Source organism: Hyperolius riggenbachi, chromosome 10 (assembly GCF_040937935.1).
Source record: "Hyperolius riggenbachi isolate aHypRig1 chromosome 10, aHypRig1.pri, whole genome shotgun sequence".
In the NCBI taxonomy this organism is placed as follows: domain Eukaryota; kingdom Metazoa; phylum Chordata; class Amphibia; order Anura; family Hyperoliidae; genus Hyperolius; species Hyperolius riggenbachi.
The window spans coordinates 289,506,890-289,578,978 of NC_090655.1; the positions used below are offsets into that span (position 1 = coordinate 289,506,890).

At 46.1% G+C, this 72,089-nt stretch overlaps 1 protein-coding gene across 1 annotated transcript; it reads left to right on the plus strand.

The window, feature by feature from the left end:
- Positions 1–10,493: 10,493 nt before the first annotated feature.
- On the plus strand, positions 10,494–28,823 carry LOC137535575 (zinc finger protein 84-like). The gene is made up of 2 exons (XM_068257425.1): positions 10,494–10,766; positions 26,803–28,823. The coding sequence occupies exons 1-2, from the start codon at positions 10,496–10,498 to the stop codon at positions 28,434–28,436; spliced, it is 1,905 nt and encodes a 634-aa protein (XP_068113526.1). The 5' UTR covers positions 10,494–10,495; the 3' UTR covers positions 28,437–28,823.
- Positions 28,824–72,089: the final 43,266 nt, after the last annotated feature.

Sequence of the window (72,089 nt, forward strand, 5' to 3'; positions counted from 1 at the left end):
TTCAACAGTACAAACACATTTCAAATAACCGACATTTACAGACAAACAGTAAGAATCACTTTTAAATTTTCAATCTTCAGACAAACATCAAACAGACAGAGTATAAAACTTGTACAGACATCTGTATACTGTACCAACTACACAAACAACAAACAGACAGACAAACAGCAGCTCATAACTTGTGGATTTCTCCTATAGGCCCCTCTCCTCCCCCTCTGCTGCACACTCCCCAGGGAGCTCTGGTGATTTAGATTTCAGAGCTCAGAATTCCCAGCTTCACATCTTACACACCACAACGTAACATTCCATTTTCATCAATATATTCACTTTCTCATTTGCCTTCAACTAGGGCAAAATTAGTACCCTTAGCCATACTTTGTCACTGCGGACCTCGGTGTCTCTCAGGACACTGTCGGACCAGATGACCCTCCTTCCCACATTCAAAACATTGTCTGCGTTTTTTGCAACCTTCATAATCCTTAAATCTGCGCTTTTGTGAGCGCGTGTGGCTGTTACCACCATTCTTATAACAATTACTTTCCTTGTTGCCATCAGAAACATATGCAGCAACTTTCTTCCCTTTCACACATACAGGGTGCCGGGTGCTTTCTAGAAAATCACTCGGTCCGCAGATTCTATGATCCACAACATATTGTGTGACACACTTGCACAATCCTTCAGTCAAAACCTCACGTACAGCAATCCTACACCGTTCATAAGGGGAATCTGTCGTTTCAGCAGCAGGGGGAGCTATACCTCTATATTTGCTAAAAACCTTCATCACTGTATCCAATAGCTCATCTATGTCTGATGCATTAATACCATATTCCGCCTCATGTGTCTGGGAGGTCCCATTCACCTTTTGTGGGAGGGGCTGTGTTTGGTTTTGGGGAAGGTCCCGGGGAACTTGGCATACAGTAGATGGTACCTCCTCCAAGTCTTTGTTCTCTATACTTGGCCCCTCCTATTTATACCTCTAGTAGCCATCTTTGAGCTTCTGTTAAACAATATTACTTTTCTAAAATCACATTACCCTGAGAGTCTCCTTTAATTTGAGAAACAAGTTTCTTTACAGCTGTCAGAATACAGATACCCTAAAAAACACACCTTCATCATTAGTGGCCATAATTTTGCTTGTACCTTGACACACTCTTTACCTCCCCGTCCACGCACCTGTTAATGGAAGGATTGGTAGTCACCTGGAGCCCCTGTCCGCCCTCTAACTAGGGCACGGGGTACCTGACACAACTTCCGTGCGTTGAACTTCTAAGGAGAGGCACCTCCAACTAAGGTACTGACACAATCGGTGGTAGTATATCCACTCCTGATATTACTGCCTGTTACGCGGCTGTGTTCTTATTACAAAAACTTACAATTCCGCTGAGGCACACAGTAGCTTAGGAAACTGACCACAGATTGTGTCATGCAAAACAATATGACAACACATCAATACTTATACTTTAATTTTGCGCAGCCCTGCGTATGAGAAGTTACAGAAATAAAAGGTAGTACTTACAATTAAGAAGCTTTCAGGACACCCGAGAACTTTGTTTTAGAATCCTAAACAGGCGATTTCACCGACCTTGGCTGAAGAAGTCTCACGGTTCGAAATAAACCGTACGTCACAAAGACGTGAGCTCCAGTTGCGTTTGGCCACCTGCTTTTTAAAGGAAACGTCGTCCCGGTGGGCTTTCACCAGCTTGTTATCAGATTCGCCAGTCGCAAACGCGCTCCTGGGTCTCACGTTTTTGTGACTATAGGTTTTCCGGTTCGATGCAGACCAGATGTTAAAGGAAATAAACTTACTCAATGAGACTTCTCCATTCAGTTGCCAATGAAAATGAAATCTTTATTCACTTGTACAAGGGCGTTTTCTCAGCCAGCATGAGTATGGACACTATGACTACACAGGTCCTGCATAGCAAGAAAAAGCAAACTCTTCCTGTGCGCAGAGGCTTTTAAACCTAATGAATATAATAAAATATTCCTCCCTTTGGGCAGTTCTTTCTGTTAAAAGTCCAATCATCATGTCCAGTTCCTCCTTTTAGGTGGAGTCGTTCTTCCTCTGTGTCCCTCATGAATAAATGAAAGTCAACAGGAAGAAGAAATCCTCTGACATCAGTTCCTTGTCTTATGTCCTTCAAAATCACCCATACTTTCAGAGAACTGGTTTTAGGCTGTTCTTTTCAACTCACTGCCCCGTGCTTGGTACAGAGTGACACTGGGAGATCTGAAGGTCGTTCTGGCTTACTGTGAAGGAATATAGAAAGCTATACACAGTGAATGGTTCAAAACATATATTCAGTGTTATTGTGATAACTCCTTGGTTAACTTAAAGTGTCATTCTAACACAATAATCTAATCTTGTGCATGTGGTCTGTATAGTCACATAGGTTACACAGGATTTACATGATATACAGGGTATACATAAAGATTAACAGATTTAATTATAAAATTCTTTCCACAGTGGACATACTTGTTATATATTGGGCAGGGCAGAGGTCGGGGGACATACTTGTTATATATTGGGCGGCGCAGAGGTCGGGGTGGACATACCTGTTATATATAGGGCAGGGCAGAGGTCGGGGTGGACATACTTGTTATATATTGGGCAGAGCAGAGGTCGGGGTGGACATACTTGTTATATATTGGGCAGAGCAGAGGTTGGGGTGGCCATACTTGTTATATACTGGGCAGAGCAGAGGTCAGGGTGGTCATACTTGTTATATATTGGGCAGAGCAGAGGTCGGGGTGGGCATACTTGTTATATATTGGGCAGAGCAGAGGTCGGGGTGGACATACTTGTTATATATTGGGCAGAACAGAGGTCGGGGTGGTCATACTTGATATATATCGGGCAGAGCAGAGGTCGGGGTGGTCATACTTGTTATATATTGGGCAGAGCAGAGGTCAGGGTGGACATACTTGTTCTATATTGGGCAGAGCAGAGGTCGGGGTGGACATAGTTGTTATATATTGGGCAGAGCAGAGGTCGGGGTGGACATACTTGTTATATATTGGGCAGAGGTCGGGGTGGGCATACTTGTTATATATTGGGCAGAGCAGAGGTCGGGGTGGACATACTTGTTATATATTGGGCAGTGCAGAGGTCGGGGTGGACATACTTGTTATATATTGGGCAGAGCAGAGGTCGGGGTGGACATACTTGTTATATATTGGGCAGAGCAGAGGTCGGGGTGGTCATACTTGTTATATATTGGGCAGAGCAGAGGTCGGGGGGGACATACTTGTTATATATTGGGCAGAGCAGAGGTCGGGGTGGACATACTTGTTATATATTGGGCAGGGCAGAGGTCGGGTGGACATACTTGTTATATATTGGGCAGAGCAGAGGTCGGGGTAGACATGCTTGTTATATATTGGGCAGAGCAGAGGTCGGGGTGGACATTCTTGTTATATATTGGGCAGAGCAGAGGTCGGAGGGGACATACTTGTTATATATTGGGCAGAGCAGAGGTCGGGGTGGACATACTTGTTATATATTGGGCAGAGCAGAGGTCGGGGTGGACATACTTGTTATGTATTGTGCAGAGCAGAGGTCGGGGTGGACATACTTGTTATATATTGGGCAGAGCAGAGGTCGGGGTGGACATACTTGTTATATATTGGGCAGAGGTCGGGGTGGTCATACTTGTTATATATTGGGCAGAGCAGAGGTCGGGGTGGACATACTTGTTATATATTGGGCAGGGCAGAGGTCGGGGGACATACTTGTTATATATTGGGCGGCGCAGAGGTCGGGGTGGACATACCTGTTATATATAGGGCAGGGCAGAGGTCGGGGTGGACATACTTGTTATATATTGGGCAGAGCAGAGGTCGGGGTGGACATACTTGTTATATATTGGGCAGAGCAGAGGTTGGGGTGGCCATACTTGTTATATACTGGGCAGAGCAGAGGTCAGGGTGGTCATACTTGTTATATATTGGGCAGAGCAGAGGTCGGGGTGGGCATACTTGTTATATATTGGGCAGAGCAGAGGTCGGGGTGGACATACTTGTTATATATTGGGCAGAACAGAGGTCGGGGTGGTCATACTTGATATATATCGGGCAGAGCAGAGGTCGGGGTGGTCATACTTGTTATATATTGGGCAGAGCAGAGGTCGGGGTGGACATAGTTGTTATATATTGGGCAGAGCAGAGGTCGGGGTGGACATACTTGTTATATATTGGGCAGAGGTCGGGGTGGGCATACTTGTTATATATTGGGCAGAGCAGAGGTCGGGGTGGACATACTTGTTATATATTGGGCAGTGCAGAGGTCGGGGTGGTCATACTTGTTATATATTGGGCAGAGCAGAGGTCGGGGGGGACATACTTGTTATATATTGGGCAGAGCAGAGGTCGGGGTGGACATACTTGTTATATATTGGGCAGGGCAGAGGTCGGGTGGACATACTTGTTATATATTGGGCAGAGCAGAGGTCGGGGTAGACATGCTTGTTATATATTGGGCAGAGCAGAGGTCGGGGTGGACATTCTTGTTATATATTGGGCAGAGCAGAGGTCGGGGGGGACATACTTGTTATATATTGGGCAGAGCAGAGGTCGGGGTGGACATACTTGTTATATATTGGGCAGAGCAGAGGTCGGGGTGGACATACTTGTTATGTATTGTGCAGAGCAGAGGTCGGGGTGGACATACTTGTTATGTATTGGGCGGAGCAGAGGTCGGGGTGGACATACTTGTTATATATTGGGCAGAGCAGAGGTCGGGGTGGACATACTTGTTATATATTGGGCAGTGCAGAGGTTGAGGTGGGCATACTTGTTATATATCGGGCAGAGCAGAGGTCGGGGTGGACATACTTGTTATATATTGGGCAGAGCAGAGGTCGGGGGACATACTTGTTATATATTGGGCAGAGCAGAGGTGGGGGTGGACATACTTGGTATATATTGGGCAGAGCAGAGGTCGGGATGGATATACTTGTTATATATTGTGCAGTGCAGAGGTCGGGGTGGACATACTTGTTATATATTGGGCAGAGCAGAGGTCGGGGTGGTCATACTTGTTATATATTGGGCAGAGCAGAGGTCGGGGTGGACATACTTGTTATATATTGGGCAGGGCAGAGGTCGGGGTGGACATACTTGTTATATATTGGGCAGGGCAGAGGTCGGGGTGGATATACTTGTTATATATTGGGCAGAGCAGAGGTCGGGGTGGTCATACTTGTTATATATTGGGCAGCAGAGCAGAGGTCGGGGTGGACATACTTGTTATATATTGGGCAGGGCAGAGGTCGGGGTGGACATACTTGTTATATATTGGGCAGGGCAGAGGTCGGGGTGGATATACTTGTTATATATTGGGCAGAGCAGAGGTCGGGGTGGACATACTTGTTATATATTGGGCAGAGCAGAGGTCGGGGTGGTCATACTTGTTATATATTGGGCAGAGCAGAGGTCGGGGTGGACATACTTGTTATATATTGGGCAGAGCAGAGGTCGGGGTGGTCATACTTGTTATATATTGGGCAGAGCAGAGGTCGGGGTGGACATACATGTTATATATTGGGCAGAGCAGAGGTCGGGGTGGACATACTTGTTATATATTGGGCAGAGCAGAGGTTGGGGTGGCCATACTTGTTATATACTGGGCAGAGCAGAGGTCAGGGTGGTCATACTTGTTATATATTGGGCAGAGCAGAGGTCGGGGGGGACATACTTGTTATATATTGGGCAGAGCAGAGGTCGGGGTGGACATACTTGTTATATATTGGGCAGAGCAGAGGTCGGGGTGGACATACTTGTTATGTATTGTGCAGAGCAGAGGTCGGGGTGGACATACTTGTTATATATTGGGCGGAGCAGAGGTCGGGGTGGACATACTTGTTATATATTGGGCAGAGCAGAGGTCGGGGTGGACATACTTGTTATATATTGGGCAGAGCAGAGTTTGGTTTGGACATACTTGTTATATATTGGGCAGAGCAGAGGTTGGGGGGGACATACTTGTTATATATTGGGCAGAGCAGAGGTTGGGGGGGACATACTTGTTATATATTGGGCAGAGCAGAGGTCGGGGGGGGACATACTTGTTATATATTGGGCAGAACAGAGGTCGGGGTGGTCATATTTGTTATATATTGAGCAGAGCAGAGGTCGGTGTGGGCATACTTGTTATATATTGGGCAGAGCAGAGGTCGGGGTAGACATACTTGTTATATATTGGGCAGAGCAGAGGTCGGGGGGACATACTTGTTATATATTGGGCAGAGGTCGGGGTGGTCATACTTGTTATATATTGGGCAGAGCAGAGGTCGGGGTGGACATACTTGTTATATATTGGGCAGAGCAGAGGTCGAGGTGGTCATACTTGTTATATATTGGGCAGAGCAGATGTCGGGGTGGACATACTTGTTATATATTGGGCAGAGCAGAGGTGGGGGTGGTCATACTTGTTATATATCGGGCAGAGCAGAGGTTGGGGTGGACATACTTGTTATATATTGGGCAGAGCAGAGGTCGGGGTAGACATACTTGTTATATATTGGGCAGAGCAGAGGTCGGGGGAGGGGGGCATACTTGTTATATATTGGGCAGAGCAGAGGTCGGGGTGGACATACTTGTTATATATTGGGCAGAGCAGATGTCGGGGTGGACATACTTGTTATATATTGGGCAGAGCAGAGGTCGGGGTGGACATACTTGCTATATATTGGGCAGAGCAGAGGTTGGGGTGGACATACTTGTTATATATCGGGTAGAGCAGAGGTTGGGGTGGACATACTTGTTATATATTGGGCAGAGCAGAGGTCGGGGTAGACATACTTGTTATATATTGGGCAGAGCAGAGGTCGGGGGAGGGGGGCATACTTGTTATATATTGGGCAGAGCAGAGGTCGGGGTGGACATACTTGTTATATATTTGGCAGAGCAGAGGTCGGGGTGGACATACTTGTTATATATTGGGCGGAGCAGAGGTCGGGGTGGACATACTTGTTATATATTGGGCAGAGCAGAGGTCGGGGTGGACATACTTGTTATATATTGGGCAGAGCAGATGTCGGGGTGGACATACTTGTTATATATTGGGCAGAGCAGAGGTCAGGGTGGACATACTTGCTATATATTGGGCAGAGCAGAGGTCGGGGTGGACATACTTGTTATATATTGGGCAGAGCAGAGGTCGGGGTGGACATACTTGTTATATATTGGGCAGAGCAGAGGTCGGGGTGGACATACTTGTTATATATTGGGCAGAGCAGAGGTCGAGGTGGTCATACTTGTTATATATTGGGCAGAGCAGAGGTCGGGGTGGGCGTACTTGTTATATATTGGGCAGAGCAGAGGTCGGGGTAGACATACTTGTTATATATTGGGCAGGGCAGAGATCGGGGCGGACATACTTGTTATATATTGGGCAGAGCAGAGGTCGGGGTGGGCGTACTTGTTATATATTGCGCAGAGCAGAGGTCGGGGTGGACATACTTGTTATGTATTGGGCATAGCAGAGGTCGGGGTGGTCATACTTGTTATATATTGGGCAGGGCAGAGGTCGGGGTGGACATACTTGTTATATATTGGGCAGGGCAGAGGTCGGGGTGGGGGCATACTTGTTATATATTGGGCAGAGCAGAGGTCGGGGTGGTCATACTTGTTATATATTGGGCAGAGCAGAGGTCGGGGGGGGGGGGGGACATACTTGTTATATATTGGGCAGAGCAGAGGTCGGGGTAGACATACTTGTTATATATTGGGCAGAGCAGAGGTCGGGGTGGTCATACTTGTTATATATTGGGCAGAGCAGAGGTCGGGGGGGGGGGGGGGGGGGGGACATACTTGTTATATATTGGGCAGAGCAGAGGTCGGGGTAGACATACTTGTTATATATTGGGCAGAGCAGAGGTCGGGGGGACATACTTGTTATATATTGGGCAGAGGTCGGGGTGGTCATACTTGTTATATATTGGGCAGAGCAGAGGTCGGGGTGGACATACTTGTTATATATTGGGCAGAGCAGAGGTCGGGGTGGGCATACTTGTTATATATTGGGCAGGGCAGAGGTCGGGGTGGACATACTTGTTATATATTGGGTGGAGCAGAGGTCGGGGTGGTCATACTTGTTATATATTGGGCAGAGCAGAGGTCGGGGTGGGACATACTTGTTATATATTGGGCAGAGCAGAGGTCGGGTGGACATACTTGTTATATATTGGGCAGAGCAGAGGTCGGGGCTGTCATACTTGTTATATATTGGGCAGAGCAGAGGTCGGGGTAGACATACTTGTTATATATTGGGCAGAGCAGAGGTCGGGGTGGACATACTTGTTATATATTGGGCAGAGCAGAGGTCGGGGTGGACATACATGTTATATATTGGGCGGAGCAGAGGTCGGGGTGGTCATACTTGCTATATATTGGGCAGAGCAGAGGTCGGGGTGGACATACTTGTTATATATTGGGCAGAGAGGAGGTCGGGGTGGACATACTTGTTATATATTGGGCAGAGCAGAGGTCGGGGTGGACATACTTGTTATATATTGGGCAGAGCAGAGGTCGGGGTGGACGTACATGTTATATATTGGGCAGAGCAGAGGTCGGGGTGGACATACTTGTTATATACTGGGCGGAGCAGAGGTCGGGGTGGACATACTTGTTATATATATTGGGCAGAGCAGAGGTCGGGGTGGACATACTTGTTATATATTGGGCAGAGCAGAGGTTGAGGTGGTCATACTTGTTATATATTGGGCAGAGCAGATGTCGGGGTGGACATACTTGTTATATATTGGGCAGAGCAGAGGTGGGGGTGGACATACTTGTTATATATTGGGCAGAGCAGAGGTCGAGGTGGTCATACTTGTTATATATTGGGCAGAGCAGAGGTCGGGGTGGGCGTACTTGTTATATATTGGGCAGAGCAGAGGTCGGGGTAGACATACTTGTTATATATTGGGCAGGGCAGAGATCGGGGCGGACATACTTGTTATATATTGGGCAGAGCAGAGGTCGGGGTGGGCGTACTTGTTATATATTGGGCAGAGCAGAGGTCGGGGTGGACATACTTGTTATATATTGGGCAGGGCAGAGATCGGGGTGGACATACTTGTTATATATTGGGTAGATAAACACATAGAGACAATGTATTCAGTCAGTGTGTGTTTCCTGCAGATGTATCCAGTAACAGAAACCCACCAGAGAGATGTACAGGTCCTCTTTATTCACAGGAATGTCCACCTAGATCTCCCATCATCTGATAAACACATAGAGACAATATATTCAGTCAGTGTGTTTCCTACAGATGTATCCAGTACTAGAAACCCACCAGAGAGATGTACAGGTCCTCTTTATTCCCAGGATTGTCCACCTAGATCCCCCATCATCTGATAATCACATAGAGACAATGTACTCAGTCAGTGTGTGTGTTTCCTACAGATGTATCCAGTAACAGAAACCCACCACAGAGATTTACAGGTCCTCTTTATTCCCAGGATTGTCTAGGTCACACCACCCCCCACCATTATCAGGTAGGTGGGACTGAGCGTCTCCAGAGACACCAAACTGTTCACATTTTATAATATTTCTCACTTTATGCTCTTAGGGTGAAAAACTTCTACATGGAAGTGTTGAGGTTAAAGAGGAAGAAGAAGAGACGTATGTGAGGAGTGATCAGCTGTCTATGGAGGAGGGTGACATGATGAGGACAAGTAAAGAGGAAGAAGAGGAGACGTATGTGAGGAGTGATCAGCTGTCTATGGAGGAGGGTTACATAATGGTGAAGAATAAAGAGGAAGAAGAGGAGACGTATGTGAGGAGTGATCAGCAGTCTATGGAGGAGGGTGACATGATGAGGACAAGTAAAGAGGAAGAAGAAGAGATGTATGTGAGGAGTGATCAGCAGTCTATGGAGGAGGGTGACATGATGAGGACAAGTAAAGAGGAAGAAGAAGAGTCGTATGTGAGGAGTGATCAGCAGTCTGTGGAGGACGGTGACATGAGGAGGACAAGTAAAGAGGAAGAAGAAGAGACATATGTGAGGAGTGATCAGCAGTCTATGGAGGAGGGTGACATGATGAGGACAAGTAAAGAGGAAGAAGAAGAGACGTATGTGAGGAGTGATCAGCAGTCTGTGGAGGAGGGTGACATGATGAGGACATGTAAAGAGGAAGAAGAAGAGACGTATGTGAGGAGTGATCAGCAGTCTGTGGAGGAGGGTGACATGATGAGGACATGTAAAGAGGAAGAAGAAGAGACGTATGTGAGGAGTGATCAGCAGTCTATGGAGGAGGGTGACATGATGAGGACAAGTAAAGAGGAAGAAGAAGATACATATGTGAGGAGTGATCAGCAGTCTATAAAGGCAGGTGACATGATGAGGACATGTAAAGAGGAAGAAGAAGAGACGTATGTGAGGAGTGATCAGCAGTCTATGGAGGAGGGTGACATGATGAGGACAATTAAAGAGGAAGAAGAAGAAACGTATGTGAGGAGTGATCAGCAGTCTATGGTGGAGGGTGTCATGATGGTGAAAATTAAAGAGGAAGAAGAAGAAACGTATGTGAGGAGTGATCAGCAGTCTATGGTGGAGGGTGTCATGATGGTGAAAATTAAAGAGGAAGAAGAAGAGGCGTATGTGAGGCGTGATCAGCAATCTATGGAGGAGGGTGACATGATGAGGACAAGTAAAGAGGAAGAAGAGGAGACATATGTGAGGAGTGATCAGCAGTGTATGGAGAAGGGTGACATGATGAGGACAAGTAAAGAGAAGGACACAGTTACAGAGGCCAGAAGAGGTTAGTCATCAGCATTATTCTTAACTTATAATTATATTTAAAGTTTTTGGTTTGCACTCAGCAGTTTCCTGGTCGCTGGAAGATGATGTGCAGTGTGACGGCTCCCAGAGGGAGACACTGAACTAGCAAGAAGTAAATAAACCCCACAATACCTGTTCATATAACATTGCTTCCTATACTTTAGCACTGTAAATATACACTTCATATGACATAAACACTTTTACACATTACATCACAAAGCTACTAAACATATACAGGACCATTCCTCAACTTAGCAGTGACCCAGACAGCAATAAAAAACACTGAGGCCCCGTTCACAGCGCGATGTTGTGGTGCAGCCTGAAGGGGGCATCGGAATGCAGAAAGTCACACTGCAATGTTAACCTTCCTGGCGGTAAGCCCGAGCTGAGCTCGGGCTATGCCCCCGGAAGGCACCGCTCAGGCCCCACTGGGCTGATTTGCATAATTTTTTTTTTTTTTGCTCGCAGCTAGCACTTTGCTGGCTGCGTGTGCAATCCGATCGCCGCCGCTATCAGTCGCGCCGCACCTGCCTTCCCCAGACCCCGTGCGCTGCCTGGCCAATCAGTGCCAGGCAGCGCTGTGGAGTGGATCGGAGTCCCCTTTGACGTCACGACGTCGAGGACATCGTTGACATCATCCCGCCCGTCGCCATGGCGATGGGGGAAGCCCTCTAGGAGATCCCGTTTTTTGAAGGGGCTGGGGGGATGCTGCTGAGCAGCGGCTATCATGTAGCGAGACCTTGTCTCACTACATGAAAAAGAAAAAAAAATGCTTTGCTGCCCCCTGGCGGATTTTAATAAACCGCCAGGAGGGTTAAAGGATACCCGAGGTGACAAGTGACATGATGAGATAGACATGGGTATGTACATTGCCAAGCACACAAATAACTAGGCTGTGTTCCTTTTTTTCCTCTGCCTGAAAGAGGTAAATATCAGGTATGTAAGTGGCTGACTCAATCCGGACTCAGACAGGAAGTGACTACAGTGTGACCCTCACTGATAAGAAATTCCAACTATAAAACACTTTCCTAGCAGAAAATGGCTTCTGAGAGCAGGAAAGAGATAAAAATGGTCAATAGTTCATAGATTTTAGCTCTGGCATACTTCAATGAATGTGTCTTTGAGCAACAACAATAAAACAGTTAAAACTTAAAGTAGATTTAAACATAAAATAAAATTATGGAATGTCTTAAAAAGTCATTTTTTAGGAGAAGGAAGATAGATACAATCGTTTTTCATTAGTTAATTTTCGCCTCGGGTGTCCTTAAAATCTATGCCATGTTCAGAGTGCATGTAGTGCGATGCTCTCCAACAGACTGCAGTACTCCAGCGCACAGCATGCAGTGTGTTACCGCATAGCATGGGTTTACACAGAGACAGTGAAGAATACTTTTCATTGCCTATATGCTTCACTAAATGCGACACAAAGGATGCATGATGCGCTGTGTGACTTTTATTTTTGTTCCTTTTGCATTCCTGTTTTTATTATTTGCGTCTTATTGACCATCCCTAATGGAGACATCTGAACATGCTGCTGAATGTCACACACATTGTTACAGAGAGGCGGGGATCACACCTGAGACGCCTTTTCTGCAGGCGTTAGAGAACGCACTTGAGCTGACAGTAGCTGACTGTTGGTAACAGGAATGTCACACACATTGTTACAGAGAGGCAGGATCACACCTGAGACGCCTTTTCTGCAGGCGTTAGAGAAGGCACTTGAGCTGACAGTAGCTGACTGTTGGTAACAGGAATGTCACACACATTGTTACAGAGAGGCGGGATCACACCTGAGACACCTTTTCTGCAGGCGTTAGAGAATGCACTTGAGCTGATAGTAGCTGACTGTTGGTAACAGGAATGTCACACACATTGTTACAGAGAGGCGGGGATCACACCTGAGACACCATTTCTGAAGCCGTTAGAGAACGCACATGAGCTGACAGTAGCTGACTGTTGGTAACAGGAATGGCACACACATTGTTACAGAGAGGCGGGGTCACACCTGAGACGCCTTTTCTGCAGGCGTTAAAGAACGCACATGAGCTGACAGTAGCTGACTGTTGGTAACAGGAATGGCACACACATTGTTACGGAGAGGCGGGATCACACCTGAGACGCCTTTTCTGCAGCCGTTAGAGAACGCACTTGAGCTGACAGTAGCTGACTGTTGGTAACAGGAATGTCACACACATTGTTACAGAGAGGCGGGGATCACACCTGAGGCACCTTTTCTGCAGCCGTTAGAGAACGCACTTGAGCTGACAGTAGCTGACTGTTGGTAACAGGAATGTCACACACATTGTTACAGAGAGGCGGGATCACACCTGAGACGCCTTTTCTGCAGCCGTTAGAGAACGCACTTGAGCTGACAGTAGCTGACTGTTGGTAACAGGAATGTCACACACATTGTTACAGAGAGGCGGGGATCACACCTGAGGCACCTTTTCTGCAGCCGTTAGAGAACGCACTTGAGCTGACAGTAGCTGACTGTTGGTAACAGGAATGTCACACACATTGTTACAGAGAGGCGGGATCACACCTGAGACGCCTTTTCTGCAGGTGTTAGAGAACGCACTTGAGCTGACAGTAGCTGACTGTTGGTAACAGGAATGTCACACACATTGTTACAGAGAGGCGGGATCACACCTGAGACGCCTTTTCTGCAGGTGTTAGAGAACGCACTTGAGCTGACAGTAGCTGACTGTTGGTAACAGGAATGTCACACACATTGTTACAGAGAGGCGGGGATCACACCTGAGACGCCTTTTCTGCAGGCGTTAGAGAACGCACATGAGCTGACAGTAGCTGACTGTTGGTAACAGGATTGGCACACACATTGTTACAGAGAGGCGGGATCACACCTGAGACGCCTTTTCTGCAGGCGTTAGAGAACGCACATGAGCTGACAGTAGCTGACTGTTGGTAACAGGTATGGCACACACATTGTTACAGAGAGGCGGGATCACACCTGAGACACCTTTTCTGCAGGCGTTAGAGAACGCACTTGAGCTGACAGTAGCTGACTGTTGGTAACAGGAATGGCACACACATTGTTACAGAGAGGCGGGATCACACCTGAGACGCCTTTTCTGCAGCCGTTAGAGAACGCACTTGAGCTGACAGTAGCTGACTGTTGGTAACAGGAATGGCACACACATTGTTACAGAGAGGCGGGGATCACACCTGAGACGCCTTTTCTGCAGGCGTTAGAGAACACACTTGAGCTGACAGCAGCTGACTGTTGGTAACAGGAATGTCACACACATTGTTACAGAGAGGCGGGATCACACCTGAGACGCCTTTTCTGCAGGCGTTAGAGAACGCACTTGAGCTGACAGCAGCTGACTGTTGGTAACAGGAATAGCACACACATTGTTACAGAGAGGCGGGGTCACACCTGAGACGCCTTTTCTGCAGCCGTTAGAGAACGCACTTGAGCTGATAGTAGCTGACTGTTGGTAACAGGAACGGCACACACATTGTTACAGAGAGGCGGGATCACACCTGAGACGCCTTTTCTGCAGGCGTTAGAGAACACACTTGAGCTGACAGTAGCTGACTGTTGGTAACAGGAATGTCACACACATTGTTACAGAGAGGCGGGGTCACACCTGAGACGCCTTTTCTGCAGGCGTTAGAGAACGCACTTGAGCTGATAGTAGCTGACTGTTGGTAACAGGAATGGCACACACATTGTTACAGAGAGGCGGGGATCACACCTGAGACACCTTTTGTGCAGGCGTTAGAGAACGCACATGAGCTGACAGTAGCTGACTGTTGGTAACAGGAATGTCACACACATTGTTACAGAGAGACGGGATCACACCTGAGACGCCTTTTCTGCAGGCGTTAGAGAACGCACATGAGCTGACAGCAGCTGACTGTTGGTAACAGGAATGTCACACACATTGTTACAGAGAGGCGGGATCACACCTGAGACACCTTTTCTGCAGGCGTTACAGAACACACTTGAGCTGACAGTAGCTGACTGTTGGTAACAGGAATGTCACACACATTGTTACAGAGAGGCGGGGATCACACCTGAGACACCTTTTCTGCAGGCGTTAGAGAACGCACATGAGCTGACAGTAGCTGACTGTTGGTAACAGGAATGTCACACACATTGTTACAGAGAGGCGGGGATCACACCTGAGACGCCTTTTCTGCAGGCGTTAGAGAACACACATGAGCTGACAGCAGCTGACTGTTGGTAACAGGAATGGCACACACATTGTTACAGAGAGGCGGGATCACACCTGAGACGCCTTTTCTGCAGGCGTTAGAGAACACACTTGAGCTGACAGTAGCTGACTGTTGGTAACAGGAATGGCACACACATTGTTACAGAGAGGCGGGGTCACACCTGAGACGCCTTTTCTGCAAGCATTAGAGAACACACTTGAGCTGACAGTAGCTGACTGTTGGTAACAGGAATGGCACACACATTGTTACAGAGAGGCGGGGATCACACCTGAGACACCATTTCTGCAGGCGTTAGAGAACACACTTGAGCTGACAGTGGCTGACTGTTGGTAACAGGAATGTCACACACATTGTTACAGAGAGACGGGATCACACCTGAGACGCCTTTTCTGCAGGCGTTAGAGAACGCACTTGAGCTGACAGTAGCTGACTGTTGGTAACAGGAATGTCACACACATTGTTACAGAGAGGCGGGATCACACCTGAGACGCCTTTTCTGCAGCCGTTAGAGAACGCACTTGAGCTGACAGTAGCTGACTGTTGGTAACAGGAATGGCACACACATTGTTACAGAGAGGCGGGATCACACCTGAGACGCCTTTTCTGCAGCCGTTAGAGAACGCACTTGAGCTGACAGTAGCTGACTGTTGGTAACAGGAATGTCACACACATTGTTACAGAGAGGCGGGGATCACACCTGAGACACCTTTTCTGCAGGCGTTAGAGAACACACTTGAGCTGACAGTGGCTGACTGTTGGTAACAGGAATGGCACACACATTGTTACAGAGAGACGGGATCACACCTGAGATGCCTTTTCTGCAGGCGTTAGAGAAGGCACATGAGCTGACAGTAGCTGACTGTTGGTAACAGGAATGGCACACACATTGTTACAGAGAGGCGGGATCACACCTGAGACGCCTTTTCTGCAGCCGTTAGAGAACGCACATGAGCTGACAGTAGCTGACTGTTGGTAACAGGAATGGCACACACACATTGTTACAGAGAGGCGGGATCACACCTGAGACACCTTTTCTGCAGGCGTTAGAGAACGCACATGAGCTGACAGTAGCTGACTGTTGGTAACAGGAATGTCACACACATTGTTACAGAGAGGCGGGATCACACCTGAGACGCCTTTTCTGCAGGCATTAGAGAACGCACTTGAGCTGACAGTAGCTGACTGTTGGTAACAGGAATGACACACACATTGTTACAGAGAGGCGGGGATCACACCTGAGACGCCTTTTCTGCAGGCGTTAGAGAACGCACTTGAGCTGACAGTAGCTGACTGTTGGTAACAGGAATGGCACACACATTGTTACAGAGAGGCGGGATCACACCTGAGACGCCTTTTCTGCAGCCGTTAGAGAACGCACTTGAGCTGACAGTAGCTGACTGTTGGTAACAGGAATGTCACACACATTGTTACAGAGAGGCGGGGATCACACCTGAGACACCTTTTCTGCAGGCGTTAGAGAACACACTTGAGCTGACAGTAGCTGACTGTTGGTAACAGGAATGGCACACACATTGTTACAGAGAGACGGGATCACACCTGAGATGCCTTTTCTGCAGGCGTTAGAGAAGGCACATGAGCTGACAGTAGCTGACTGTTGGTAACAGGAATGGCACACACATTGTTACAGAGAGGCGGGATCACACCTGAGACGCCTTTTCTGCAGCCGTTAGAGAACGCACATGAGCTGACAGTAGCTGACTGTTGGTAACAGGAATGGCACACACACATTGTTACAGAGAGGCGGGATCACACCTGAGACACCTTTTCTGCAGGCGTTAGAGAACGCACATGAGCTGACAGTAGCTGACTGTTGGTAACAGGAATGTCACACACATTGTTACAGAGAGACGGGATCACACCTGAGACACCTTTTCTGCAGGCGTTAGAGAACACACTTGAGCTGACAGTAGCTGACTGTTGGTAACAGGAATGGCACACACATTGTTACAGAGAGGCGGGATCACACCTGAGACGCCTTTTCTGCAGGCGTTAGAGAACACACTTGAGCTGACAGTAGCTGACTGTTGGTAACAGGAATGGCACACACATTGTTACAGAGAGGCGGGGATCACACCTGAGACGCCTTTTCTGCAGGCGTTCGAGAACGCACATGAGCTGACAGTAGCTGACTGTTGGTAACAGGAATGTCACACACATTGTTACAGAGAGGCGGGATCACACCTGAGACGCCTTTTCTGCAGGCGTTACAGAACGCACTTGAGCTGACAGTAGCTGACTGTTGGTAACAGGAATGTCACACACATTGTTACAGGGAGGCGGGATCACACCTGAGACGCCTTTTCTGCAGGTGTTAGAGAAGGCACTTGAGCTGACAGTAGCTGGCTGTTGGTAACAGGAATGTCACACACATTGTTACAGAGAGGCGGGATCACACCTGAGACGCCTTTTCTGCAGGCGTTAGAGAACGCACTTGAGCTGACAGTAGCTGACTGTTGGTAACAGGAATGTCCCACACGTTACAGAGAGGCGGGGATCACAACTGAGACGCCTTTTCTGCAGGCGTTAGAGAAGGCACTTGAGCTGACAGTAGCTGACTGTTGGTAACAGGAATGGCACACACATTGTTACCAGGGCTGTGGAGTCGGAGTCGGGGCAATTTTGGGTGCCTGGAGTCTAATTAATTTTTAACTGTAATTAAAATAGAAAATATAATAAAATGTTCTATTTCTCAGATAATAGTCATTAAAAATAATGTATATATACAGTAATAGCTGTGCTTAGTCCACAAAAATGAAATAAACCAATCAAAATTAGTTACTTGTGCTGCTTCAAGAAAGCAGTCCCCGTATTTTTAAGGTCAGATATACACATCTGATTGTGACTGTATATATGATGTGTACACAGGAATCTCTTATATATACTAAATAACATCTATGCTGTAAGAATAAATCCTGATGTGTAGCTGTGTCACTAATAGAGATGTTCAATGAGATGGAAATAATTCTGCATTGATGCTGATTTATGCAAATGTATGCATTCCCTTTGCTCATGAAATCAAATAATTTGATATGTTGTTAAAATTTGGTTTGGTGACTACAAATTAAAGGGTACCTGAGACGGATGAAAAGTAAAGTTTTATACATACCTGGGGCTTCCTCCAGCCCCCTTCATGCCAATCAGTCTCTTGCTGTCCTCCACCACCTATATCTTCTGCTAGGAGTCCTGGTAATTCAGCCAGCCAGCGCAGTCCAGCCACGTGCTGCTCCCACAGCCTGGAACATTCTGCACCTGCGCAATAGTGCTGCACAGGTGTAGTATGTAGTAGGTGTAGGAGTGTGTGCATGCGCACTATGCCAGACTGGCTCAAGTACCTGGACTCATAGCAGAAGATCCAGGTGGTGGAGGAGAACAACGAGGGACTGATTATCCTGAAGGCGGCTGGAGGAAGCCCCAGGTATGTATAAAACTTTAATTTCATCTGTCTCAGGTTTACTTTGTTACACAGTAGTACTATACTCTACATATGCACTCCCCACAGAGCTGCAGGGAATCCACTGAGAATGCTGTGCACATTGAACACAGAGGTGTTGTCTGTCACCCATAAACCTTGTTCAGATTGTGCATGAAGAATGTGTAATAGAGGAAGAATCTCCTTATTCCCCTGCAGAGTATCTGCACATCATTCTTACATGTACCCACACTTACATTGCCTAGGGCCTGATCCATGTTCAGATTGTACATGAAGAATGTGTAATAGAGGAAGAATCTCTTCATTCTTCTGCAGAGTACCTGCACATCACTCTTACATGTACCCACAGTCACACTGCCTAGGGCCTGATAGATGTTCTTTGTTCCGGTTTGTACCTTTTACAAGTACTCTTACCAAGGACTAGTTTTAGTCTAAAGGGAATAAATACAGTAGTCTACATATCCTTCTCACTTCAGTTGTCTTGTAAAATTCCTAAGCGTTGGCAGTTAGTCACGAATTTCACGTTACATACTTTTAATCAACAAAATTGTGATATGCAAATTAGAGGAGTCGGAGTCGAGGAGTCAGAGTCGGTGGAATCCTAAACTGAGGAGTCGGAGTCGGTGGATTTTTGGACCGACTCCACAGCCCTGATTGTTACAGAGAGGCGGGGATCACACCTGAGATGCCTTTTCTACAGGCATTAGAGAACGCACTTGAGCTGACAGTAGCTGACTGTTGGTAACAGGAATGTCGCACACATTGTTACAGAGAGGCAGGATCACACCTGAGACGCCTTTTCTGCAGGCATTAGAGAACATACTTGAGCTGACAGTAGCTGACTGTTGGTAACAGGAATAGCACACACATTGTTACAGAGAGGCGGGGATCACACCTGAGACACCTTTTCTGCAGGCGTTAGATAACGCACTTGAGCTGACAGCAGCTGGCTGTTGGTAACAGGAATGTCACACACATTGTTACAGAGAGGCGGGGTCACACCTGAGACGCCTTTTCTGCAGGCGTTAGAGAACGCACTTGAGCTGACAGTAGCTGACGGTTGGTAACAGGAATGTCACACACATTGTTACAGAGAGGCGGGATCACACCTGAGACGCCTTTTCTGCAGGCGTTAGAGAAGGCACATGAGCTGACAGTAGCTGACTGTTGGTAACAGGAATGTCACACACATTGTTACAGAGAGGCGGGATCACACCTGAGATGCCTTTTCTGCAGGCGTTACAGAACGCACATGAGCTGACAGTAGCTGACTGTTGGTAAGAGGAATGTCACACACATTGTTACAGAGAGGCGGGATCACACCTGAGACGCCTTTTCTGCAGGCGTTACAGAACGCACATGAGCTGGCAGTAGCTGACTGTTAACAGGAATGTCACACACATTGTTACAGAGAGGCGGGGATCACACCTGAGACGCCTTTTCTGCAGGCGTTAGAGAACGTACTTGAGCTGACAGTAGCTGACTGTTGGTAACAGGATTGGCACACACATTGTTACAGAGAGGCGGGATCACACCTGAGACGCCTTTTCTGCAGGCGTTAGAGAACGTACTTGAGCTGACAGTAGCTGACTGTTGGTAACAGGATTGGCACACACATTGTTACAGAGAGGCGGGATCACACCTGAGACGCCTTTTCTGCAGGCGTTAGAGAACGCACATGAGCTGACAGTAGCTGACTGTTGGTAACAGGATTGGCACACACATTGTTACAGAGAGGCGGGATCACACCTGAGATGCCTTTTCTGCAGGCGTTACAGAACGCACATGAGCTGACAGTAGCTGACTGTTGGTAACAGGAATGTCACACACATTGTTACAGAGAGGCGGGGATCACACCTGAGACGCCTTTTCTGCAGGCGTTAGAGAACGTACTTGAGCTGACAGTAGCTGACTGTTGGTAACAGGATTGTCACACACATTGTTACAGAGAGGCGGGATCACACCTGAGACGCCTTTTCTGCAGGCGTTACAGAACGCACATGAGCTGACAGTAGCTGACTGTTGGTAACAGGAATGGCACACACATTGTTACAGAGAGGCGGGATCACACCTGAGATGCCTTTTCTGCAGGCGTTACAGAACGCACATGAGCTGACAGTAGCTGACTGTTGGTAACCGGAATGGCACACACATTGTTACAGAGAGGCGGGGATCACACCTGAGACGCCTTTTCTGCAGGCGTTAGAGAACACACTTGAGCTGACAGTAGCTGACTGTTGGTAACAGGAATGGCACACACATTGTTACAGAGAGGCGGGGTCACACCTGAGACGCCTTTTCTGCAGGCGTTAGAGAACGCACTTGAGCTGACAGTAGCTGACTGTTGGTAACAGGAACGGCACACAGTGTGTGAAAAAAAGAACAAAACTGTTTCTGTTCCCTCACGTAACTGCAGATGTCTATAGGAAAGCATTATTTGTGTTTTCACATCACAGCAAAGTGCATGCGGCTCGCACAAGTGTGATCCCTGCCTGATTAAGACATGCATGACACACACACGTTACATGTTTAGGGCCACATCACACGCACAGCGCTTTTCAGATCATTTTCATTTTAAAACATTGCATTAAAATCTCAGTAAAATCGCGGCAAAATAGATCACGATTATTTCGAAAAGTCGCAGTGGCAGCAATTTTACCGCAATTTAATGCAAGACAATGGGAGCATTTTGTTTTTTCAAAACAATCCAAAATGCGCTCTCCAGCCTTACTTCCTAATATCATTACTCACATATATTCACATCAGGGCTTAAAGAGGAACTGTCGCGAAAATCTTAAAATTTAAAATGCAAACAAATAAGAAGTGCATTTCTTCCTGAGTAAAATGAGCCATACATTTATTTTCTCCTATGTTGCTGTCACTTACAGTAGGTAGTAGAAGCATTACTGACCGGTTTTGTGTTAGTCCATCTCTTCATGGGGGATTCTCAGCATGGCCTTTATTCTTTATAAAGACATTCTCTAAAAACGATTAATAAAAAGATGCTAGGGGTCGGAGCGCAACATGGCCGCGTGAGGTTGTGTTTCTCCTGAGCTCCCGGCCACATGATAGAAAAGCACGCTTTTAAAGCTCTTTTTTTCCCTTCTATGACACCCCTGGATGGCATGGCAAGCAACAGTGGACGCAACATACCCAGAACAGCTACCCCCAAAGCGGCTAAGGCTGGTTTCACAGTGCGACGTTAAAGTCCCACGTTACAGCAGCCAGTAACGCAGCCTAACTCACAGCACTGTAAAATCAATGTGCTGTTCACAGTGCCCACGTTGCATTACACAGTAACGCAGCACGTTTACACAAAGTGCTGCATACTGGTACGTTATACTGGGCTAAGCAGCGTTAGACTGCTTGCACATGCTCAGTAATGTTGGAGGAGGAGGTCTCCCCTGGCCAGCCACATGGCTAATTAATATTCACTGCACTGCAGAGACTCCTGGTAGGACTGTAGTGTTGTCCGGATCATGAACGAATCATTCATTTGATCCGGATCTTTTTTTGTGAGTTGAATCATCCGGATCATCACAATGAAAGATTCGGTTCACAGTGGATGTCTGTCTGGAAGAAACAGGAACATACAGAATGTACAGTGCAGGGAAAGTCCTGTCCTGCTAGTCATTTCACCCCCAGTATGCTTCCCTAATAAAATGATTCAAATGATTTGGTTCAAAGATCCGGATCTTTTCAATGATCCGATTCGAATGATCCGAATCCTTAAAAAGATCCGGACTTCCTATCACTAACCTGGAGCGGCTGCTTTGAGAGCTGCATAACGCGGCTCAATCTGACGTCCAACTTCAACACCCCCACGCGTTGCGACCTTAACGTCCCCTAAAACGCAACGTCTTGGTGGGAAAGAGGCCTAAGACATCTAAAGAAATGGTGGAGCACTTTTTTACAACCAAGAACAACGAGGAGCACTGCGGACAAAATGGCCGACACTCCTTTATCGGGCCTCTTTTCAGCTAGCTCTCCGGGCTCGTCAGGGAAGACCCAAACATTAGTAGACCTCTGGGCTTACCTGAAAAGGATGCCCACCTAGGACATGCAGCAGCAGACGGAGCGCATCGTATGCTCCACAAAGGCAGAAATTGCTTCTCTGCGCTCGGACATGACTTTGGTGGTTCAGCGAGTGACGGGCCTAGAGGCGACTCTGAAATCCGAGGTGGCACGCCTTGGCGAAAGCCACGACCGCCAATCCCTATTGCAGAGCGACATGAGGGACCAGATAGAAGACCTCCAGAACCGCAGCCGCCGCAATAATCTGCGGGCAATCAAAGGCCACGATGACGGAGGATCTGCAGCCATCTTTACAGGCCATCTTTAATGAACTCCTCGGCAGACCCGTGGATATCACCATAAAAATGGATCGGGCTCACCGGGCCTTGCACTCGATGCCAAAGAACTCGGAACCCCCGAGGGATGTGACTTGCAGGATACACGACTACTCCATGAAATACCGCATCATGGCAGCAGCACGTGAGGCAGGCACGGTGGATTTTGATGGCGCCACCATTTCACTATATCAAGATGTTGCTCCCTTCACTGTGGCGCAGAGGCGTGCCCTGAATCCTACCCTGACGGCTTTGCAACAAGCAGGTGCGACCTACAACTGGGGCTTCCCCTTCCAATTGCATGCACAGCTGGGGCCCATCTCCCTCCGACATCCCAGGGACCTCCCTGACTTCTTTAATACTTTGGGGATTCAGCAAGTCGCGGTACCGGAGTGGAACCCTTATAGCCGAGATTTCGCTCTCCCACAAGGAGCACGTCGGGCAGAAGAATCCACAACCTACTCAGGACTCCTCCAAGTTAGTACTGATATTTCTAACTTTACACTCTGTGCCAGGGATGACCTACCCAGTGATGCCCCCCTTATACATTCTGGTTCGCCCTGATTGCAGACCATCTACGGGAGTTTATTCCCCCTAACCCTAGAGATACTTTCCCACCAACTTTGATCGACTCCCACCCCTCCTGGACACTCGGTCTCATGCCTTTTTTTCCAGATCTGATCCTAATCTGCTATACCATAAACACTTATTTCATGTACTTTACTGGAATTTACTTTAAAATATTTTACTTCCAAGACTTTTCCATAACCCTCTGTCCTCAGAACACCTCAAAAGCATGCTCAGCTTATAACCTGTTTCTCCTTTTAATATTCCACCAGGACACTTATGCAGTTCCGCTTTCACAGGTCACTTAATGTGATCCCAGAAGCACCGTGTTGATCACCTAACCTACTATAGGCTTGATTCACAAAGCGGTGCTAACTGTTAGCACGCCTGTGAAAACCCCCTTAGCACGTCTAAACGAGCTTTTCGCGCATAAAACTTTACGCGCGTAAAACTTTACATGCACACTGCACAGAGCGCTCCGCGCGAAGTGCCCATTAAAGCCTATGGGACTTAGTGCGCATAAAACTTTGCGCGCGCAAAGCTAGCGCGCGATCTGATTGAGAGATCCGGTGCTAACCTACTTAGCACCCTGGTTAGCACGTCTAAAGACTTTCGACGTGCTAAGTAGGTTAGCACCGCTTTGTGAATCAAGCCCTATATGTGTAATGATGGACTCTACATTGAATCTCTCAGCAACAAAATAGATTTCCTGATGCTCTCTTACTTGCAGAATATATCAGAATCCTATTAACTTTTCAATATGCTGTGCGCTTGCCGGAGGGCCGAAACACAATTTAATTTCTACTGGTCCCCCAGACCCTTTGATGCATAATAATCTGCAATTAACTTTTACTAAGTCTGAAGAGTTGATATGATTTAATAAGTAGAAAAACCTGATGGAGAATCATAATATTTTTACTAAGTAAATGCATCTATCCTCCCATATTGGGAACTTACTGCTGTTTTCCTGTTAGTGGATTTATCCAATAGATACTGGTTAAACTTGTATATGGATCTAGACCATGTGATCTGAGGGGTAACAGGAGGCGGGACTGGTCATCGTGGTACACATACTCAGTCCGAGGATTATGTATCATCCTACGCTTAACATCTCTCTGATAAGTTTGCAAAGATGTGTGGGATGTCACTGGGGATTGTGGGTCATCCTTTTCTTTCCTATTCTTTTTCCCTTTAATTGCTTCAGTTAGTTAGTAAGTTCTTGTTTCATATGATGCTTACTTCCCCTTTGTCGTCTGTGAGGGATTATACTGTGTATTTAGCCTGGTTCCCACGTGCAATCCCCCGGGTCATAGATTGGGGCCCCCTGGTGGTGAACCCCCCAGCATATTTTCTGAGCAGAAATTTGTGATCTAAACTGATATCCCAATGCTTGAGCGGCTCTGAGCTCCTGAGCATTTATACAAGAGATGCAACGTGTTCCTCACCCTGCCGGGGACCTGCTACCCTGGAGCGCGGATTTGCTTCATTGACCTCTTAACAGCAGGGATGCTCATCCAGATCTCAGGTATCTGGGTAACTCGGGTATCCAACCATTTTTACCCTATCCAGTCGGATCCGGATTCCAGATAGTTGTGCAGATATCCGGATAGCTATCTGCAGATAGTTTCACCACCGACCCGGATACCCGCGGATTTCTCCCAGACACCCGGACCCGGATTACAGGTTCAATAGCAAAAAGGTATTCGGATCCGGGTGGGTATTAAAAAGTACTACCCAAGCATCCCTGCTTAACGGATAATTATTTCTCCACTCTTCTATAATGGTAGAGAGGACTGGCCTAACACGGGTGATGCCCCCCTGGGGAAATTCTTCCCACGAGTGGCAATCTATGGAGCTGTTGCTCCTCTGTCTGTTCTCTATCCCTCTCTTTCCCTCCCTCTTCTCCCCTCTTCTCTCCCTATGCTGATAGGAGCTAACGGTGGAAAATAGTTGCTCTTCTAGCTTCTTCATCCAGTAGAGTGAACTGTTATTGGTGACACCGGAGTGTATGATCCCTTTGGACCTCAGGTGCAGCACTCACACCCATCATTAGCTATATTATCCTGGATTCCCTGTCCGCACACACTGGGCAGACGTGTGGTATTCAATTATTTTGTTATTGGTTATAATAGTTTATGATCATTATTCCCCTTTATGTCGAATTTTAAGGCATTCTCATTGTGTTTTGCTAAAATAACCATTTGGTGACGCTGGCTAAGTCACCATATTCTTGCCTTGTACATTCGAATACATGACACGATGTTATCTCTTTCTAACCCTTTTGTTGTATTTTATAAAAATGATTTAAAAAATAAGTCTTTAAAAAAATAAAATAAAAAGATGCTGGCCAGCCTCCCTGCTCGCTGCACACTATATTGGCAGTTAGATGGAGCAACTGCCAATCACTACGTGCTTTTAAAAATAAAGAAATCCCTGAGAAGCCCCCCATGAGAAGATGGGCTAGTCCAAAACCTGTCACTTCTGTCAGATTTCTACTACCTACTGTAAGTGACAGCAACATAGGAAACAAGTAATTTATGGCTCATTTTACTCTGGGAGAAATGTACTTCTTATTTGTATGCGTTTTCAATTTTAAGATTTTTGCGACAGTTCCTCTTTAAGCCTGGCACACACTTTCAGTTATGATTGCACGTAGTATGACGGTGTACCTGCACAATCTGTTGATAGTATTCAATATCTGTTGACTGTTTTACTACACGGAGGTGAGTGATTGGCCAATCACAATTAAGGGGGTGGACCAGGCTTTCATCATGGACCTGCAACTGCCCCAATGGGCACTACTTTGTTAGTTGTTTCTTTATTGAAGTAGTTGGGAGTGTCTGTAGACGAGTATGGAAGCTGTTGGCGCTGGAACTTCCTCTCTTGTACTGCAGAGGGCAGTCATATCATTTATATGGGGAGACACTGGCAGCATGTGCATTTCCTGTGAGTAAGCGTGACTTCATGAGCCGCACATGCCCAGTGGGAGGAGCTGCTTGTGTATGAAGGAGAGAAGACGTGCAGCAGTCATTCCTGTTACTAGGCATGCGGGGGTCATGAACTTGTGCATGCGCAGCCACAATCCGCTCATTCACATCCACTTCCTGTATACAGGATTCATAACCGCTGTGCCAACCAGGAGTAACACATTGCTGCCATTGTCTCATCAAGCTCTACAATGTAATACTTTCCATGTATGGCCAATAACTGAGATGTAGGGAGGGTCAGTGAGATGCAAATCGCTCCCTAATTTTATGGTAATTGTATGTAACTAATAAGATTTGTCAGGAAATGCATTTGATTTGCTGTGTTTCAAGCCTCATTTATTTGTGTAGATTCAAATCAACTTGGAGTTATCAGCAGCTCACTGACCCTCCATAATGATAATTGCTCCTCCCCTCAGAATTGTCTAACAGGAAGTGATGATGTTTCTCTATTTGCAGGGCGGAGTCCCGGCATCAGGAACCTCTCAGAGACTCGTCGCTCTGTATCCACAGACTGTACAACGGATGATGATGTCGCTGGACAAGAGTCTCCTGCAGATATCCTGGTGACCCCAAATATTCCCCCAGACTCCCCTCACCTGTCTAACCCTGAGGGGCCTCATACCCAGCACAGCTCTCCCCCTGCTGGAGGGTCTTATTCCTGCTCCATGTGTGGGAAATGTTTTATGGGGAAATCACAGCTTGTCAGTCATGAGAGATCTCACACTGATAAGAAGCCCTATTCATGTGCTGAGTGTGGGGAATGTTTTGCAGATAAATCCCATCTTGTCAGTCATGAGAAATCTCACACTGGAGAGAAGCCCTATTCATGTGCTGAGTGTGGGAAATGTTTTTTACACAAATCAGACCTTGTCATTCATGAGAGATCTCACACTGGTGAAAAGCCCTATTCATGTGCTGAGTGTGGGAAAGGTTTTGCAAAGAAATCATGTCTTGTCATACATGAGAGATCTCACACTGGTGAGAAACCCCATGCATGTGCTGAGTGTGGGAAATGTTTTACACGTAAATCAAGCCTTATCATACATAAGAGAGTTCACTCTAGTGTGAAGCCCTATTCATGTTCTGAGTGTGGGAAATGTTTTACCATTAAGTCATATCTTGTCACACATGAGAAATCTCACACTGGTGAGAAGCCCTATTCATGTGCCGAGTGTGGGAAATGTTTTACCATTAAGTCATATCTTGTCAGACATGAGAGACGTCATACTGGTGATAAGCGCTATTCATGTGCTGAGTGTGGGAAATGTTTTGGACAGAAAGGAATCCTTGTCAGACATGAGCAATCTCACGCTGGTAAGAAGCCATATTCATGTACTGAATGTGGAAAATATTTTGCGCAGAAATCTCAGCTAGTTATACATGCAAGGTCTCACACTGGAGAGAAGCCCTATTCATGTGCTGCGTGTGGGAAAGGCTTTAGGAGTAAATTTGCGCTCATCACACATGAGAAATCACACAGTGTTGAGAAGCCCTATTCATGTGCTGAGTGTGGGAAATGTTTTAGCCTTAAATCATATCTTGTCTTACACGAGAGATATCACACTGGTGAGAAGCCCCATTCATGTACTGAGTGTGGGGAATGTTTTGAATTTAAATCACAGCTTGTTATACATGAGAGACGTCACACTGGTGAGAAGCCCTATTCATGTGCTGAGTGTGGGAAATGTTTTACAAAGAAATCAAGTCTTGTCATTCATGAGAGATCTCACACTGGTGAGAAGCCCTATTCATGTGCTGAGTGTGGGAAATGTTTTACAAAGAAATCAAGTCTTGTCATTCATGAGAGATCTCACACTGGTGAGAAGCCCTATTCATGTGCTGAGTGTGGGAAATGTTTTAGCCATAAATCATATCTTGTCTTACATGAGAGATATCACACTGTAAAGAAGCCCTATTCGTGTACTGAGTGTGGGGAAGGTTTTGAATTTAAATCATGTCTTGTCAGACATGAGAGACGTCACACCGGTGAGAAGCCCTATTCATGTGCTGAGTGTGGGAAATGTTTTACCCGTAAATCAAGTCTGGTCATTCATGAGAGATCTCACACTGGTGAGAATTCTCATGAATGAGTCGGGCATTATTGTCACAACTCCCTCAGCACTTCTGCCTGCAAGTTCACTTTGGGAGAAAGGTCTATCGTAACCCCCAGATATTTAACCACTTCACCTCGAAGAACAGTTTTCACCTGTCAGCGCTCCTTCCATTTATGCGCCTATAACTTTATTACTACTTATCACAAAGAAACAATCTATATCTTGTATTTTTCGCCACCAATTAGGCTTTCTTTGGAGGGTACATTTTGCTAAGAATTATTTTATTCTAACTGCGGTTTAACGGGAATAATAAGAAAAAAAAATTGGGAAAATATTGTTTCTCAGTTTTTGGTCATTATAGTTTTAAAATAATACGTGCTACTATTATTAAAATCCACAGCTACAGAGAAATTAATGTGTGCATCAAACACCAAGTGAAAACCTGACAAATCTGGCTTTGCAAATTTGGCCTAATTGGCTAATCACGAGACATAGCTCATGCAAATATGCATTTGCTTTCGCTTGCCAAAGTTTGCAGGGTCTAAAACCAATACCGCAAAGCGGTTTCCCTGCGGGAATTAGTTCATGCTGCATTAGCACTATCCAGGAGCGTGGTTTTAGACCCTGCATATTTTGGCATGCGAAAGCAAATGCATATTTGCATGAGCTATGTCTCGTGATTAGCCAATTAGGCCAAATTTGCAAAGCCAAATTTGTCAGGTTTTACTTGGTTTGATGCACACATTAAATTCTCTGTGTATTATTAAAATTCACACATTTTATTTGTCCCTTTGTGCCGGTTATTTCAACATTAAACATTTTTCCCTAGTACAATGTATGGCACCAATATTTTATGTGGAAATAAAGGTACATTTTTTCAGTTTTGCTTCCATCCCTAATTACAGGCCCATAATTAATAAAATAACAGTACTATATCCTCTTTACATACTTATTAAAGGGAACCTAAATTGAGAGGGATATGGATGTTTCCTTTTAAACCATACCCGTTGCCTGGCAATTCTGATCTCTTTGGCTGCAGTAGTGGCTGAATCACACACCTGAAACAAGCATGCAGCTAATCCAGTCTGACTTCAGTCACAGCACCAGATCTGCATGCTTGTTGAGGGGCTGTGGCTAAAAGTATTAGAGACACAGGATCAGCAGGAGAGTCAGGGAACTGGTATAAGTTTAAAAGGAAAAATCCATATCCTTTTCAGTTTAGGTTCCTTTTAAAAAAAGTTCAATCCCTAAGGTAACTATTTATGTATTTTTTTTTCTTTATTTGTAATTTTTTTCCCATTGGTTAATTTTAAATGTAAAAATAAGGGGAAAATATGTTCTTTATTGAAAAAAAAAATGTAGATGTAATTTTACTTTTCGGCCTCAAGATGTCCTCGCCACTCACATTCTCATGCTGATATTAGCAAGCATAGAGGAAGTGATGTGTGGACGGGTTTTGTGAATGGCGGTGCCGTCTCATAGACAGCTGCGGTCATTCACACGGGGACTTAGATCAATGCATAGGAACTGTGTTCCCATTCATTGATCTATAGTGGGTAGCGATCGGCAGTAACGAGCGTGTGTGGGGGGGGGGGGGCGGCGGGAACGCGCGGTGGGGAGGGACATAGTAGCTACCTCCATGCACAGAGTTGTGGCATTTTGCAGGGATGTAGTTACTCATCCCAGCAGAGGGGAATAGGTTAAAGGATGCACCACCTGGAGCTGAACCAGGCACAGATTAGCTGCAGCGAGAGGTTGATCAATGTACATGATCACAGACTTACTTTTCATTGCAGCTACTTCATTGCAGCCTCCGTAGAAGCGCACCTGCGCAAAACAGCTGTAAGGCTCTTCACCCCCTGCACCCACTGCACCTGTTTGCAGCTACCTCCGGTATGTGCCTTATATGTGATTGATGTATGCACTTGTCACAGCAACTTGTTACCACCTATGATCATAATAAAAGCAACTGATAGTAGTGCCGGCGCTTTTCTTCCTTCTCTACGCAGACTTAACTTTTGGTGCAAGTCGCAAACCTGAGTAAAAACCAGCCTCTTCTATAGTCTGGAGAGCAATATCAAGGGAGGCCCCAGGATCAGCCAAATACAGGATGGTGTCATCTGCTTATAGGCCTATTTTTTCCTCTCTGCTTTCAGTGCAAAAACCATGTATGATGGGGTGAGCACGTATGCGGCAGGCTGATGGTTCGACCGCTAATGCATACAGTAGAGGGGAGAGCGGGCACCCCTGTCTAATTCCACGACCCAAGGGAAAGGACTGGGATAGCCAACTGTTGGTACCTACTCGCGCCACTCGTACAAAAGCTGCACTCACTTTATAACATTTACCCCAAAGCCAAACCTGGCAAGGACCGCCATGAGATAGGGCCACTCATCCATATCAAAAGCTTTCTCCATATCAAGGGAGACCACTACCCAGGATCCACTGTCTAAGTGTTTAGCCTGAATGTTGATTATGAAAGGGGCACTGTGGCAAAAAATTTTAAAATATGTGGTTTAAAATAAACAAATAAGAAGTACCTTTTTTTTCCAGAGTTAAATGAGCCATAAATGATTTTTCTCCTATGTTGCTGTCACTTACAGCAGGTAGTAGAAATCTAATAGAAGCAATAGGTTTTAGACTAGTCCATCTCTTTGTGGGGGGATTCTCAAGGATTTATTTATTTTCAAAAGCACTTAGTGAACGGCAGTTGCTGCCAAAAAACTGTGTAGCAAGCAGGGAGGCTGGCCAGCATAATTGTTTAAATGCTTTTTAGGTAATATATTTATAAGGAATAAAAGCCTTGCTGAGAATCCCCTATGAAGAGATGGACTAGTCCAAAACCTGTCACTTCTGTCAGATTTCCACTACCTCCTGTAAGTGACATCAACATAGGAGAAAAGTAATTTATAGCTCATTTTACTCTGGAAAAACATACTTCTTATTTGTCTATGTTTGCACTTATTTTGCAATTTAAAATGTTTCGCCATAGTGCCCCTTTAACCGTCGTATATTCATACCTGTGTGGCTTTATCAGGCATGAAACCGGTTTGGTTAGGGTGAAAGTGACAAAATCGCTGTGTTTAATCTAATACCTCGGGGTGCAGGCTAGTACAGTAGCAGTAATTTGGCAAGAATTTTAATGTCGGTGGGTGAAATTGGGTGATATGAGTCACAACACGGGGTCCCTGCCGAGTTTGGGAAGAACAATCAAAGGTTCACCTCTGCCAAGTAGGTTTCTGAGTCAGTTTGTGATGCAGTAATGTGGCTAGCATATAGGGAGGAGGAGTAATCATAAGAAATCTGCTTACTTTCCTTACATCCTGTGGTTGGACTGCCATTGGCATCCGCTATGTCTATAATTACCAGGAGGATGAGTAGGTTTTAGACATTTTGGCTAGTAGCGTACCTGTTCTCTCCTCCGTTCAAAGAACGCTTGTTTATTAAAAAAGATTTTACTTTTGATCACGTCTTCTGTGGGATATTTATGATCTCTAGATAGCTGCCACCATGTTTCCCGATTAGTGAGAGAGGGGTCAGCCAGATATCGCTCTTCAGCTGCATCAGTATCAAGCAGCAGGTCTCTTTCTCTGCGATTACACTCACCTTTACAGTTAGCCATTGATGCTTTCAGCTGCTAGGCAGTTAAAGCAGAACCGACAGGTTTTGGGCCAGTCCATCTTCTCATGGGGGATTCTTAGGGTTTTCTTTGTTTTCAACAGCATTTCCTGAACAGCGGTTGCAAAGTCTAACTGACAAAATAGTGTGCACGTGATTAGGGAGGCTGGCTGGTATCTTACTATTTTGGCAATTAAACTGCTGTTCAGGAAATGCTGTTGAAAACAAAGAAAACCCCGAGAATCCTCCATGAGGAGATGGATTGGCCCAAAACCTGTCAGTTCTGTCAGATTTTAACTGCCTACTTTTTTCGCGATGGTGGTCCTTAAAAGGTGTCCCATACCATCCGCACATTGGGCTGGATTCACTAAGACAAATAGCACGCCTTATCAAAGTTAGCACGCCTTATCAGAGTAGCATGGCGAACTTATGCCTGCTAATTGGCAATAAGGAGAGCTCCACTCATTCTGCCGTGAGCCCCTGCGGGTCCGTAGCGCTCGCTATACTACTCTGATAAGACGTGTTAACTTTGATAAGGCATGCTGTTTGTCAAGCGCAATGTCCTCATCACGGTGTAGAAATATAAATTATTCTATATGTTTGCTAATTTCTTCATGAGTATTTATTAGTTCGAACCACAAGGGGTTTGTCTTCCACAACTGCGGTTAGAGATATCGAGGTGTGATCTGACACCCGACGTGGGAGCATTTCTACAACAGACACATCCTTGAGGATGCTGGTGAAACAAAAAAAAGACGTGAGCTGGTAGCAAACGAGGCAGAATAGCAAGTGTATGCTCTTGTATGGGGGGGGGGGTAAAATGGCGCCAAGAGTCAGTGAGCTGTCATTCTGACATTAAAGGAACACTATCGAGAAAAATTGAAAAAAAAGTGTAAACGTGTACAGATACAAAGTTTTATTCTCCCAGAGCAAAATGAGCCATAAATTACTTTTCTCATATGTTGCTGTCACTAACAGTAGGTGGTAGAAATCTCACAACACCGACAGGTTTTGGACTAGTCCATCTCTTCATAGGGGATTCTCAGCAAGGCTCTTTTTCTTTATAAAGACATTCCCTGAAAAGGATTTATACAATGATGCTGGCCAGCTTCCCTACTCCCTGCACACGATTCTGGCAGTTGGACGGAGCCATTTACTAAGTGCTTTTGAAAATAAACAAAACCCTAAGGTTGCTATCACAGTGGGACGTTACAGGCGTAGAGCAGCCAGTAACGCAGCCCAACTCACAGTAATGAAAAATCACAGTGCCCACGTTGCGTTACAGTGTAACGCTGCACGTTCTGGGAAAGTGCAGCATGCTGTGCGTTATACGCCGCGTTAGACTGTGTGCACATGCTCAGTAATGGGTTTTTTTGTGCAGGAGAGGAGGCGGGGAGAGTCCGTTATTATACTTAGCCACATGGCTAATTAATATTCACTGCACTGCAGTGTTTTCTTCCTGGAGCGGCCGCTGATTGGCTGGCGGGACCATGTGATGCGGAGTGTTCCGATCACGTGGTCTCCGCAGCAGACTATAGGACAGAAAAGGCGCACCAAGAGCTGCTTAACGCTGCTCTAGGTAGCGTTCTCCTCCAACACCACCAGGCGTTGCGTTAGGGCACGTTATGCGACCTTAACGTAGCCCCAAACGCAACGTCCTGATGAGAAAGAGGCCTAAGAATCCCCTATGAGCAGATGGGCTATTTGAAAACCTGTCGGTTCTGTCAGATTTGTACTACCTACTGTTAGTGACAGAAACATAGGAGAAAAGTAATTTATGGCTCATTTTACCCTGGAAGAAACATACTTGTTATTTGTATGTGTTTACTTGTATGTTACATGTCATGATTTTCGCAATAGTGGTCATTTATGTTAAAGAAGGAGGTTGGTTTGTTCTGTTTTGCAGGGAGCTTATCTAAGGAGGGGTTGCATATAGAGTTAAAATCCCCCAGCCAGATAACATGGTTACAGGGGTACTTGGTTGTAAATTAAATACCTTCCTATATCACTACAGAGCTTACAGTGTTAATAAAGGATACCCGAAGTGACATGTGACATGATGAGATAGACATGTGTATGTACAGTGCCTAGCCCACAAATAACTATGCTGTGTTCCTTTTTTTCTTTCTCTGTCTGAAAGAGTTAAATATTAGGTATGTAAGTGGCTGACTCAGACCTGACTCAGACCTGACTCAGACCTGACTCAGACCTGACTCAGACCTGACTCAGACAGGAAGGGACTACAGTGTGACCCTCATTGATAAGAAATTCCCCTTTTTATCTCTTTCTTGCTCTCAGAAGCCATTTTCTGCAAGGAAAGTGTTTTATAGTTGGAATTTCTTATCAGTGAGGGTCACACTGTAGTCACTTCCTGTCTAAGTCAGCCACTTACATACCTGATATTTAACTCTTTCAGGCAGAGAAAGAAAAAAAGAAACACAGCATAGTTATTGGTGTGGTAGGCATTGTACATACAGGTCCTTCTCAAACAATTAGCATATTGTGATAAAGTTCATTATTTTCTGTAATGTACTGATAAACATTAGACTTTCATATATTTTAGATTCATTACACACAACTGAAGTAGTTCAAGCCTTTTATTGTTTTAATATTGATGATTTTGGCATACAGCTCATGAAATCCCAAAATTCCTATCTCAAAAAATTAGCATATCATGAAAAGGTTCTCTAAACGAGCTATTAACCTAATCATCTGAATCAACTAATTAACTCTAAACACCTGCAAAAGATTCCTGAGGCTTTTAAAAACTCCCAGCCTGGTTCATTACTCAAAACCGCAATCATGGGTAAGACTGCCGACCTGACTGCTGTCCAGAAGGCCATCATTGACACCCTCGAGCAAGAGTGTAAGACACAGAAAAACATTTCTCAATGAAAAGGCTGTTCCCAAAGTGCTGTATCAAGGCACCTCAGTGGGAAGTCTGTGGGAAGGAAAAAGTGTGGCAGAAAACGCTGAAAAGAGGTGACCGAACCCTGAGGAAGCTTGTGGAGAAGGACCGATTCCAGACCTTGGGGGACCTGCGGAAGGACTGTTGCTCAGTGGTCCAAAGTACTTTTTTCGGATGAAAGCAACTTTTTCATGTCATTCGGAAATCAAGGTGCCAGAGTCTGGAGGAAGACTGGGGAGAGGGAAATGCCAAAATGCCTGAAGTCCAGTGTCAAGTACCCACAGTCAGTGATGGTCTGGGGTGCCATGTCAGCTGCTGGTGTTGGTCCACTGTGTTTTATCAAGGGCAGGGTCAATGCAGCTAGCTATCAGGAGATTTTGGAGCACTTCATGCTTCCATCTGCCACAGGCTGATTGCCTCCATGCCACGCCGCATTGAAGCCGTCATTTCTGCAAAAGGATTCCAGACCAAGTATTGAGTGCATAACTGAACATAATTATTTGAAGGTTGACTTTTATTGTTTTAAAAACACTTTTCTTTTATTGGTCGGATGAAATATGCTAATTTTTTTAGATTGGAATTTTGGGTTTTCATGAGCTGTATGCCAAAATCATCAATATTAAAACAATAAAAGGCTTGAACTACTTCAGTTGTGTGTAATGAATCTAAAATATATGAAAGTCTAATGCTTATCAGTACATTACAGAAAATAATGAACTTTATCACTTTTATCATTTTTTGAGAAGGACCTGTATACATGTCTATGTCACATGTCACATTGGGTATCCTTTAATGAATTGAAAGAGAATGCACAGATGAAAGTTCATGCAGTTGCAGGCAGTAGCTGAAGCAGCAGCATAAGCAAGCAAGCCAAGGTATTAAATTGCAATAATGCTGGACAAAGTTCCCTTCAAAAACAAGCAGGAGGATGCAGACACTTATACCAGCAGACAGTCAGGGCTCGTTCACACTAGGGCCGTTTTTGTCTTTTTTTTCAAGCGTAGGAGATTTTCAAAAGCGCCCTAAAAACGCTTGTGCAATGATTCCTTATGAGAGAGTTCACATCGGAGCAGTTAGTTTCCAATCCGCTCAGCAAAGTGGTGCCTGTACCATTTTTGAGGCAATCTTGCCTCAATGGCAGGTATAGAAAGAGCGCTAGACGCTTACAAAACTGCTTTATGCGGCGATTGCGGTTTTTAGAATAAATACATTGTATTTATTATTTTCCAGGTCAGAGTTCACTTCCTGGGAGTGAATTACAAAACCACTCTGGAAAAGCGCTTTTATCAGAAATGCAGTGCGTAGTAAAGCGCCGGGAGGGGGGGAACGCTGCTCAAAATTGCAAAAGCTTGCGATGATGATTTTAGATGTGAACGAGGCCTCAGTCAGCACAAAGATGTCCAGCAGAAGCAGCAAGTAATAACGAGCATGAAAAGCTTCAGTTCATAGGAATAACCTGAAGCTGTGGTAGTGCAAGGCCGAAGACCCCAAATACTGGACTGGGAGTAACAATGTCGCCTCCCGGTGGTGCAGTCAGATGGGCGAAAATGTCCAAGAGCTTGCACTGGCTACAAATTCACTGGCTGAAGAGCCCGCTGGTGAGCCTGCTTCTCTGCTATATGCTATAGGTCCAAGCGGCCAGTATAAGCTGAGGAGGGCTGGCAATGGGGGGAGCAAATCGGAGAGGCAGAGCTGGTGCAGCAGTAAGGGCAGAGCCACATGGGCCTCTATATGTTTCAATGGTGTGATCCCGGCTTCCTCAGGAGGCGTGGCTTACTGCACCTCATCAACATCCCTACTTAAAGTGGGATTGTCACCATAAAAATCAAATTTCTACAGCAATTGGTCAGTGTATTAAGTGATAAAGATGCTAATCCTGCATTCAAGACTTTTTCTGCTGCTATGGTTTGGAGTTATCGCATACCTTAGGAGCACTGGCCCTTTAACGCCATTGCCATATTCCTCATCTTCCCTTTAGTTCCCCCTCCTTCTAATGACATAAGACAGTGCACTTCCTAGTATAAACATCAGTGGGAGTGTCTGAAGACTGGGAGGAGGGTGGGTAACAAATACACAATTAGCAAGAGGAGAAAAAATAAGAGTTAGGGAGGAAATTATGTCAGGAGGTCAAAGGTAACAAAGATGGAAACTGTCTAGAATAGGATTCTCTGTTTCTCCTGTATCAAATTCCCAGGAATCATAACGTGGACAGTACAATACATGTGTAATGTAAGTAGAACTACTATTTATCTACTTATATATATGTTTAATATTTCTAGGTTAGCATGGGTGTCACTTGTTCTTTAAAGAGAGTCTGAAGCGAGAATAGATCTCGCTTCAGACCTCATATATAGCAGGGGCTAAACCGCCGCTATCCTGCGGCTTAACGGGGGTCCCTGTCCCCCCAAATCCCCTCCGTAATGCGGGGGAGAGCTTCCGCATTGGGGCAGGGCTAACCGCCGCAGCCCTGCCCCACGCGCGTCTATCAGACGCGTATCTCCACCTCTCCCCCGCCCCTCTCAGTCTTCCTTCACAGAGAGAGGCGGGGGAGAGGCGGCGATGCGCGTCTGATAGACGCGACTGGAGGCAGGGCTGCAGCCGTTAGCCCTGCCTCCAGGAAGGGAAATTCTACGACCAACCTGGCGACCAACTTTTGCGGGGGGTGGGTTGGGGGTGAAGGGACCCCCGTTCAGCCGCGGGATAGCGGCGTTTTAGCAGGGGCACACGTGCCCCTGCTATATATGAGAGCCGAAGCGAGATTTAGTCTCGCTTCAGTGTCTCTTTAAACAGCAGCCAGCCAATTGCCACCTCCCAGTTGCGCCGCACAAGTGCCCGTCCCCAGCAGCGTCATCGCTACCACGAAATGTCCCTGCCAAGCAATGGCAAACAAGGCGGAATGGGATAGAGGAAGAGAGCTGACACAAGCGCGGCGATGATGTCACAGGACCAGCGCCACCCACAAGATCCCACCCACCACCATGTGACCAACCTGGACTTATATCCTGCCATATCCAGGCAGGAAAACAGGCTAGCTCGCAGCATAAGGGACGACACACCGATAGACATAAGGAGAGGGCGATCAGATAGCCGCCCTATACTAACCTGGACTACTGCTTACAACCTCCTGTCAGACCTTCCTCAGAACCGCATTGCCCCCACACAATCCATTATGAATGCAGCAGACTAATCTACTCCTCCCACCGCTGTCTCCACGACTCACCTACGCAAATCACTCCACTGGCTTCCAATCCGCTTCAGAACCAGCTTCAAGATCTTATGTTTGGTCTATAAATCTATATACAAGCCCTGCCCAACCTACATCTCTGACCTGGTCAGCAGATACACACCAGACTGCCCACTCCTCCAACCACCTCCCCCTATCCAGCTTCACTATCCTATGCCTGGCCTACAGATCTATACACAAGTCCTGCCCGACCTACATCTCTGACCTGGTCAGCAGATACACACCTGACTGCCCACTCCACTCCTCCAACAACCTCCCCCTATCCAGCTTCACTATCCTATGCCTGGCCTACAAATCTATACACAAGTCCTGCCTGACCTACATCTCTGACCTGGTCAGCAGATACACACCTGACTGCCCACTCTGCTCCTCCAACAACCTCCTCCTATCCAGCTTCACTATCCTATGCCTGGCCTACAGATATATACACAAGTCCTGCCCAACCTACATCTCTGACCTGGTCAGCAGATACACACCTGACTGCCCACTCCACTCCTACAACAACCTCCTCCTATCCAGCTTCACTATCCTATGCCTGGCCTACAGATCTATACACAAGTCCTGCCCGACCTACATCTCTGACCTGGTCAGCAGATACACACCTGACTGCCCACTCCGCTCCTCCAACAACCTCCTCCTATCCAGCTTCACTATCCTATGTCTGGCCTACAGATCTATACACAAGTCCTGCCTGACCTACATCTCTGACCTGGTCAGCAGATACACACCTGACTGCCCACTCCACTCCTACAACAACCTCCCCCTATCCAGCTTCACCATCCTATGCCTGGCCTACAGATCTATACACAAGTCCTGCCTGACCTACATCTCTGACCTGGTCAGCAGATACACACCTGACTGCCCACTCCACTCCTCCAACAACCTCCTCCTATCCAGCTTCACTATCCTATGCCTGGCCTACAAATCTATACACAAGTCCTGCTTGACCTACATCTCTGACCTGGTCAGCAGATACACACCTGACTGCCCACTCCACTTCTCCAACAACCTCCCCCTATCCAGCTTCACTATCCTATGCCTGGCCTACAGATCTATACACAAGTCCTGCCTGACCTACATCTCTGACCTGGTCAGCAGATACACACCTGACTGCCCACTCCACTCCAACAACCTCCCCCTATCCAGCTTCACTATCCTATGTCTGGCCTACAGATCTATACACAAGTCCTGCCAGACCTACATCTCTGACCTGGTCAGCAGATACACACCTGACTGCCCACTCTGCTCCTCCAACAACCTCCTCCTATCCAGCTTCACTATCCTATGTCTGGCCTACAGATATATACACAAGTCCTGCCCGACCTACATCTCTGACCTGGTCAGCAGATACACAACTGACTGGCCACTCCACTCCTTCAACCACCTCCTCCTATCCAGCTTCACTATCCTATACCTGGCCTACAGATCTATACACAAGTCCTGCCTGACCTACATCTCTGACCTGGTCAGCAGATACACACCTGACTGCCCACTCCACTCCTCCAACCACCTCCTCCTATCCAGCTTCACTATCCTATGCCTGGCCAACAGATCTATACACAAGTCCTGCCCAACCTACATCTCTGACCTGGTCAGCAGATACACATCTGGCCGCCCACTCCACTCCTCCAACCACCTCCTCCTATCCAGCTTCACTATCCTATGCCTGGCCTACAGATCTATACACAAGTCCTGCCTGACCTACATCTCTGACCTGGTCAGCAGATACACACCTGACTGCCCACTCTGCTCCTCCAACAACCTCCTCCTATCCAGCTTCCCTATCCTATGCCTGGCCTACAGATCTATACACAAGTCCTGCCTGACCTACATCTCTGACCTGGTCAGCAGATACACACCTGACTGCCCACTCCACTCCTCCAACAACCTCCCCCTATCCAGCTTCACAATCCTATGCCTGGCCTACAGATCTATACACAAGTCCTATAATTAATTATAATGATCTATCGCAGTGAGCAGATTACATAAACTCAAATGGGGCATAGGAAATACTGCCTCCAAACAAATAAATAGAATGTTAATCTATCACAGCTGCTGTGAACACAACCAGTTAGCATAAACTCAAATGACAGTACAAGATTCGGTATAAAGTGTAATCAAATACTGAAATACTTTATTAATATCAAAAAATGTGAATGGGGGTAAGGTAATTAAAAGCTACAGAAGGAAATTTGCGGAGTCAGCATATGCAATATATATATGGCCGGCCATACAATCCAACAGACCACTCACTACATACACTCAAACATTCCCCCATGCAGCCTAATATAACTCAGCGCTGAGATATTTTCACAGGAGGACCATGATGCAGAGTCCAGCAGACTTCTGACGTCTCTTCAAGGTTAGTAACACACAGGTGGTTAGTTGTAATCCATATAATAGTTCATTCTATATATATATAGCAGCTGTTAACAAGCTTCAGCAATAATCAGGGATACATGCACAGCATAATGAGAAATGGATGGATCTCACCAGTGTCTCTTGAATCCTCCGCAGCGCTGTTTCCAAATGCTGCTAGGTTGATGGGATATTTATGGTCACTGTCGGGGGCCCCCCTTCCACCAGGTCGCCATGTGTATAGAGCTGTCAGCAGGGCACAGCGTGGAGATAGGGCTGGCTGGCGTCCCAGCTCAGCCCGGATAGCAATCTCCACGGACTTCCGTGTGGAGCGCCCGTTCTACTGCCTGCAAAGGCTCCTGGGTAGGGTAGTTCCCTTGTCGTGGGTAGTCTGGACGGCCACACGTTGCGTTGGCTCCGCTCACCGACGCGTTTCACGCTGTGGGCGTTTCTTCAGGGTGTAGTTCCCTCCCTCTGTGCATCCATTTATGTTAAACTACGACCTCCTCCTTAGCTAGCCATTGGTCAGCGCCTACCATGACAACAGCCACCTCCAGGATTCAACAGCGACAATCACAATTTCAGGAAATAGCAAGTGAGCATGTTCTTACTGCACTTGTCAATTAGACACTACACATAGCGTCATTTCTGCAATTCAAAACCTTTCCTCAGTATCATTTCCACTTCACAGAAGGTATAGAGTTCATCCCTACAGAGAGTTTCTTTATATTGTTAATATTATTGGAAGCGCCAATCTTCCTTTGGCTGCACATTTATCACATATCACCCCTTAAAGGGATATCACATACATAAATCCATCGTCTGCCTTTATTTTTAAAGAGAAAAAAAGGCCAAATGATAACTGACCATAAAGTCAATAGACTAACCATGCTCATCACATGCGCATCATCACGTATACGCATTCATGCGCAAGAATGCTCTCAGGTCCAATTCTCTATTGAGGCCATGCGGATACAAGGTGTTTAATCTATGTATCCACATGGCCTCCTTGCAATAAAGAACATCGTCATAATCCCCCCTCCTACCTGAAATATTTAATTTGTAGATGCCTTTCACTTTAGTTCCGGCCAGATCACTATGACATTCAGCGTAATGTACAGCCAGAAAACTTTTTTCTTCATTATTATCCTCAATTAAGCGCAAATGCTCCAAGACTCTTTCTTTCATCATTCTTTTAGTTTTCCCTATGTACTTTAGTCCGCAAGGACATTCAATCATGTAGATAACTTTCTCAGTTAAACAATTTATATGCGATCTAATTTCATACGTATTCTGGCCAGAACTATCGCAAAAGCTCTTATTGTCTCTACGATCTATATAAGGACATAACTTACACCTAGAGCACCTGTAGGTCCCATTAGGTATATGTTTATCTAACCATGTTGTTGTATTTCGCTTATATTCACTTTTGACTAATTTATCGCGAAGATTCGGTGCACGTTTAGCTGTCATAAGAGGTCTAGGCCCAACAATTTTTAGAATCTCAGGGGAAGCAGTCAATATGCTCCAATTTTTCTCTAATATATGGCGCAAAGGTTCCCAATGGGACCCAAAAGTGCTAATCAGGCGCAAAAAGTCATCACTTCCTTTTTTTGTAATTTCTCGACATTTCAATAAATTAATTCTATCCACATTCCAAGCCTTCCGCAGAGCCCTGCGTAGGGTACGATGTGGGTATCCTCTTTGTCTGAAGTGATCATACATTTATCTAGCTTCCATACGAAAAGTCTCATCACTGGAACAATTTCGCCTCAACCGGATGAATTGTCCATATGGCACCCCCCTAATCAAAGGGGAGGGGTGGTGACTGGATGCATGAAGCAGGCTATTGCCTGCTGTTGGTTTGCGAAATGTAGAGGTTGATATTTTATCTCCCTCAATTTTTAACTGCAAGTCCAGAAAGCTCAACACTTCATTACTAACATTGTAGGTTAATTTAATGTTTTTTGTATTTTGATTCATTCTTATCATGAATTCTTTAAGTTCTTCCTCACTGCCAGTCCAGACCAGGAGCACGTCGTCTATGTAGCGAAGCCATAGGGCGGCGTGTGCCCGGAAACCCGGGTCACCATATACATCCTGATGTTCCCATAAGCCCAGATGGAGGCAAGCATATGCCGGTGCACACACCGCCCCCATCGACGTGCCCCTGGTCTGCCTGTAGAACAGCCCATCAAAAGAAAAGCAATTCAAATGCAAAATCAAATCAACCGCATCATAAATGAACTGGTTGAAATCAAGAAATTCTGGATAATGGCCTTGTAAAAAGAATTGTACTGCCCGGAGTCCCTCCTCGTGCGGGATCGACGTGTACAATGACTCCACGTCGACCCCAACGAGGAGGGAACCCGGGGGGACCCTCAAGTCTCCAAGTACTCCCAGAAGGTTCTTAGTATCTAGCACAAAGGACGGTAATTGACTTACCAATGGTTTTAAGCGTTCATCCACATATTTACCCAAGCGTTGTGTAGGACTCCCTATGCCCGCCACAATCGGGCGGCCCGGGGGCCTAGACATGCTTTTGTGGACCTTTGGTATTGTATAGAATGTAGGAATATTGAAAGTATCAAACCTCATATATTCTCGTTCTTCCTCTGTAATTACGTCTTTGCTCCATGCATCATCTATCAGATTATTAACTCTGTGGGCTATCAGGGGAAATGGATTTTCAGATAATTTTTGATAAGTATCACGATCACTTAGTAATCGTTTACATTCGGCAACGTAGTCCTCCTCATTTAGGAGGACCACGTTGCCCCCTTATCGCCTGGCTTTATAATCAAATTCTTAGCTTCCTGAAGCTCTTTGAGGGCTTCATGCTCATCTTTAGTTAGATTGAACCTTTCTGGTCTCTTAGTCCAATCAAACATTTTTAAGTCCTGCTGGATTGTCTCTAAAAAGACAGATACATACTTGTTATTGGACAGGGGAGGCATTTTTATAGATCTCTTTTTTAATTTAGTAGGGACTTTTTTTCTCTTTAAAAATAAAGGCAGACGATGGATTTATGTATGTGATATCCCTTTAAGGGGTGATATGTGATAAATGTGCAGCCAAAGGAAGATTGGCGCTTCCAATAATATTAACAATATAAAGAAACTCTCTGTAGGGATGAACTCTATACCTTCTGTGAAGTGGAAATGATACTGAGGAAAGGTTTTGAATTGCAGAAATTACGCTATGTGTAGTGTCTAATTGACAAGTGCAGTAAAAACATGCTCACTTGCTATTTCCTGAAATTGTGATTGTCGCTGTTGAATCCTGGAGGTGGCTGTTGTCATGGTAGGCGCTGACCAATGGCTAGCTAAGGAGGAGGTCGTAGTTTAACATAAATGGATGCACAGAGGGAGGGAACTACACCCTGAAGAAACGCCCACAGCGTGAAACGTGTCGGTGGGCGGAGCCAACACAACGTGTGGCCGTCCAGACTACCCACGACAAGGGAACTACCCTACCCAGGAGCCTTTGCAGGCAGTAGAACGGGCGCTCCACACGGAAGTCCGTGGAGATTGCTATCCGGGCTGAGCTGGGACGCCAGCCAGCCCTATCTCCACGCTGTGCCCTGCTGACAGCTCTATACACATGGCGACCTGGTGGAAGGGGGGCCCCCGACAGTGACCATACATATCCCATCAACCTAGCAGCATTTGGAAACAGCGCTGCGGAGGATTCAAGAGACACTGGTGAGATCCATCCATTTCTCAATATGCTGTGCATGTATCCCTGATTATTGCTGAAGCTTGTTAACAGCTGCTATATATATATAGAATGAACTATTATATGGATTACAACTAACCACCTGTGTGTTACTAACCTTGAAGAGACGTCAGAAGTCTGCTGGACTCTGCGTCATGGTCCTCCTGTGAAAATATCTCAGCGCTGAGTTATATTAGGCTGCATGGGGGAATGTTTGAGTGTATGTAGTGAGTGGTCTGTTGGATTGTATGGCCGGCCATATATATTGCATATGCTGACTCCGCAAATTTCCTTCTTTAGCTTTTAATTACCTTACCCCCATTCCCATTTTTTGATATTAATAAAGTATTTCAGTATTTGATTACACTTTATACCGAATCTTGTACTGTCATTTGAGTCTATACACAAGTCCTGCCTGACCTACATCTCTGACCTGGTCAGCAGATACACACCTGACTGCCCACTCTGCTCCTCCAACAACCTCCTCCTATCCAGCTTCACTATCCTATGCCTGGCCTACAAATCTATACACAAGTCCTGCCCAACCTATATCTCTGAACTGATCACTGATACACACCTGGCTGCCCACTCCACTCCTCCAACCACCTCCTCCTATCCAGCTTCACTATCCTATGCCTGGCAAACAGATCTATACACAAGTCCTGCCCGACCTACATCTCTGACCTGGTCAGCAGATACACACCTGACCGCCCACTCCACTCCTCCAACAACCTCCTCCTATCCAGCTTCACTATCCTATGTCTGGCCTACATATCTATACACAAGTCCTGCCCGACCTACCTCTCTGGCCCGGTCAGCAGATACACACCTGGCTGCCCACTTCACTCCTCCAACCACCTTCTCCTATCCAGCTTCACTATCCTATGTCTGGCCTACAGATCTATACACAAGTCCTGCCCAACCTACATCTCTGACCTGGTCAGCAGATACACACCTGACTGCCCACTCCACTCCTCCAACAACCTCCTCCTATCCAGCTTCACTATCCTATGTCTGGCCTACAGATCTATACACAAGTCCTGCCTGACCTACATCTCTGACCTGGTCACTGATACACACCTGACTGCCCACTCCACTCCTCCAACAACCTCCTCCTATCCAGCTTCACTATCCTATGCCTGGCCTACAGATCTATACACAAGTCCTGCCTGACCTACATCTCTGACCTGGTCAGCAGCTACACACCTGACTGCCCACTCCTCTCCTCCAACAACCTCCTCCTATCCAGCTTCACTATCCTATGCCTGGCCTACAGATCTATACACAAGTCCTGCCTGACCTACATCTCTGACCTGGTCACTGATACACACCTGACTGCCCACTCCGCTCCTCCAACAACATCCTCCTATCCAGCTTCACTATCCTATGCCTGGCCTACAAATCTATACACAAGTCCTGCCCGACCTACATCTCTGACCTGGTCAGCAGATACACACCTGACTGCCCACTCCACTCCTCCAACAACCTCCTCCTATCCAGCTTCACAATCCTATGCCTGGCCTACAAATCTATACACAAGTCCTGCCCAACCTACATCTCTGACCTGGTCAGCAGCTACACACCTGACCAGCCACTCCTCTCCTCCAACAACCTCCTCCTATCCAGCTTCACTATCCTATGCCTGGCCTACAGATCTATGCACAAGTCCTGCCTGACCTACATCTCTGACCTGGTCACCAGATACACACCTGGCTGTCCACTCTGCTCCTCCAACAACCTCCCCCTATCCAGCTTCACTATCCTATGTCCAGGGCCGGATTTCTACTTTTCAACACCCAAGGCCAGCGATCACCAGCCCCCCCCAATCTAAATCAAGCATGTACATGTGTTTGATTACAGCGCATGGCATGCTCTGTCAGTTGTATTTTCCTCCTACATCCCCGACGATGTTAAGTTGGTCCCACCACAAAAACTGGCCTAACTATGACTATGGTAGAGATAAGATTTTGAGCTCCTCTGAGGACAGTCAGTGACATGACTATGTACTCTGTAATGTGCTGCACAAGTTGTCAGTGCTATATAAATACATAATAATAATATGGTAAGACATTAGACTATGACTATGGCAGGATTAGAGTGTGAGCTCCTCTGAGGATAGTCAGTGACATGACTATGTACTCTGTATAGTGCTGCAGAAGATGTCAGTGCTATATAAATACATAATAATAATATGGTAGGACATTACACTATGACTATGGTAGGATTAGAGTGGGATCTCCTCTGAGGACAGTCAGTGACATGACTATGTACTCTGTAATGTGCTGCAGAAGATGTCAGTGCTATATAAATACATAATAATAATATGGTAGGACATTAGACTAGGACTATGGTAGGATTATAGTGTGAGCGCCTCTGAGGACAGTCAGTGACATGACTATGTACTCTGTAATGTGCTGCAGAAGATGTCAGTGCTATATAAATACATAATAATAATATGGTAGGACATTAGACTAGGACTATGGTAGGATTAGAGTGTGAGCTCCTCTGGGGACAGTCAGTGACATGACTATGTACTCTATAAAGTGCTGCAGAAGATGTCAGTGCTATATAAATACATAATAATAATATGGTAGGACATTAGACTATGACTATGGTAAGATTAGATTGTGAGCTCCTCTGAGGACAGTCAGTGACATGACTATGTACTCTGTAAAGTGCTGCAGAAGATGATAGTGCTATATAAATACATAATAATAATATGGTAGGACATTAGACTAGGACTATGGTAGGATTAGAGTGTGAGCTCCTCTGAGGACAGTCAGTGACATGACTATGTACTCTGTAAAGTGCTGCAGAAGATGATAGTGCTATATAAATACATAATAATAATATGGTAGGACATTAGACTAGGACTATGGTAGGATTAGAGTGTGAGCTCCTCTGAGGACAGTCAGTGGCATGGCTATGTACTCTGTAAAGTGCTGCAGAAGATGGCAGTGATCTATAAATACATAATAATAATAATATGGTAGGACATTAGACTAGGACTATGGTAGGATTAGAGTGTGAGCTCCTCTGAGGACAGTCAGTGACATGACTATGTACTCTATAAAATGCTGCAGGAGATGTCAGTGCTATATACATAATAATAATATCTTATTTTGTACGAAGCTCTGGTACACTTTAAATACATTGGCCGAAGTTCACAGATAAGCATGACAGAGAAAGTGGATAGAGAAAGCAACAAGAGTGGGTTGGCAGGGAAAGTGAGACAGGACAGTGGGCATAGAGATAGTGAGAGGGATAATGAGAGCACTAGCCTAGAGAGAGAGAAGAGACAGGGTGGGCAGTGCAATAATACAACTATTTTGTCAGCCTAGTTAGATTACAAGTTTATGCCATATGAAAAAGTATATTTGCAGAACATAATCATTCTGCCTTTACAGCCCCCACCAACATCCCACATATAGCACAGAGGGACAATGCCTGCACCCCCAGTGTTCTCTCCCCCAAACATTGCCTTGTCCCTGGTAAGTTTCAGAATGCAGCCATGCAAGACAGACAGCAGATTCGTATTGCAGAGCAGCCAGTCAGACAGTCTTATCTTAACACATGCCTGACGCTGCCTGCAGAGACCATGAAGGAAAGGCTGCAGCATGATTGGTTACGAGTACACACTGTACTTGCACAGATGTTGCAGACACACTCTATCCCCCGTGCAGAGCTGACAGTGGCAGTGCAGGCAGAGGCTTTTTCCCATTTACCTCTCAGTGCAGGCACTATTGTCTTCCTCCTCCAGCATGTCTGCTCGGCTGGCTCTAGGCAGCTCCATACTTTGGTACCATGATGCTGAGGGAAGGGGCGGAGAGCCGAGCAAACCTTCTGGAAGAAGGAAGGAAATAGTGGGTGCACGAAGAGGTAAATATGATAGAGCTTCTGCAAAAAGGGTCAGAAGAGCCTCCCCAGCCTGTGACCTCCCTGCTCGCTCCCCGTTTGGTCAAATCTAAAAAGCTCACCCTCCTCTAGAGCTGATGAGGGAATAAGGGCAGAGGCTCCATCTGATCGCTGCCTGCCTGAGCCTCTCGTGTACCACCAGGACTTTTCATCCCTGCCGCTACGTGTGACGAGTGAGTCACGTGCAACCAGACCCAGCCGTTCAGCCTGCTCACGGCCGCCTGCTGCTAGTCTATTATCTGCAAACTAATGCTGGGCAGTTGCGGATGTGCTGGGTCTGGCTGCCTTTAGCAGAGTGTGGGAACTGGCGAGAGGAAGTGGAGGAGAGTGCAGGGGAGGCCAGAGGGGCAGCATGAATAGCGCGGTCAGACGCTTTGATGTTCCTTGCTCACTGTGTGCACTGTAAACACTTTACTACCCCCCCCAGCCGCCCTAAAAGATGCTGAAATTCTGGCGCCCTAGACCTCAGCCTAGGTGGCCTTGCCATAAATCCGGCCCTGCCTATGTCTGGCCTACAGATCTATACACAAGTCCTGCCTGACCTACATCTGTGACCTGATCAGCAGATACACACCTGACTGCCCACTCCACTCCTCCAACAACCTCCTCCTATGCAGCTTCACTATCCTATGCCTGGCCTACACATCTATACACAAGTCCTGCCTGACCTACATCTCTGACCTGGTCAGCAGCTACACACCTGACTGCCCACTCCTCTCCTCCAACAACCTCCTCCTATCCAGCTTCACTATCCTATGCCTGGCCTACAGATCTATACACAAGTCCTGCCTGACCTACATCTCTGACCTGGTCACTGATACACACCTGACTGCCCACTCCGCTCCTCCAACAACATCCTCCTATCCAGCTTCACTATCCTATGCCTGGCCTACAAATCTATACACAAGTCCTGCCCGACCTACATCTCTGACCTGGTCAGCAGATACACACCTGACTGCCCACTCCACTCCTCCAACAACCTCCTCCTATCCAGCTTCACAATCCTATGCCTGGCCTACAAATCTATACACAAGTCCTGCCCAACCTACATCTCTGACCTGGTCAGCAGCTACACACCTGACCAGCCACTCCTCTCCTCCAACAACCTCCTCCTATCCAGCTTCACTATCCTATGCCTGGCCTACAGATCTATGCACAAGTCCTGCCTGACCTACATCTCTGACCTGGTCACCAGATACACACCTGGCTGTCCACTCTGCTCCTCCAACAACCTCCCCCTATCCAGCTTCACTATCCTATGTCCAGGGCCGGATTTCTACTTTTCAACACCCAAGGCCAGCGATCACCAGCCCCCCCCAATCTAAATCAAGCATGTACATGTGTTTGATTACAGCGCATGGCATGCTCTGTCAGTTGTATTTTCCTCCTACATCCCCGACGATGTTAAGTTGGTCCCACCACAAAAACTGGCCTAACTATGACTATGGTAGAGATAAGATTTTGAGCTCCTCTGAGGACAGTCAGTGACATGACTATGTACTCTGTAATGTGCTGCACAAGTTGTCAGTGCTATATAAATACATAATAATAATATGGTAAGACATTAGACTATGACTATGGCAGGATTAGAGTGTGAGCTCCTCTGAGGATAGTCAGTGACATGACTATGTACTCTGTATAGTGCTGCAGAAGATGTCAGTGCTATATAAATACATAATAATAATATGGTAGGACATTACACTATGACTATGGTAGGATTAGAGTGGGATCTCCTCTGAGGACAGTCAGTGACATGACTATGTACTCTGTAATGTGCTGCAGAAGATGTCAGTGCTATATAAATACATAATAATAATATGGTAGGACATTAGACTAGGACTATGGTAGGATTATAGTGTGAGCGCCTCTGAGGACAGTCAGTGACATGACTATGTACTCTGTAATGTGCTGCAGAAGATGTCAGTGCTATATAAATACATAATAATAATATGGTAGGACATTAGACTAGGACTATGGTAGGATTAGAGTGTGAGCTCCTCTGGGGACAGTCAGTGACATGACTATGTACTCTATAAAGTGCTGCAGAAGATGTCAGTGCTATATAAATACATAATAATAATATGGTAGGACATTAGACTATGACTATGGTAAGATTAGATTGTGAGCTCCTCTGAGGACAGTCAGTGACATGACTATGTACTCTGTAAAGTGCTGCAGAAGATGATAGTGCTATATAAATACATAATAATAATATGGTAGGACATTAGACTAGGACTATGGTAGGATTAGAGTGTGAGCTCCTCTGAGGACAGTCAGTGACATGACTATGTACTCTGTAAAGTGCTGCAGAAGATGATAGTGCTATATAAATACATAATAATAATATGGTAGGACATTAGACTAGGACTATGGTAGGATTAGAGTGTGAGCTCCTCTGAGGACAGTCAGTGGCATGGCTATGTACTCTGTAAAGTGCTGCAGAAGATAGCAGTGATCTATAAATACATAATAATAATAATATGGTAGGACATTAGACTAGGACTATGGTAGGATTAGAGTGTGAGCTCCTCTGAGGACAGTCAGTGACATGACTATGTACTCTGTAAAGTGCTGCAGAAGATGATAGTGCTATATAAATACATAATAATAATATGGTAGGACATTAGACTAGGACTATGGTAGGATTAGAGTGTGAGCTCCTCTGAGGACAGTCAGTGGCATGGCTATGTACTCTGTAAAGTGCTGCAGAAGATAGCAGTGATCTATAAATACATAATAATAATAATATGGTAGGACATTAGACTAGGACTATGGTAGGATTAGAGTGTGAGCTCCTCTGAGGACAGTCAGTGACATGACTATGTACTCTATAAAATGCTGCAGGAGATGTCAGTGCTATATACATAATAATAATATCTTATTTTGTACGAAGCTCTGGTACACTTTAAATACATTGGCCGAAGTTCACAGATAAGCATGACAGAGAAAGTGGATAGAGAAAGCAACAAGAGTGGGTTGGCAGGGAAAGTGAGACAGGACAGTGGGCATAGAGATAGTGAGAGGGATAATGAGAGCACTAGCCTAGAGAGAGAGAAGAGACAGGGTGGGCAGTGCAATAATACAACTATTTTGTCAGCCTAGTTAGATTACAAGTTTATGCCATATGAAAAAGTATATTTGCAGAACATAATCATTCTGCCTTTACAGCCCCCACCAACATCCCACATATAGCACAGAGGGACAATGCCTGCACCCCCAGTGTTCTCTCCCCCAAACATTGCCTTGTCCCTGGTAAGTTTCAGAATGCAGCCATGCAAGACAGACAGCAGATTCGTATTGCAGAGCAGCCAGTCAGACAGTCTTATCTTAACACATGCCTGACGCTGCCTGCAGAGACCATGAAGGAAAGGCTGCAGCATGATTGGTTACGAGTACACACTGTACTTGCACAGATGTTGCAGACACACTCTATCCCCCGTGCAGAGCTGACAGTGGCAGTGCAGGCAGAGGCTTTTTCCCATTTACCTCTCAGTGCAGGCACTATTGTCTTCCTCCTCCAGCATGTCTGCTCGGCTGGCTCTAGGCAGCTCCATACTTTGGTACCATGATGCTGAGGGAAGGGGCGGAGAGCCGAGCAAACCTTCTGGAAGAAGGAAGGAAATAGTGGGTGCACGAAGAGGTAAATATGATAGAGCTTCTGCAAAAAGGGTCAGAAGAGCCTCCCCAGCCTGTGACCTCCCTGCTCGCTCCCCGTTTGGTCAAATCTAAAAAGCTCACCCTCCTCTAGAGCTGATGAGGGAATAAGGGCAGAGGCTCCATCTGATCGCTGCCTGCCTGAGCCTCTCGTGTACCACCAGGACTTTTCATCCCTGCCGCTACGTGTGACGAGTGAGTCACGTGCAACCAGACCCAGCCGTTCAGCCTGCTCACGGCCGCCTGCTGCTAGTCTATTATCTGCAAACTAATGCTGGGCAGTTGCGGATGTGCTGGGTCTGGCTGCCTTTAGCAGAGTGTGGGAACTGGCGAGAGGAAGTGGAGGAGAGTGCAGGGGAGGCCAGAGGGGCAGCATGAATAGCGCGGTCAGACGCTTTGATGTTCCTTGCTCACTGTGTGCACTGTAAACACTTTACTACCCCCCCCAGCCGCCCTAAAAGATGCTGAAATTCTGGCGCCCTAGACCTCAGCCTAGGTGGCCTTGCCATAAATCCGGCCCTGCCTATGTCTGGCCTACAGATCTATACACAAGTCCTGCCTGACCTACATCTGTGACCTGATCAGCAGATACACACCTGACTGCCCACTCCACTCCTCCAACAACCTCCTCCTATGCAGCTTCACTATCCTATGCCTGGCCTACACATCTATACACAAGTCCTGCCTGACCTACATCTCTGACCTGGTCAGCAGATACACATCTGGCTGTCCACTCTGCTCCTACAACAACCTCCCCCTATCCAGCTTCACTATCCTATGCCTGGCCTACAAATCTATACACAAGTCCTGCCCGACCTGCATCTCTGACCTGGTCACCAGATACACACCTGGCTGTCCACTCTGCTCCTCCAACAACCTCCCCCTATCCAGCTTCACTATCCTATGCCTGGCCTACAAATCTATACACAAGTCCTGCCTGACCTGCATCTCTGACCTGATCAGCAGATACACACCTGACTGCCCACTCCACTCCTCCAACAACCTCCTCCTATCCAGCTTCACTATCCTATGCCTGGCCTACAGATCTATACACAAGTCCTGCCCAATCTACATCTCTGACCAGGTCAGCAGACACACACCTGACTGCACACTCCACTCCTCCAACAACCTCCTCCTATCCAGCTTCACTATCCTATGCCTGGCCTACAAATCCATACACAAGTCCAGCCTGACCTACATCTCTGACCTTGTCAGCAGATACACACCTGACCGCCTACTCCACTCCTCCAACAACCTCCTCCTATCCAGCTTCACTATCCTATGTCTGGCCTACAAATCTATACACAAGTCCTGCCTGACCTACCTCTCTGACCTGGTCAGCAGATACACACCTGGCTGCGCACTCCAATCCTCCAACAACCTCCTCCTATCCAGCTTCACTATCCTATACCTGGCCTACAGATCTATACACAAGTCCTGCCCGACCTACATCTCTGACCTGATCAGCAGATACACACCTGACTGCCCACTCCTCTCCTCCAACAACCTCCTCCTATCCAGCTTCACTATCCTATGCCTGGCCTACAAATATATACACAGGTCCTGCCTGACCTACATCTCTGACCTGGTCAGCAGATACACACCTGGCTGTTCACTCTGCTCCTCCAACAACCTCCCCCTATCCAGCTTCACTATCCTATGTCTGACCTACAGATCTATACACAAGTCCTGCCCGACCCACATCTCTGACCTGGTCAGCAGATACACACCTTACCGCCCACTCCACTCCTCCAACAACCTCCTCCTATCCAGCTTCACTATCCTATGCCTGGCATACAAATCTATACACAAGTCCTGCCTGACCTACATCTCTGACCTGGTCAGCAGATACATGCCTGACTGCCCACTCCTCTCCTCCAACAACCTCCTCCTATCCAGCTTCACTATCCTATGTCTGGCCTACAGATCTATACACAAGTCCTGCCCGACCTACCTCTCTGGCCTGGTCAGCAGATACACACCTGGCTGCCCACTTCACTCCTCCAACCACCTCCTCCTATCCAGCTTCACTATCCTATGCCTGGCCTACAGATCCATACACAAGTCCTGCCTGACCTACATCTCTGACCTGGTCAGCAGCTACACACCTGACTGCCCACTCCACTCCTCCAACAACCTCCTCCTATCCAGCTTAACTATCCTATGCCTGGCCTACAGATCTATACACAAGTCCTGCCCGACCTACCTCTCTGACCTGGTCAGCAGATACACACCTGACTGCCCACTCCACTCCTCCAACATCCTCCTCCTATCCAGCTTCACTATCCTATGCCTGGCCTACAGATCTATACACAAGTACTGCCTGATCTACATCTGTGACCTGGTCAGCAGCTACACACCTGACTGCCCACTCCACTCCTCCAACAACCTCCCCCTATCCAGCTTCACTATCCTATGTCTGGCCTACAGATCTATACACAAGTCCTGCCTGACCTGCATCTCTGACCTGATCAGCAGATACACACCTGACTGCCCACTCCACTCCTCCAACAACCTCCCCCTATCCAGCTTCACTATCCTATGTCTGGCCTACAGATCTATACACAAGTCTTGCCCAACCTACATCTCAGACCTGGTCAGCAGATACACACCTGCTGACTCCTCCAACAACCTCCTCCTATCCAGCTTCATTATCCTATGTCTGGCCTACAAATCTATACACAAGTCTTTCCCAACCTACATCTCTGACCTGGTCAGCAGATATACACCTGGTCACCCACTTCGCTCCTCCAACAACCTCCTCCTTACCACCCCACGCATCTCGCACTCCCATGCACGACTACAGGACTTCACTAAAGCTGCCCCCATCCTGTGGAGCTCTCTCCCACTGCCCATCAGGCTTGCCCCCTCCAACACCTTCAAAAAACCCTCAAAACTCACCCTTTCAAAGAGGCCAACCTCACCTCGACGCTGTCCTAATTCTCTCTGCCGAGAACCTTTCAATGCACCTCCCTCCTTTCATGTCACCACCCCTCCCTCTAGACTGTAAGCCTTTGGCAGGGCCCTCTCCCCTTACTTATCATACTTGACTGTACACTCTACCCAGAATATGGGAACTTGTATTATTGGCACTACCACTCCAGTGTATGATCTGGCATTATATTACTATCTGTAATGTGTAGTGTATCTTATTGCTTATTAGCTGTATTGTTGTATCTATTGTCTATTACCTGTATTGTGCTTTCGGTCACCCCTGTTATCGTTGTCTGTCATCCTATTTATTGTACAGTGCTGCATAATATGTTGGCACTAAATAAATCCAATAAATAGTAATATTAATAACCTAATCTATGCCCGAATACAAAAAAAACCCCAAAACACGTAAACACAATCCTACCTGATCAAACCCGTGTCTCTGCGTCCCATGTCCATGTGTGTGTGTGTGTGTCTTTGAGTCCCATGTCCGTGTGTGTGTGTGTGTGTCTCTGCGTCCCATGTCAGAGCGTGTGTGTGTGTGTGTGTCTCTGCGTCCCATGTCCGTGTGTGTGTGTGTGTCTCTGCGTCCCATGTCCGTGTGTGTCTCTGCGTCTGCGCATGTGCAACAGCTGTTGTTGGGATGGGAGAAGGACAGCCAGGGGTCCGGCATGTGCATGCGGGGGGCGGATGCGCGCTGACAGGTGGCGGCGGTGACAGACCTAGAGCCCGTTATTAAGTGGGCTAAGGTCCCTAGTATTAAATAAAGAGCAAATGTATACAGTACATCAATATAGGGATGTGTCAGAGCCTAAACAATGGCATCCTGCACTCCCACATGATATGATGAAATCACTATTTACCATAGACAATATGTCTATAGACTATACACTAATGCAGGGGCGCCCAATAGGTCGGTACATCGCGACCGTCTCCTAAGTAGATCGTGGTCATGGCCTGTCAAATTTTGCAGCCACGGCTGTCTAAAATTGCTATCTATGGGCGTAGGGCCCGCGGTCGCAGGGGTCGCCGTGGCGACCGGGTCCGCCTCCTAAAGAGGCGGGGGAGGGGCCCGGGGGCCTGGACCCCCCAGGTGTTGAAATCCCCCGCAGTGCGCTCCCGGAGGCAGAGCAGGATCCTGCAGCGGAGCAGCCAGTTTCTCCCAGAAGCAGCGCAGGGCTACGGCAAGATGGCTGCCGAAGCCCTGCACTAAACACTATTTGTGTCTCCAGTACAGGGCTTCGGGCTCCATCTTCCCGTAGCCCTGCACTCTGCCTGTCAGTGAGGGAGAAAATGGCTGCTCCGCTGCAGGATCGTCGCTAGAGGAGCTGCACGAGGGAGGCTGGTTGCACGTCGGGGAGCTCACGTCAGAGGCTGGCCAGGTGAGTGAATTTTTTTTATTTGTACAGGTTTATTTTCTGGTGACTGCTCCCCACATAGTGATTATTTTCTGGTGACTGCCCACACATAGCGATTATTTTCTGGTGACTGCCCCCACATAACGATTATTTTCTGGTGACTGTCCCCACATAACGATTATTTTCTGGTGACTGTCCCCACATAACGTTTATTTTCTGGTGACTGCCCCCACATAGCGATTATTTTCTGGTGACTGCCCCCACATAACGATTATTTTCTGGTGACTGCCCCCACATAACAATTATTTTCTGGTGACTGCTCCCCACATAACGATTATTGTCTGGTGACTTCCCCCACATAACGATTATTTTCTGGTGACTGCCCCCACAGTCTGCTGCTGCGCACATAACGATTTTCTGGTGAATGCTGCGCACATAATTATTATCGGGTGAATGCTGCGCACATATCGATTATTTTCCTTCAGACTGGCATCTTGCTACTAATTGCCCTATTTCCTCTGGGTGCTGCGTATGTTTGCAAATTGAACGTGGCAGCCATGCTGCTGGAAAGCTGAATTGATATAGCCATGCACAGCTATGGGGGATTTGGATATGTGTGTGCTTCGGGTGTTGCGAGGGGGGGGGGCGTTGTTGCCGGGAGGGGGGGGGCCCACATCCACATTCCGCATCGGGGCCCAGAGGTTTCTAGCTACGCCACTGCAGCCACAGCTGTCCGAAGTTGATGGGAGAGGCGTGGTTGAAGGGGAGAGGAGCGAATGGTGAGGATATCCTCCCCCTCCAGGCTCTGTTGCACAGTGGCCACGCCCCCCAGGTCCCACATTTCTTCAGCAACTAACTTTGCAAGGTCTTGGGGGACAGGAATCTGAGTGAAGGCTTTGCTGGAGCACTGAATGGGGCTTTGCTTAAGGTGGGAACTGGGGGATTAAGGTGGGAACTGGGGGATTCCTTGACTCAGTTTATTGTTTTGTGGTGGTGGTCGGTGGGAGGGGAAAGGGGATTCTGTCACTATAATATCCATGTGTGTGTGTGTATTATTGCCTATGCTGGGGAGGGGGGAGGGGATGATTAAGAAGCCATTTGCTGGGGGAGGGGGGGTAGATAAAGAAGAGAAGGATTCTGTGACCGTGGGCTTGCTGAGACCAAGAGATCTACCAACATTTCAAATGCTAAATTTAGCATTTATAATGTTGTTATATGACTATATAAGACTTATATTATTATTATTATTTATTTATTTATAAAGCGCCAACATATTCCGTGGCTCTGTACAATGTAAGAAAACAAACAAGGGATACATAATGATACAGACAATGATATACAACAAATATGAACACTGGTACAAGATACAGCACTGCTGATTACAATTGCAAATTAACATGATGACTAAAATGTATAAATGTCTAACAGAGTGCAAGCAATTCAATTAATAACAGTCCATGACACAAAAGGGAGAGAGCCCTGCCCTTGCAAGCTTACAATCTAAAGGAATGGGGTGGAAACAAGAGGTTGGTGTATATATATATATCTATATAGATATATATATCTCTATATATATCTCTATCTATCTATATATATCTCTATCTATCTATCTATCTATCTATCTATCTATCTATCTATCTATCTATCTATCTATACCAACATTATATGTGCTAAGTTTAGCATTTGAAATTTTGGTAGATCTCTTGGATTCGGCAATTTTAAAGTATCTTGCGAGCTGAAGAAGTGTGGGCACCGCTGCACGAATGGGATAAAGTTCAGAGACCGAGGGGAGAAAGGAGCACTCTCACAGGCCCAGGCGAAGAACTAGGGACATATGGACCCTCACACCGGTAGAAAGGATGCAAATCCCTCCATTTCATTAAAGGGAAGATCCACGTAATATAAAAAATAAATAAAAATATATGAATCCACTTACCTGGGGCTTCCTCCAGCCCGTGGCAGTCAGGACGTGCCCTCGACGCCGCTCCAGAGGCTCCCGGTTGTCTCCGCTGGCTCACCTGACCTGGCCAGGCCGGCTTCCAGGTCGGGCTCTTCTGTGCGTCTCACTTCGTCGCGCTGACCTCATCGGACATCATCTGTGTTTACTGTATACACTCTGCTTAGAGATAGAATTGGTCAGAACAACAGAACAGGTTCTTTACAACAATGCATGAAAGGAGTCTTCTCATTTCTGTTAAATTTGCTTTCATGCTAATACAACAGCTATTTACAGTTCCTCTGTGATCTATGTGTAAATCCAGGTTTGTATACTGTCCAGCAGAGATGACTAGAACTCATTTATTTTCTGTCTGAACTGTGTCTATCTTGAAGCCAATCCTGATGTCATTTCCTCCATTACTCTACTCTGCCTATTGTGTATGCATTGCACGCCCTCCTCCCAGTTTTGAGACACTCCCACCCAGCTCTGCAATAGAAAGTGCAATGTCTCAGCATGAGAAATATTGGCCAATCAGAGAGGAACAGAGGTGCGGCAGGGGAAAACAGGAGGGGAAGCGGCTTCAGGCAATCAGGCTGCATTAGTTAAAGGGGAACTGAAGTGAAAGGGATATGGAGGCTGTCATATTTATTTCCTATTAAACAATGCCAGTTGCCTGGCAGCCCTGCTGATCTATTTGGCTACAATAGTGTCTGAATCACACACCAGAAACAAGCATGCAGCTAATCTTGTCAGATCTGACAATAATGTCAGAAACATCTGATCTGTATGCTTGTTCAGGGTCTATGGCTAAAAGTATTAGAGGCAGAGGATCAGCAGGGCTGCCAGGCAACTGGTATTGCTTAAAAGGAAATAAATATGGCAGCCTCCACATCTCTCTCACTTCAGTTGCCCTTTAAGTCTGAGGGAAAAGTAAAGAAGCAAAAAAAAAAAAAAAAAAAAAAAAAAGACAACCCAGCAGCATGCCCTGCAACTTCCTTTGTACAGCAATGTACCAAATAAGAGTCATGGACTGGGGAATGATCATTTATCAACAAGAAAAGTAAGAGTGATTTTACTTTATAGATTGCCTGGTCTGCACCCTCATTACTTGTTTACCAGATAAAAATAAAGAGTTCATTTTTTATTTTATGCCCGACAGTTACCCTTTAATGCAATTCCCCGCCTTTCTGAAAAATCTGCTGTGGTGTATGTCTTTCTAGGGAACCCGAGGTGAGAATAATATGGAGGCTGCCATATTTATCTCCTTTTTAAGGACTACCAGTTACCTGGATGTCCTGCTGATCTTCTGCCTATAACACTTTTTGCAGATCAGGGGTTTCTGACATTATTGTCACATCTGACAAGATTAGCTGCATGCTTGTTTCTGGTGTAATTCAGACATTACTACAGCCAAACAGATCAGCAGAATGGCCAGGTAACTGGTATTGCTTAAAAGGAAACAAACATGGCAGCCTCCATATCACTCTCACCTCGGGTTCACTTTAAATATCAAGGTGATATTAACAGCACATTAATAAAACCTTTCAATGATCAGATAGTCACAATTACCACCCTTAATCGATGGGTGGATGCGATCCAAACCCACAAACTGCAGACCCTTAAGGTGGGTACACACATCAGATAAAAGTCTTTTGAAAATGAAAGAACACCAAAATGTGACACACGCACACACAGACACGCACACACAGACACGCACACACAGACACGCACGCACACACACACACAGACACACATATATAGCTGCATTTCTTTTGCTGGCTTCACTCCTGTCCTCTCACATCTGCTAGGCTCCCTGTAGTGCTGTCTGCGTGTCTGTGTTCTCGGATTCTCTCCCCTATTTGCTGGGCTTTCTCTGTGCAGGAAGGGTGTTTCTTATCTGTGCTCTTAGGCATGCAGGTCTATCACCACTCAGGTCCGTCTGCTGGGCTGTGTTATACACTGTTCCTCCACTTCTCTTCTACCTCCCAGAGTGTACTCTGCCCTCACTCCTCCCTTCCCTCCAACGATGTCTTGTCTCTCTCCCTTCTCACCACTTCCCTGCTCTGCCCCCCTTTCTCCCCCCTCGGCTGCTATCTCCGCTCTGCTCGTTCTGTCATAGGAGTCTCTTCATTCTTCAAACCACGCACGCTGCCTGATGACGTCTTGATAAACAGCAGGGACTCTCGCAGCACTTGACACAAGAAGCTCTCCCAGTGTTCTTTGCGAGCTTGCCGGACAGTTGCCGACAGGCTACCTCACAGGGGGTGGGGTTTGTTTAAAGATGAATCTCATAAATCATATTTACATGTTTTTAACCTTATATTGTACACTTATTTTACTATGATTTTTAACAAGGACTCAGTTGGGACGTTTTAATATTGAGCGTTCAGTTCCTCTTTAACCAACATATGCCTCAAAGAGGTTGCTCGTCTGCACACAATGGTGGGTATTGGTGGAACAAACCCTCCTAATTCAGGATCATTGCATAAAATATACCGGAATTTATCAATAGCCGGCCTGATATCATCAGATTGAGCACAAAATCTGGTACAGAAATGAATTGGACCATCACCAAGAGATGGTGGTCGGTTTCTAGTCAACAGATTTGTATGATCAGTCTCAAATGCACGTCTGTAAGCCTGTCTCAGGCGCCTCTCCTCATAGCCACAAGGAAACGGTCTCACAAGTCCGCCGCCTCACTGACAAACGAGTCCAGCACCAAGAAATTTTGACGAGCACTTAAAGAAAACCTGTAATTAGAAAAACCTCCCCTGGGGCACTGGCGAACTCAGGGGGCTATTCCGGGTGTCTGGAACCTCCCCCCTGCACTGAGCTGTGTATTCAGCCAGGGAAGCCCGCATAATATAAACAGCCTCATTCTCCCTCCCTTCTTACTTCTGGTGCCTCCCTCCAGCTAATAGAATGAGAGAGGCAGCTGAGCTTCCCTCACAAGAAGATGCAGCCTGCAGAGAGAATGTTGATTATGGAGTCCTGGACTCTCCACAGCACAGAAGTGTCAGACATGATGAAATTAGAGTGCAGGCAAGCTGGTAAATATGCACAGCATGATGCAGAGCTTGCCTGGACTCAGGGTCTGTGGGCAAACATCTGTCTGGTCTCTCCCCATTGTTATAATGACTGCATGTGTGGATAAGGTGTGGATAACAAGCTGAAAAGTTTTTGACAGTCCCTAGACTCCAGGAGGGCTTCTTTCTGACTTGTGTGAGAGACTGACAGGGACAGGAGTCCGATTACAGGCAAGTAGCCTGTGTGATGTGGGACTTCAATACAGATAAGTTCTCTGCTCCATCTCAGGCTATTCTCAATTTCTCCACTCCTCTCTCTGGGCTAGTGCAACGCCAAAATGACAATAGCAATCGCTAGCAATTTGTGAGTGTGATTTTGTGAAGTGATTTTCAGAGCGATTTTTGAATGAATTGCTCAAAAACATGCTACATGCAGTATACCTGCGATTTTGAAAAAATCACAACGCTGCTGTGGGAACACCTACATAGGGTAACATTAGCCAAGCGCTTTTCAAATCACTGTTGATTTGAAAAACGCTCAGAAGCACTCTTGGTGTGCACCAGCCTCCTTCATTCACCTTTGTTTCCCTCTTCCCCTAGAGCTGGCTGTGTGTTCTTGTCTTACAGGAAAGCTAAATAAAAGTGCAATCCTGGTGAGGCAAAATATTATTATTTAGTATTTATGTAGCGCCGACATCTTCCGCAGATGCATATATCCCTGCATCATATGGGTATCGCTTGCGCTATGTGAAACTATGTAGCATATTCCACTGAATTGTCCAAACTAAGTCTATCTCCTGTTCCTCTCTTGGGGAGTTGTTCCAGCGCTGTACCCCGTTCACATTTGCTGCTACCAGAAGCCCTCAGAAACACTAGTGTCCTTGAGTACTTCCAAAGATAGGCAGCTCCGTAATACGCCAGCGCACTTTTGTGCATGGGCAGTATGGAGCCACCTGTATTCGGAAGCACTCGGGACATACGTGCTTCTGGACCTTTCAGGAACCCCCCCCCTTAAAAATCCTGCGTTTGCCCCTGCTGGGGGGTACTCACCTGGGGTGGGGGAGGCCTCCGGATCCTATTGAGGCTTTCCCCATCCTCCTTGGTCCCATGGCGGTGGAGATAAAGGCTGGACGTAAATATTTACCTTCCCGGCTCCAGCGCAGACGCAGTATCAGCTCTCCGATCGGCGGAAATAGCTGATCGCTGTCGGGCCGCTCTACTGCGCAGGCGCAAGTCTCCTGCACCTGCGCAGTAGAGCGGACCCGACAGATATTGGCTATTTCCGCCTATCTCCGTGCTGAGAGCCTCAACAGCGCCCCCTTGGAGCCAGGGAAGGTAAATATAGCAAGTCTTGTCAGGCTGGTCGAGGGAGGAATGCGGGACGCCTTGGGGGGGGGGGGGGGGGTTGGGGCAAGTGTTGGACTGCCTGCAGCTACAGGGGAGGGGGAAGCCTCATTGGGATCCTGAGGCTTCCCCCTCCCGAGCTTAGTACCCCCCAGGGGAACTTTTTTTTTGTTACATGTTCTCTTTAAATACTGGTACACATTATGCTTAAATTTGCGTATTCCTGCAGCAACTTGGACAGACACGGGCTTGTTCCCCATCCCAACAGGGCGACTTCCCTTCACCTCCATCCACTCCACAAGATTCAGCCACAAAACACCAGATGCCATTGCCGACCTCCACACTACCCGGACTGCAGAGCTGAGTCACAGGAACAGGAAGCAGCAGGGATACCCTCCAGTATGGCCACACTATGATCTGGTATGACCCGGGCTGCAGAGCTGAGTCACAGGAACAGGAAGCACAGCCACACAAAGGGTGATCTCCAATCCCAGTTTTCTCAGGTTTTTCAGGTATCCCCACAGGAAGCAGGTGCCGCAGTTGCTCTCGGCTGTTTGTTTTGTCAATGGGTAATTCATTATTCATATTTTATGTTTGCAATTATATTTTTTCATCTACTTTTTGGGGGTCCCTCTGAAATGTTTGAAGCCTTGCTAGAGGAGCTGTGGTGGCACTAGGTGGCGCTGTCACTAGTGATCCAGCTTTGCTGCTGCAGTACCTGGCTGGTGTACTCCAGGTGGCCGGCATCATCTTGCAGCTTCCAGCGGCTATGAGCGGAGGTGAGGAGAAGAGCGGTGTGACGAAGCCGCAACTTCCAGCGGCATCTGGAAACGTGTATTGTGCATGTGCAGGTCTCCAAAGCCGGAGGTTGAGGGAGGCGGAGCCTGTGTGCTTGAAAACGTGGCCACGCCCCAAGCTCACTGCATTGCTGACGCAGCCACGGAAGAGTCAGAGAGCGCTTCCTCTAGCAAAAACCAAACCCTGCTTCCTCTTCAAACTAAAACTATAAAACCCCTTTTTAAGTTTTCTTTTGATTAAGCCACGGGGCAGCGGGGCCACTAAAACTATGAATTTTAGAAAAGCAAAGTTCAATCAACTCAGGCAGGCACTAAGTTTGGTGAACTGGGATAATGTACTACAAGGGGAGGACACTGAAGGAAATGGCAAGCTTTTAAACTTACTCTCAATCAATATTGTAGTATGTATATCCTATATGGAAACACAATGTCTAGGAATAAAAAAAGGCCTCTATGGATGAATAGGAAGGTTAGGGATAAAATGAAGAGGAAAAGGAATGCCTATAAGGTCCTAAAACAGGAGGGGACCGAGGCTGCACTAAGCAATTATAAGGAGTGCAATAAAAGTTAAAAAGTAAAAAAAGAAATTAGCCTGGCAAAGATCGAAGCTGAAAATCAAATCTCTTAGGATATCAAATCTAACCCAAAACAGTTTTACAAGTACATCAACTCTAAAAAAAGAAAGGTTGACTGTATAGGACTCCTAAAGGATGAGGGTGGGAACTCAATGGTGGATGACCAAGGTAAGGCAGAGTTATTAAATGCTTTCTTTGCTTCTGTCTTCACAAAGGAAACAACACTGTTGCAAATTACAGAGGCAGAAGAGTCTCAATCTTCTAACTGTAATATTAAATACTTAACGCAGGAAGAAGTGAAGGCAAGACTAAATAAATTAAAAATAGACAAGGCACCTGGCCCGGATGGCATGCATCCTCGGGTCCTAAGGGAATTAAGTTCAGTGATCGATAAACCCCTTTATCTTATCGTTTGTGACTCTCTTTCAACTGGCAGAGTTCTAATAGATTAACGTACAGCCCACGTTTTCCCAGTATTTAAGAAGGGCAAAAAATCAGATCCAGGAAATTATAGACCAGTAAGCTTAACATCAAATGTATGCAAACTATTTGAGGGGTTACTAAGAGATACTATACATGACTTCATAGTAGAAAATAATCTTATTTCTCAGCATCAACATGGGTTTACTAAAGACAGGTCCTGTTTGACTAACATGCTCAGCTTTTATGAGGTAGTGAATGCTAATATGGATATTGGGAATGCTGTAGATGTGATATACTTGGACTTTGCAAAGGCCTTCGACACTGTTCCCCACAAAAGTCTGGTGCAAAAGTTGAGGATGCAAGGACTGGGGAAGAGTCTGTGTGCATGGATAGGGAACTGGCTAATGGACAGAAAACAAAGAGTTGTGGTCAATGGATCGTACTCAAAATGGGAGACTGTTAGCAGTGGGGTACCACAGGGGTCTGTACTGGGTCTAGTGCTCTTCAATTTATTTATTAATGACCTAGTAGATGCAGTAGTGAGCAATGTTGCTATTTTTGTAGCTGATACAAAATTGTGCAGAATCATCAACTCACAGGAAGATAGTGTCATATTGCAACAGGATCTGGATAGGATGGCTATATGGGCACATACATGGCAGATGAAATTCAATGTTGATAAATGTAAAGTAATGCATTTTGGACGTACTAATGGTCTAGCACCATACAAAATAAATGGGATACAGTTGGGGACATCAAACTTTGAGAAGGACTTAGGAGCACTCATCGACAACAAGTCCTATTAAATGCCAAGCCGCTGCAGCAAAAGCTAATAACATTTTGGGATGCATTAAAAGGGAAATCAAAACTCGAGATGCTAGCATAATATTGCCCCTGTTTAACTCTCTAGTAAGGCCACATCTGGAATATGGAATTCAGTTCTGGGCACCACATTACAAAAAAGATATTGCAGTTTTAGAGCAGGTGCAGAGACGAGCTACAAAATTGATACGTGGGATGGAAGGTCTCGCTTACCAAGAAAGGTTAGATAAACTGTGTTTATTTAGTCTAGAGAAAAGACGCCTCAGAGGGGATCTAATTAACATGTATAAATACATCAAAGGGTAATATAAAAGCTTGGTGGATGAACTTTTTGTCCCTAGGCCTTCTCAAAGGACTAGAGGACATGATCTGCGCATGGAGGAAAAACGTTTTAGCCATTTATTTAGGAAAGGGTTCTTTACAGAGAAGATTTTAAACTAGGATCTGGGGGGAGGCGGGAGGATAAAGTCTCAATATGTAGACAAGATAAGGTAAAAAGACAGTGGGAGCCTAACATTATGGGGGGTGGAGAGGGGGGTGGGGACAGTGTAAAGATTAAGGAGGTTGGTAAAACTTCAAGTAACCCATTTCATGTAAACAAAATTGGTAAATGTGGTGGTAAAAATATAAAGTTCATGGTAACCAATGCTCGGAGCCTTGCAAATAAAATAGATGAACTAGAGTTCATTCTGAATGACAAAGGCTATGACATTGTGGGAATAACCGAGACATGGATGGACGAAAGCCATGACTGGATAGCTAATTTAAAAGGATACAATGTGTTTAGGAGGGATAGAACAGGGAAAAAAGGTGGAGGGGTTTGTCTCTTTGTTAAGAATTCTTTTACAGCTGTCCTCAACGATGCGATGGAAGAAGATTGCGAAGATGAGGAGTCCGTTTGGGTAAATATTCATAGTGGAAATAAAAGTTGCCAATTGCTTATTGGGGTATGCTACAGACCACCTCATATTAATGAAGCTGCAGAACTGCGATTACTACAACAGATTGAAAAAACTGTAAGTAAAAATGAGGTCATAGTTATGGGCGACTTCAACTTTCCAGACATTGACTGGGGTATTTAGGCTACCCATTCTGGTAAAAGCAGCAGATTTCTGGCAGCACTACAGGACAATTACTTGACTCAAATGGTAACGGAACCAACTAGGGGGAATGCGTTACTGGATCAGATCATTTCTAATAGACCAGATAATGTATCAAATGTGCAGGTTCAAGAACATTTGGGAAATAGTGATCACAACACGATAAAGTTTGATCTGGTGACTGATAGGCCACGGGGCAGCGGGACCACTAAAACGATGAATTTTAGAAAACCAAAGTTCAATCAAATTAGGCAGGCACTAAGTTTGGTAAACTGGGATAATGTACTACAAGGGGAGGACACTGAAGGGAAATGGCAAGCTTTTAAACGTATTCTCAATCAATATTGTAGTATGTATATCCCATAAGGAAACAAAATGTCTAGGAATAAAAAAAGGCCTCTATGGATGAATAGAAAGGTTAGGGATAAAATGAAGAAGAAAAAGAATGCCTATAAGGTCCTAAAACAGGAGGGGACCGAGGCTGCACTAAGCAATTATAAGGAGTGCAATAAAAGTTGTAAAAAAGAAATTAGGCTGGCAAAAATCGAAGCTGAAAATCAAATCGCTAGGGATATCACATCTAACCCAAAAAAGTTTTACAAGTACATCAACTCTAAAAAAAGAAAGGTTGACTGTATAGGACTCCTAAAGGATGAGGGTGGGAACTCAATGGTGGATGACCAAGGTAAGGCAGAGTTATTAAATGCTTTCTTTGCTTCTGTCTTCACAAAGGAAACAGCACTGTTGCAAATTACAGAGGCAGAAGAGTCTCAATCTTCTAACTGTAATATTAAATACTTAACGCAGGAAGAAGTGAAGGCAAGACTAAAATTAAAAATAGACAAGGCACCTGGCCCGGATGGCATGCATCCTCGGGTCCTAAGGGAATTAAGTTCAGTTATAGATAAACCCCTTTATCTTATCTTTTGTGACTCTCTTTCAACTGGCAGAGTCCCAGTGGATTGGCATACAGCCCACGTTTTCCCATTATTTAAGAAGGGCAAAAAATCAGATCCAGGAAATTATAGACCTATAAGCTTAACATCAGTTGTATGCAAACTATTTGAGGGGTTACTAAGAGATACTATACATGACTTCATAGTAGAAAATAATCTTATTTCTCAGCATCAACATGGGTTTACTAAAGACAGGTCCTGTTTGACTAACACGCTCAGCCTTTATGAGGTAGTGAATGCTAATATGGATATTGGGAATGCTGTAGATGTGATATACTTGGACTTTGCAAAGGCCTTAGACACTGTTCCCCACAAAAGTCCGGTGCAAAAGTTGAGGATGCAAGGACTGGGGAAGAGTCTGTGTTCATGGATAGGGAACTGGCTAATGGACAGAAAACAAAGAGTTGTGGTCAATGGATCGTACTCAAAATGGGAGACTGTTAGCAGTGGGGTCCCACAGGGGTCTGTACTGGGTCCAGTGCTCTTCAATTTATTTATTAATGATCTAGTAGATGCAGTAGTGAGCAATGTTGCTATTTTTGCAGATGATACAAAATTGTGCAGAATCATCAACTCTCAGGAAGATAGTGTCATATTGCAACAGGATCTGGATAGGATGGCTATATGGGCACATAAATGGCAGATGAAATTCAATGTTGAAAAATGTAAAGTTATGCATTTTGGTCGTACCAATGGTCTAGCACCATACAAAATAAATGGGATACAGTTGGGGACATCAAACTTGGAGAAGGACTTAGGAGTACTCATCGACAACAAGTTAAATAATCATACTCAATGCCAAGCAGCTGCAGCTAAAGCTAACAAAATTTTGGGATGCATTAAAAAGGGAAATAAAAACTCGAGATGCTAGCATAATATTGCCCCTGTTTAACTCTCTAGTAAGGCCACATCTGGAATATGGAATTCAGTTCTGGGCACCACATTACAGGAAAGATATTGCTGTTTTAGAGCAGGTGCAGAGACGAGCAACAAAATTGATACGTGGGATGGAAGGTCTCGCTTACCAAGAAAGGTTAGATAAACTGGGTTTATTTAGTCTAGAGAAAAGACGCCTTAGAGGAGATCATGTATAAATACATCAGAGGGCAATATAAAAGCTGGGTGGATGAACTTTTTGTCCCTAGGCCTTCTCAAAGGACTAGAGGACATGATCTGCGCATGGAGGAAAAAGGTTTTAGCCATTTATTTAGGAAAGGGTTCTTTACAGTAAGAGTGATTAAGATGTGGAATGCATTGCCACAGGAAGTCGTTATGGCAAACTCTATACCTGCATTTAAAGGGGGCTTAGATGCTTTCCTTGCGTTGAAAGACATCCATGGCTACAATTACTAGGTAATGCCTAATGATGTTGATCCAGGGATTTTATCTGATTGCCATCTGGAGTCGGGAAGGAATTTTTCCCTTTTGGGGCTAATTGGACCATGCCTTGTAAGGGTTTTTTTCGCCTTCCTCTGGATCAACAGGGATATGTGAGGGAGCAGGCTGGAGTTGTACTTTGTACTGGTTGAACTCGATGTCTTTTTTCAACCAAAATAACTATGTAACTATGTAACAGTAAGAGTGATTAAGATGTGGAATGCATTGCCACAGAAAGTAGTTATGACAAATTCTATATCTGAATTTAAAGGAGGCTTAGATGCTTTCCTTGCAATGAAAGACACCCATGGCTACAATTACTAGTTAATGCCCAGTGATGTTTATCCAGGGATTTTATGATTGCCATCTGGAGTCGGGAAGGAATTTTTTCCCTTTTGGGGCAAATTGGATAATGCATTGTAAGGGTTTTTCGCCTTCCTCTGGATCAGCAGGGATATGTGAGGGAGCAGGTTGGTGTTGTGCATCCCTCTGGATCATCAGGGATATGTGAGTGTGCAGGCTGGTGTTGTACCTTCCTCTGGATCAGCAGGGATATGTGAGGGAGCAGGCTGGTGTTGTGCCTTCTTCTGGATCAGCAGGGATATGTGAGGGAGCAGGCTGGTGTTGTACCTTCCTCTGGATCAGCAGGGATATGTGAGGGAGCAGGCTGGTGTTGTACCTTCCTCTGGATCAGCAGGGATATGTGAGGGAGCAGGCTGGTGTTGTGCCTTCCTCTGGATCAACAGGGATATGTGAGGGTGCAGGCTGGTGTTGTGCCTTCCTCTGGATCAGCAGGGATATGTGAGGGTGCAGGCTGGTGTTGTACCTTCCTCTGGATCAGCAGGGATATGTGAGGGAGCAGGCTGGTGTTGTGCCTTCCTCTGGATCAGCAGGGATATGTGAGGGTGCAGGCTGGTGTTGTGCCTTCCTCTGGATCAGCAGGGATATGTGAGGGTGCAGGCTGGTGTTGTGCCTTCCTCTGGATCAGCAGGGATATGTGAGGGAGCAGGCTGGTGTTGTGCATCCCTCTGGATCAGCAGGGATATGTGAGGGAGCAGGCTGGTGTTGTGCCTTCCTCTGGATCAGCAGGGATATGTGAGGGTGCAGGCTGGTGTTGTGCCTTCCTCTGGATCAGCAGGGATATGTGAGGGTGCAGGCTGGTGTTGTGCCTTCCTCTGGATCAGCAGGGATATGTGAGGGAGCAGGCTGGTGTTGTGCCTTCCTCTGGATCAGCAGGGATATGTGAGGGTGCAGGTTGGTGTTGTGCCTTCCTCTGGACCAGCAGGTATATGTGAGGGTGCAGGCTGGTGCTGTGCCTTCCTCTGGATCAGGAGGGATATGTGAGGGAGCAGGCTGGTGCTGTACCTTCCTCTGGATCAGCAGGGATATGTGAGGGTGCAGGCTGGTGTTGTACCTTCCTCTGGATCAGCAGGGATATGTGAGGGTGCAGGCTGGTGTTGTGCCTTCCTCTGGATCAGCAGGGATATGTGAGGGTGCAGGCTGGTGTTGTGCCTTCCTCTGGATCAGCAGGGATATGTGAGGGAGCAGGCTGGTGTTGTGCCTTCCTCTGGATCAGCAGGGATATGTGAGGGTGCAGGTTGGTGTTGTGCCTTCCTCTGGACCAGCAGGTATATGTGAGGGTGCAGGCTGGTGGTGTACCTTCCTCTGGATCAGCAGGGATATGTGAGGGAGCAGCCTGGTGTTGTGCCTTCCTCTGGATCAGCAGGGATATGTGAGGGAGCAGGCTGGTGTTGTATTTTGTTCTCTGGTTGAACTCGATGGACGTATGTCTTTTTTTAGCCCAAATAACTATGTAACTAAGTAAGCTAGAGGTTGGTCCTTTCTTTTCATTGTTATTATTATTAACTAACTGATGGCTCAGCATTGCCCGGGTATGTATTTGAATGATGTTGGTTCCGTCCACTTTTTCTAACCCTAACACACAAAATTACTCAATGACCAAGTTTGTGAACTTTGCAGTTTTTGGCATCAATAATTTGCATTGAAATGAAACAAATCTGATTGACTGTTTGTGGCTCTGTTCCCTTTTCTGAATTTGAATCCCTGCCACCCAATGACCAACTGTACCAGGTTTGAGGCCTGTGCCATTAACAGTGCAAGAATGGCAGCAATGTAAATATTCTCCTTGAAAATCAATAGCTGAATTTGGATTGGCTTTTGTAGACTCCACGCACTTTTATGAATATTAATCCCAGTCACCCAGTGACCAACTGTGCAAAGTTTGAGAACCCTGCCATTAACAGTGTAACAATAGCTGCAGTTTATTTTTTCCCAGTGAATTTTGTATTTGTCTCCACCCACTTTTTTGGTTATGGGAATAAAAAGTATCCTATACTTCATTCCAGGTAATGTACTATGTGTGATTTCATTCAAATCAGCCATTGTTGCTTGATCGAGTAACAAACAGCCAAACTTTTTGCATTTATAATATTAGTGAGATATTAGCTGAAGGGGATGACCAAAGAGAAGTAAATACTTACGAGTTTATGCAAATTTGTATTCCAATATATTCAGTTTGAAAATGGACCTATAAATTAAAACCCAGGTATAAACTGACTGGTCCATTTTGAATCTGCATATATTTGCATAAAAATGTGCATCAACTCGGAAGTATTTGCATATCATGAATTTATCCCTACTGAAGATCCGACCTTGCCTTGGTATGTTAACCTCAGCACAGAGAGTCGCAGGGGCAGCACTTTAGTTTGCAATCGGGAACGATTTGTTGCTTCTTTCTTTTTCTTTCACGTATAAATAACCCTTCTTTGTCCTTTGTCTTGAATTCTTTAAGAAACTTGTAAGTGTATAAATTATTGGATTAAACATAACTGTTACATCCTGCAGTATGCTGCCATGGATGCTACAGGAAAATGGAAAATTGTTACTGACCTATCAGTAATTTTCCTTTCCTGTGGAATTCCCATAGCAGCATATGGAGCACCCACCCTAAGTAGATGACAGTCAAATTCAGGCCTAGAAACAAAAGCAGAAAGGGTAGGGCTGAGCAGAAATCTATAGAGACCAGTCCTGGCTGGGTTAGGGGCGGAGCTAACTCATGGGCGGAGCTAACCCGAGGTATGCTGCCATGGGAATTCCGCAGGAAAGGAAAATTACAGATCGGTAAGTAACAAATTTCCGTTATTCTGCAGACCCACAATGGTCCTGTGCCTGTCTTGTATCTGACTGTTACCATCCTGGATGGATATGGTCCTGTGCCTGTCTTGTATCTGACTGTTACCATCCTGGATGGATATGGTCCTGTGCCTGTCTTGTATCTGACTGTTACCATCCTGGATGGATATGGTCCTGTGCCTGTCTTGTATCTGACTGTTACCATCCTGGATGGATATGGTCCTGTGCCTGTCTTGTATCTGACTGTTACCATCCTGGATGGCTATGGTCCTGTGCCTGTCTTGTATCTGACTGTTACCATCCTGAATGGATGGCTGGTAAAGAACCTTCTGTTACCAATATTGCTGGGCTATTTTACAAAGATTGCTGGACTTTTCACAAGGACTCTCCAGAACTTTGGACTTTTAAAATCCCAGCAAATTCCCAGTAATTTCACAGAGCGTCTCAGCACCGGTTATTTCCTAATTTTTA

What these genes read in the sequence shown, in the direction of transcription:
- LOC137535575 (XM_068257425.1), top strand. Translation starts at nt 10,496, where the DNA reads ATGGTGAAAATTAAAGAGGAAGAAGAAGAAACGTATGTGAGGAGTGAT. An exon ending in AGTTACAGAGGCCAGAAGAG is followed by an intron (nt 10,767 to 26,802) that starts GTTAGTCATCAG and finishes CTCTATTTGCAG; the next exon opens with GGCGGAGTCCCGGCATCAGG.